This window comes from Medicago truncatula, chromosome 1 (assembly GCF_003473485.1).
Source record: "Medicago truncatula cultivar Jemalong A17 chromosome 1, MtrunA17r5.0-ANR, whole genome shotgun sequence".
Taxonomy (NCBI): domain Eukaryota; kingdom Viridiplantae; phylum Streptophyta; class Magnoliopsida; order Fabales; family Fabaceae; genus Medicago; species Medicago truncatula.
Window position 1 is genome coordinate 28,977,382 of NC_053042.1, and position 72,089 is coordinate 29,049,470.

Consider the following 72,089-nt stretch of genomic DNA (forward strand, 5'->3'; position numbering starts at 1 on the left):
TAATTATAAAGAGAGGGGAATGTGTACCTTCTTCAACTCTCAAAAGAGGGTGGTGTAATTTACTCTAAAATATACACTAACCTCCCTTGAAAAGTAAAATCTATACTCCCCTCCTCTATGAGATGCTTGAATTATAATCATCTCCTTTAATAATTAAATATGCACCACACTTTAATCTATTTTAACATAAATAAATATTTTTATAATATATAAAAATTTATTTTGAATTACCATTTAAAAATAAATAAATTCATAAAATAATTTGTCAATAAATAAATAAATAAATAAATTCGTTTCTTTATAATTTAAATGTCAATGATAATTAAATTTAAATATTTTGTTATTAATTTTATAATTTGAAGTATAAAATTCACTTTTAAATAACCATATTTAATGACTTTAGTAATTTTTTTGCATATTTTTATTTTATTTTGGATTGTTTCATATTTATAATAGAGTTTAAAACTACATGTTAATGAAATTGTGAACAAATTTTTTTTATAATTTTAATTCTATTAAAATGGACTCGCAATACTATTTTTATTCAAAGTGTATTAGATTATTATTTTTTTGCTAGATTATTAGAAATAACAAAAAAATTAATGAGGGAGTAAAGTGTAGATTTTAACACAAGAGGAATGTAATTCAAGCTTCTCTCAAAGGATGAGAGTGAAATATTTTTCTATTATCTTTTGAATAAGAGGGAAGATAAGTGTATATTTTAGGCTAAATTGCATTTTTGGTCCCTTAACTATTTAGGTAGTATCGCTTTGGTCCTTTAACTAAAATTCGATTTATTTTGGTCCCTTAACTTCTCTCTGTTACACATTTTGGTCCTTTCGGTTAGTTTTAATTCAAAAACATTAGGTTTTCTTCATTTTCTTCTGGAATTTTTCTGGGATTCTTGTTGTTGAAGGTTGATGGAGATGATATGAAAATGAAAAAGTGGAGAAGAAGATGAAGAAAACTTAACGTTTTTGAATTAAAACTAACGGAAAGGACCAAAATGTGTAACATGGAGAAGTTAAGGGACCGAACTAAATCGAATTTTAGTTAAGGACCAAAACGATACTACCTAAATAGTTAAGGGACCAAAAATATAATTTAACCTATATTTTAACATAAGAAATGAGTGAAGTGTAATTTACTCGTTTATTTTAAAAACTATAAACTAGTCTCGTTCTAATTGAACCCTCCCTAAGGTCTAAACCTTAAATATATGCGGCAATAAATCCAAGCACGATCATCTTTCCTCTTCAAATTGAAGCTTTGAATGGGAGAGAGTTGTTGAAACAATGGAGCCTAATGTTCTTCATCTTCTATGTTCTTCGGTTTAACTCACTCATGAAAATTGAAAATATTTCTTACAGTAACAACATAGATATTAAATATTTTTGGTTGACTCGTTATTGATAATTTAACTACTAGTTTTTTTATAAGTAAGTTTGAGAGTATTTAATCAAGACATTTGAAAATTATAAATGAGTTTTGTTTTGCAACACATTGCTTTGACCAGATATTTTTGCTTTGCAAATTGGACACATGAATCCAGCAGAACTTGAACACTTGCAAAATCATACTCGAGAAAACCGATATCTTCTAACCTCAATTCCTCAATTCCTGGACACATAATTCCGAATATTTTTGTATTGTAATTTGATTGTTGGTTCACATTTTTCTTGCTTTGTCGTAATATCGAGGGTTGGCTTACATTGTTCAAAGATGGTTTTGTGGATTAAGCTTAGTACAGTGGATGAAAATAAGTTCAGTTTCTACACTGATTAATTGCAATCTTATTGTTATACAATTTTCAATTTCACATTATCTTGGTACAGACTATGTATTATTTACTAAAACATCCTTTATTAATTGTAGTTAGTGAAGTAGTTAAGTTGGATGAAATTCAATAAATAAGGGTATACTAATGGAAAAAAAAAAAATGCTACATTTAGCCTTAAGAATCTTTAGCCTCGACTTTTAATCTTCTATAGTCAGAATTAATCTCTTATCATATACTCCTCCGTCCCTGTAAGCACCATTTGCCTTTAATAAAAGGGTGTTTAGATATAAGGATAGAAAAAGTAAGTGTTTTTTATAGACTTTTTAAAACAATCTCGTAAGTGTTTATGTCAATGGATAATCTCAAATTATATAATTCTTATTTAAGATGATGACAAATTTATATAGTCAATCTGGTTAATTAGAGAGGTAGGTTTGGATTGACTTGTGACTGGTAATTTGTAACCGGTAAATATATAATACACATGCTCTCAATTTGGGATTGATTGAAATAAAATAAGACATGACCAAAATTTGTGATTGATATAATATAAAAGAACACGGGACTAAAATTTATGACTGAACTCTGTTATACACGTCTCTAATTTTTTCCTCATACATATGATGGGTCACTAATTTGTTTTTTTTATTTAAAAAAAATGTCTCTATATTTTTACTAATATATCAACATGAGTATCTAATTTTTTAAGTTATATGTGTGTTTATATTTTTACTCATATATTAAAAGGGTGACTAATTCTTTTTATTTATACAAATCTCTATATTTTTACTCATATATCAACATGTGTATCTAATTTTTTAATTTATATGTGTGTGTATTTTTTTTTTTGAGAGAATATATGTGTGTATATTCACACGGGTAACTAATTGTTTAAATTTTTACATGTACTCAATATTGAGACCGATTTTATCGTAAGTTATTAAAATGTCATAAATATTCTTTGAAAAAATAGATATTTAAAAATTGATTTTTAATAATATTTTTTTTAACAAATCAAAATGGAATATATTAAACCCAACGACCTATCCTTCTAACACAAGGTGTGCAAAAGAGGATAGACAATAATCACATCAGAGTCTGAAACAAAATAAAAGCAATAGTCGGTCCCCAAACTTAAAAATGGGTTATGGCACCAACCATGGAACTTATAATGATAAACAGTAAAATGTGCTTTAAACTACCAAAAGGAAAGAAGCTTGATATTTCCCAAGAGATGATAAGGTGTGCTCTCTTTTGGAAAGAAAATTCTAGCATTCCTTTCCTTCCAAATTAACCAAGTGCTTCCGAACCAGATTAACTGCATAAAAGAACGCTGCGAATTTGCAAGACCTGAGGAAGTACCAAACTGAAGATAATGGTCGGTAATGGTTAAGGGATCTGCTGTAAAAACTCCCAATCAATGTCGAACAAGCTGCCAAACCTGTCCAAACACGCTACAAGACAAGAAAAGATGAATATCCGACTCGATCTCTCCGCAACTGACAATACACAACTGAGCATCATGCTGAATAATCCCCCTTCGAAATAAATTAGCTCTCTTAGGCAATCTATTCCGAAAAAGGCGCCAACCAAAAATAGAGACTTTTAAAGGGACATCTTTCCTCCAAAGAAGTGGCGCAAGTACCGAAGCATTATTAGGAGCAGTAACCGCCCCACCTGTAAGCGTAAGATAGGCTCCTTTAACTGTATAACCAACTCCTGGATCAGGTATCCAGGACCATGCATCATCAACATTACCCTGCAGCTCAACAGTCAGTAATAACAACCTACACTCCTCTAACATCTCCTCCTCCCATGCTCGCAACCTCCTCCTCTACTTCCACGCCTCCCCTCCTACATCCCACCCCAAATCAAACATTTGTGCCACTGTTGTAACGCCCTACTTCTATTAAAGCGATAAAACACGCGAATAAAATATTTATTCAAGAAATAGACGCTACGTCTTCAACGAAAACTAAATCAACATGCATATATAAAAATTCTCAACAGTCGCAGCGGATATTATTTCTGATTTATTTAGAGTCTTTTTATATGATTTTAAATAATTATTGTTGAATTATGTGGTGTGTTATATTTCATTAAATGATTTATTTTAGTATTTAATAGAATAATGTGAGAAATAGAATTATTTGGAGTTTTGGAGGTTATATTTTAATTAAGGGAATTAAGTAGGAGTTAAGTGTTATAATTGGGGAAGTTAAGAAGAGGGGAGAAGTTAGGAAACTGTTTTACGTACAAACAGAGCTTTTGGGAGAAAAATGGAGAAGAGCCAAGAAGAGCCAAGAGAAGGACCGGAGAGATTGTAGAACGTTGTTCGTCTGAATTAAGGTAAGGGTGAGACTATCTCTCAATAATAACGGTTATGTGATTCTGATTTTGGGTTTAGCATAGTTCTAGTAGTAATTGGGAATTTGGGTTCTAGATTCTAATTCTTTGATTTTTGGATTGAAGGAGTGTAGAAACCTTGTAAATGATGTTAGAATATGTTCAGGTTGCATATAGAAAATTATTATACATCTGTAATCGGTTTTGGGGAGTGAAATTGAGAAAATTGGGATTTTTGGGAAAAACCTGCATTCTGCCCGTACAGATCTTCATTGCTCGCCCCCGCGAGTAGCTTGTCTCGCCTCGCGAGTAAGCAACTTCATAGCTCGCCTCGCGAGCAAAACCACTCGCCATGGCGAGTAGGTGAGTGAGGAATCTGGATTTTCAAATTGTTGTTATAAGGTGTAAGTTGGATAGTTTTGAGTGCCTGGATGTTTTTAGAGAGGACTGGAACAATTTTTAGATTAAAAAGATGATTAGGGAGCTCAAAAATGAAGATTTAGTGAGAAAAATGTCAAAACTCCCGAGAGCACCCTTTTTCTCGTTCGCCTCGTACTCGCCATAGCGAGTAGCCCATTCCTTGAGTTCGCCATAGCGAGCAGATGTGCTCGCGAGGCGAGTTGCTCAATACCTGAAGTTGTTTGCTATGTAATTGAATACTGTTGGATAAACTCTTGTGTAGGACAATGATTATAATTAACTGTGTTATTTTACTGGAGCTGTTGAATTATGTATGATGAATTGTTGATGGCTGTTTTGTATATTTATATTTAAATAAATTATACATGTTGTTGAATTACATTTCAAAGGTTGAAGTATCACTAGTTGAAGTGTTGGAGGTGTAAGTCATATTCATATACATGCACTGTTGAGTAGTAGTTGTTGTAGATCATGTTGTCGTTGAGTTGTATGTTGATATACATAAGTGGAATTCATTGCATAAACATAAAGTGGAGAGGGCTCATGCCCTGGAACGCCTTGTCGTTCAATTGGAGAAGGCTTATGCCCAGTGAATGCTAGTTCATTCAATTGGTGAGGGCTCATGCCCTGTGAATGCTTTAACCATTCAAATCGGAGAGGGCTCATGCCCTGGAATGCTTTGTCATTCAAACGCGTTAAATGGTACCACATGCATTGAGCATTGTCGCATTTTGTTGTTGAGTCTTAGCAGTGTTGTCATGTCATTGCATGAGTCGTTGTCGATGGTTGAGTAGTAGTTCCTACTATTGATTGAAGTTGAATATGATGATAATGATGTTGATCATGAAAGATATATTTATATGGAAGTATTGTTGATATTTAGGGTGTTAGATTCATTTGATGAATTTTATATCTATTATTGTTGTTTGTGAATCTCACCCCTTCGGCTTGAAAATGTTGCCCTTCGTATGGGTAACTTGCAGGTGATCCAGAATAGTAGAAGTGGTGGCTCAAGTGTCTTAGGGCTCTGATATGTAACGGGATGGGAAATAGTTGTTTTATTTTCATGCCATGAGATCAAAATACATCATCATATAAATTCTCCAAATCCCGACAATATGGGTAAATTCTCAATAATAAATAAATCCAACAAAGACATAATGACCAACGTCCTAGTCAGAGCCTAAATCTAAGACTCCAAGAAATGATAACGGAGATTAGCTCCCGCTATCCAAGCACTCACCAAAAGCAAACTACTCCTGCACTCCGTCTATCCATTCATACAAACAGGTTGGCGGTCAAAACCACTAGGGGTAAGCTTCACATCAATCATAATCAACATAAACAATTGAGAACATATATTCATGGAATTAAATTTAAATTAATAGAACAACGGATAATTCAATTCCAACAATATTCAACAACACAAACAATCCACCATGTCATAAATACATAGACCATTTATCACAACAAACACCAAGTACAAACACAACTAGGACCCATGCTAAGATATGTTATGCACTTAGACGCGACTTCTATATGTACACAGTACCATCAACTATGACAAAGTCGTCAACTCATGATGCAACAAAAACATCATCAATATCACCAACACAGATATAATATCCATCAACTTCAACCATGTATGCATGAACATATGACTCGACAATAATGCATATGTTCACCCCACAATTACATCATCACCATTCATTTAGCATGTATGTGATTATCAACAAATTGCCATTACTTCGCATATACGCATTCACCAACAACATTCACAATTCAATCGACACACATGTATTCATCACAATATCATGTTCCAAAACTTTTGGGTTCCAACCCTTTTTCACCTAAAATTCCCAATTTTGATCTCCCAACGTCCAAATATGTTTCCAAAGATTGTTTATAGGTTTTAGAACTTAAAAGGGCTTTCAAGAACACATTAAACATGAAAACAAATGTCATTCAAACACGATTCACCAAATCAACCCATTTTCACAAAACCAACAACAACAACTTAATTCACATCACAAACTCATGATTATGAACACCCAAGCTATAAATCATCAACAATATCTTTTAACAACAACATCAATTAAACATGAATCTCATCACAAATCAACAACAACATAACACAATTCAACAATTAGAACACAATTCACAATATATCATTTTCTCATATTATGGACATGCAATTTCATCAACAACAATTCAATTATCACCAAATTCATGTACTCAAACATATCATCATAACAAGAGCACGAATTTCAACAGTTAAGTGCAAAATAATCACTTATTCAAATAAGCACTTATGCATAGATAGGGAAAGATTACAACTAAGTGATTATGATTGAAATCTAACCCCCTTACCTCAATAAGCAATAATCCTAGCAAAAGCTTCAATTTAGCTCCTAGAATCTCTATCACTTCTTGGTTCTTCAAGCTTTCTCCATTCTAAACCTTTTGCTCATTCTCTTGAACTTTCTCTCTCTACCTCTCTCAAATTTTTATGAAATGAATGAAAACCTATTTTTCTCTAAAGACTAGAACTTATATAAGCTTCTCTCAAATGGGCTTAACCCTTTATTGCCTTAGTGAGCTTAACTCACTCATTCACTAATTCAAAAATATTTCTACTCACTTAACGGTAAAATAATAACAAAGACCACTTACCGGCTCACAACGAATTACCACACTAGTAACTAAATAAAATAATGGTTCCCACTTGAAACACTAAAAAATAATCATCACCATGAAATTACTAAATTACCCTTACTCATAAAATGACCAAAATACTTTTTTTGTACTGAAGCCCATTAAAATGCATCCAATGATAAATAATCACACACAAGCACAAATAAACACATATTAAACAATTAAAAATAATTATAGCGAAAATCGGGCTGTTATAATTGTCAATAATTTATTTTCTGATAAAATAAATAAGCGACGAAAACAAACCTGAAGAGAAACCTTTTTTAATAATGTTATAAAATTATAACAACTTACGATATATGATATCAATTTTTTTTTACAAAATTGGAAGAATAGAAATATTTGGATTTTGGGGGATATGTATAGCAAAATTCTCTGAAAAGTTTAGGAGTTTAGGGTTTAGGATTTTGACATGATATAGTAATGGGCTGAAATCTGTTAATGTTTTTGGCCTTTTTAGAGAGATTTGCTATATATATCCCATGCAGCACAAATATTTATATATACACCCTCCTATAAAAAAAATTGGTTGATCTTAATAATATGCTCGAAAATTTATCATCGAAGAAATTGGTGATATTTTTTTGGGCCCTTTGTTCCTAATAATGTGCTTCACTAATATTAAAAATATTGACGGTATTTATTATCCAAGAAATTGGGATAATTTTCATAACAAAGCAAATTCTATTTTAGTTGAAAATGAGGTGTTAAAATTTCAGTCTACTTCGCATGTGCTATTTTTTTTTCTACTTTTACGATATTTTATTTTGTTTTGGTGAACATAGAGAGTATTTAATTTATTTTCAGATGTTGTCTAAAAAACATTTATTTGGTAGTGAAAAGTGAAATAGAAAAACGAAATGAAGAGCTAAAAAAGCACAACAGTGAGCTAAAAAGAATTATGATGTATTATGTTAGGGACCTTCTTTCATATTATGCCTAAGGCCCGTAAAACTCTAGGAACGACCCTGGATGTTGTAAGTGTAAGTTATACATCTCAAAATTGTTTATAAATTAAAATTATGGTCTTGTTAGCGAGTGTCTCCATGACACTCTTTAAGGATTCTAAAAGAAGAAATTATTTCATAAAAAAGTCAAATATTTCAATTTTCGATGCATTGATTACATATCATATCATATTCTTATCATACTCCTTATCATACCTTTATTGTATCATGTGCATCAAACAAACCATAAGTGTGTTTTAATTTGTTATTCGTTATCAATGAAAAAGATTCCAATTTCTAGGTATACTAGTATGCTGCATAAACTAACATGAAAACATGCATAATGTGCTTTTTAGACAATTGTGTCTTATCTTACATTATATAAAAAAATTCTCAACAATCATGGTTGTTGATTTGGAAATTACATCTCTCGATTAGTGTACAATTCTTCTTATGATAATTTTGTCACAAGTATTTCTCCCTAGAAGAATCTTATGTTATTAAGGAGTTCATCTAACGACAACGTCTTCGTTCTGCAACGAAGAAGAAATTATTTCTCGTTGTTTTATGTTATGTTTCCTTGGGTTGTTAAGATAACAAATCAGTAAGATTCTCCACACTCTCAAATAGCTCTTCTGTCATGGTTGGAGCAAACAGAAGGTATATGATTTCTCACACCATCACCACCACCAACAACAAATGAAAGTTGTTGGTGCTATATTTTAGCACAACCATCCTCTAGTAGGAATGTTGATCTCCCTCTATAACCAAGGGATAATATTATCACACACTCTTTGAAAAAAAATTCGGGGGTAGGCCTCTTGGATCTAAGAACAAACCTAAGCCACATGTCATTACAAATGAAAGGTGGTTTGGGTTTGTTCTTAGATCCAGAAGGCCTACCCCCAGATTTTTTTCTAAAGAGGATGAGGTAATGTTTTGCGTTAGTTCTAGAGGGAGATCAACATACCCACTAGAAGATGGTTGTGCTAAAGATAATACCATCATATTTCCATTGTTGTTGTTGTTGGACGTGGTGTGAGAAATCATATAACCTCTCTTGACTCCAACCACAAGATATGGGCTATTTGAGAGTGTGGAAAACTCACTGATTTGTTATCTAAGGATACATTATTTGAAGTTGGGGAGGTAGATGAGGGTATATGTTTATTGTCTGCTGTAATTGGAGGTATGATTTATTTTTTGAGAAAGAGACCAACAATGTGTCATGATATTTATAATAGTTTTATCGAATATTGAAAACATGGGCTCCGCCCATTGGAAATGTGGAAAATTCTTATCATTGAATGAAAAATCAACGGTCAAAATCGTAACAATTTGTAATTATGAAAAATCAACGGTCAAAGTTGTAATTTTTTACTTCATCAAAGAAAGGTTGTAATTTTTGAAATTGTTAAAATTTAACTATAAGGTCAAATTTATTCAAAAAAAAACTTTTAGGTCAAATATTAATGTCATTTAATGTGGATAGCCAACTAAAATTGTTTAGTCTGACTTCCTTAGTTGATTAGTCATCTACAACGTTGGTTGGTATACTTCGTATAGCAATGACATGGTTGAAGAAAAGGTAATTTAATGAGCAAAATGCATCCTTTGTATTTTTTCTTTGTTTTGTTCAGACACTATTTGAATTTTCCATCCTATAATAAATCGTGAGAAAACTAAATATAATTAAAATTAAAGATACGCAACTTCATTTACAACCTAACTTTTATTTTAGGATCTATCTTAAAAAATATATACTTTATGGTGTGATTTTTTTTGAATGCATGTGAAAAAATGGTTTACATTATTATTGCATAAAAGTCCATATCATCAAATTTATTTGGATTGATTTATATTTCAAAGAATTGGATTAATTGATATATACCAGCGTTCAGACGCGCACTTTTGTGTTCATATGTTTGTTTTTGTTTATTGACTAATGTGGGTAAATTATAAGCAATATTTTTTTTTGTACGAGTTTATATTTTATTATTTTATTTATTAATTTAAATTATTTATTTGCTTTAGCTATAAGTATGGATGTTTATGGATTGAGGCTTTTGGGTGTAACAATTATGGTTTATATTTTTCAGTTATACCAATAATACAATAATATGAGCTTAACTCATTTGATAGGGAGAATACATCAAGTCGAGTTTGAACCCCTACCAGCATAACACTCCCGGCACGTAGCTCTATGCATGGATAAATTACACACTTACAAGTTTCAAACATTTTTTTTTTTGAAAGGACAAGTTTCAAACATTGAAAGGTGGTTGAATGGTTGTTACCACTTCACTACCAAACACTCAAATTCAAAACCTTTTTCCTTTTCCATTCTAAAATGCAAAACACCGCTTCTTCCATTTTATCGTTTTCTTCTTCTCACCGTCACCATGTTCTCCTCCTTCTGGCGATCCATCGATCGCTTCTCCCTTCAACACTTCAAGTAAGGGTTTCATTTCGAGGTTTTCATTCTCTCAATTTAATTTCTATGCCGGCTTTTTGAGGTTTTTCTTGTTTACAGTTCATGAATTTGTTATTTTTATCAATATTTTCGGTGCTTATGGATCTTCAATGCTGTGAGTCCAATTGTTAGAGTTTAATTTTGAGATTCTGATGCTCTGTTTTTTCGTAATAATTTAATGGCTTAATTGCAATTTTGGACCCTATCTTTCCAAAAGATGCGGCTAACTAATTTAAATACCCCATGTTTTGATTCTTTAGCAGTTTTGGACCCCTAAGACAAAAAAATAAAATAAAATTGACACGTGCACCTCACTTAGGGTGCCACGTCAGTGTTGACCGAGTCAACAATGGACTGGGGGTCCAAAACTGCCAAAGAATCAAAACATAGGGGCTGTTTTGTATTTAAATTAGTTAGGGTCCATAACCGCAACTTTTGGAAAGATAGGGGTCCAAAAGTGCAATTAAGCTTAATTTAATTGATCAACTTTTTGTGAGTGGAACTTAATTTTAATTGCGCATTTTCTAGGTTTTTGTTGTTTCATGAGTATCAACTTGTTTGTAATGAACTATGAAGCACAAACACTCTTACACATATAATTACACTGAATTATGTGATTTTCTCAAATTATCAGCGGTGTCGGCTTGTCCTTGTCGTGTCTGTTGTCCGTGTCCGCGCTGTGCTTCATAGGTAATGAATTATATTACAACAATGATATTTGAACAACCATTTGGTACAACCTTGACAACCTTCCTTTTCTCTCTTTTCATTGGTCAAAAACAATGGAGAGAGAAAAAGGAAGAGAGAGAGTAAGAATATAATGTGAGTATGAGAGAGAAGGTTGTCTAAAAGTTGTTACAAAGTGGTTGTACAAATATCATTTCTCATTATATTATTAGGAATTATTATGTGCTTATGGATCTTCGACCTTGATGTTGTTTAAGATATGTAACCAGTGAGTCCGATAGTTAGGGATTGATTTTAGATTTTGATGCTCTGTTTTTTCGTAATAGTTTAATTAATCAAACTTTTGGTTAGTGGAAGTGGAACCGTGTCTGAAGAATTTTTGAGGTTTTTGTTGTTTCTTGAGCATGAGCTTTTTTCTTTTGAATAGTATTGCTATGATTTTTTATGGTGCTTATGGACTTTCAACCTTGATGTTGTTTCAGATATGTAATTAGGGAATTGAAGAAAATCAAAGCTGTGAACGAGCATAATAGGGTAACAAAATATATTTTGTAAGTAAATTCTCTTTTATTGGGAAAAAACACAATGTAATTATGCTTGCAGTTTCTTGCAGGAATTTGTGGTGGATTTATTGCAGTGTATTGTGGAGATAGTAACATATGGCGATAAACAAGATCCGTTAATTTTTGAGTATGAATTTGTTCTGGAAATTTTGTTTTTATAATATCGATCTTATTTTGGTGATGATAATTTGTGACTGATAGTAAACATTTAGATGTTTCATGGAACACCAAGTGCTCGCGGAGTTTGTTCGCATACTTAAGACCAGTGAAATTTCAAACATTGAGGCACCGCTGCTTCAGTATCTGAGCATAATGATTCAAAACATGGATAGTGAACAAGCAATTTGTAAGATGGTTACTATTTCTTGATGTCTTTGTCTAAGCTTGTTAATTTCTAAGTTTAACTCAAATTGATATTCAATTGTACAAATCACTGTGTTACTCCTAAGGTTTTTTTTTTTTTTTTTTTTTTTTTCCTTAGTACTAGTACTTACTAGAAATTGGTATTTCATATTTACATGTTGCAGACTATTGCTTCAGCAATGGTTATATTAACAGCATTATTTTGCATCCCTACAAGTTCGACGGAGGAGACATAGCTTCGTACTATGTGTCTTTTCTAAGGTTGTGATCCTTTATGCTTCTCATTTGTGTATCTCTTCTCTCTCTGTAGTTATATGTTCAACCTTTTTTTCATAGTCTTGTCATCTTTTGGTATTTACTTGTTTACCGAATAATATCGGGGAGGGTAAATTTTTTGTGATTCTAATATTTTGTTTACAACGTTTCTATCTCTCATGTTATCATAATTTAATCTGAAAATATTTTGTTTTTGGTTTATTTCTTCATTCAGGGCAATTAGTGGTAAAATAAATAGAGACACACTCTGCCTCCTTGTGAAGGTTCATGGGGTAAGCCAAAACTCATAAATGTAATGGTTTGCTGCTGTATTTTAAATCAACATAGTTACCTTTCCAACTTACATTGATGGGGATAGGCTTGATACTTTTTATGTGTCAACTTACACTGATGGGGATCTTCATCAAACCAATATTGTCTTTAGCAAAGAAAATTTAATATGTTATACTTGAGAAAGATATCAGTTAAAATTACATATGGCTTCCTGCCTTGTATAGTGGTTTAGACACATTTTACTTACCATTTGTGAATATGATGCAAGGGGGAAACCATTACTCTTAGGTCTCTACTAGAATTGCAGTTAAGTTATTGTTAATGATAGAGTTAGTTAGTTTGGTTAGTTGGATCAGCACAGTTAGAAGAAATAAGGCATGTTGTTTAAGAGGAAATTGTCTTGTCATGTTGGTGTCTATAGGCTAGAGAGGTGCAGACCCTTGAAATTCAACATTATTGGCTTAATAGGGGAGATTGTCCCTGTTCCCTCTAACAACACACCAAGCTTATATCAACTGGTAGATGTGGCCTGTGGGTAGTGCATATTGAAGGATTCAAAAATTGTTAACGGTTAGACTTATAAAAATCAAGAAGCACATTCTTTGATAATTAGATAACTAAGGAAAGAGAAACTTAGGAGCTAGAATTCAAGGAAAAATGAAGGATTGAAGACCAAGAACCAGGATTGCGGTGATGGAATGGAAGAGAATATTAAGGCTAGAATGGTGTAAAAAGGTTCCAACAGGGATCCATGAATAAGAGTAGAGGCTGCGATGGAGACATTTCTTGTCTTTTGAAAAATTGTGGAGGCCTTTGGTCTAGGGTGGTGTAGACCTTTGTAGTTATCATCAACATTATTGTTAGTTAACTTGTGATGGAGATGTATTTTTGTTTATCTGAATTCCACAACATTTTTAAAGATTCTCTTTGTTTCAACATTCAACTGCAGGATGCTGTAGTCTCCTTTCCATTGTACACTGAGGCTTTAAGATTTGCTCATCACGAGGAAAAGATGATTCAGACAGCTATACGTTCATTAGTTCTCAATGTATACAATGGTATACTGCTGCTCTATCGCTTTGAACTTCCTATAAGCATGCTCTAGTGCAATGCATTTCTAAATTTTACAATGATTTTGTCTTTGTTCTACAGTTAGTGATGACATGGTGTATCAATTTATAATGACTCCTCCAGTTTCCGATTATTTCTCTGACCTAGTTCATAGATTAAGAGATCTATGCTTCTGCTTAGACAGTATTCTCTATGATAAAGGGTATGTCTACATTAACTTTTTTATTGTTGTTGCTTTATATGCAACTTGGATACTTCAACTTCTGAAGAGCTAACTTCCCTACTTTGAAGCAGGGAGGTGGAGACTCAAACACGAAGAAATGGGCTGATTCTTCAATCTGATAAAATCGCGGATGAACTGTACTATTTTAAAGATATTCTTAGTGTTGGCAAGCCACGTTTGACAAGGCTGGTGACTGAAAATCTGCTGAATGGGCTTGTGTTTCCTATATTATTCTCATTACTAGCATCAAAGAATAATGATGTAAGCTGAGAAGACTTCCTGTAAACTAGTCAAGCTTTAACTTTAGTTTATCTTAGTCTTATACCATCCCTAGATTGACTTTAATGTTCAAGTATGTTAATGATAATCAGGTTGTTCCTGCCAAATCTTGAATACTTGATCTACAGTACATGGTATGATAGAATGTGAATACCTTCATTTGCTATTCAAAACTTCAGGGCTTGTTTATGGTGATAACATTTTCTATTTTCATTTCTTAAAATTTGTGTAAGTTTTACTTCTTAACAAGGAGAAAGAGACTCTTGGAGGGAACATTTGTCTTGTATTTCTGGAAATAATGAAAATGCCTAATGAGCTATTTTTATTTTTTTCTGAAGTGCATCGTCCCTAGCTAGCATTTTATCTTCTCTCCATCTTCAAAAGTTTATTTTTTTCTTTTTAACAAATAAAACTAACACAAATTTTATTGGGAAATGAAAATAAAAAATGTTTTCACAGTTAATGGGCCCTTACTTTTCTAAAATCCCATAATTCTGTTTTTCTTGTAATTGGAAATTGGAAAGTTGATTTAAAAAATCTCACTTCATATTTTTAAAGATTTCATACTTTTGACCTTGTACTTGTCGTTTAATGTCAATTCAATTTTATATTTAGAAATAGAAACTGTCACCTCATACTTGTGCTTATGTGTTAGCTTCTTCTTATGGTTTCCTAACAAGGGAATTGGACAACATCGTCACAAAATGAAATGAATTTAAATAAATCTTGCTGCTAAAAACCCTGTATTCCAGTTGCTCTTGTCATACATGACTTTTATTTCAGTTTCTTTTACCACATGGTGTACTCACTCACGTATTACCTTTGCCTCAGGAGTCGGGTTTATCTTCTGTCACTTCACTATATATTGTATCCCACATTCTTCAAGTCGTTGGTGGAAGAAGCATGATTAACAATGTGGCGTGTGTCATCTTGTATCATTTTTTGAACTTAAATATGAGAGTTGAAAGTGAAGAGAATACTACTGATGGTCATGATGATGTTAAACCTTTTGCCAATTGCTTGAGTGAAATTGAAAGAACTATTAGTTGTGCTCCAGAGTTGAATGGAGCTGAGAGCATCGGTGGGAACTATTTAGGGGCTCATTGGGAAGATTTCACTTCTGGTTTCAGCACTGATGAAATTTGTTCCAAAAGGTTGGCATTTTTGCTCTTCATTTTTGTCATTGTTTCTTGTGTGTGAATTCCATTATAGTCTTTATAGTGTTGAGATTGTTTTGTTGTCTTCACTCTTGACCATCCATTATTTTCCTTTTGTTTGTGTGTATATGCCTGAATGAGGATCCAGGGGGTAATGTGGGAGATAAGAAAAGAAAAGGTTCGGATTAGTAGAAGAATAATGTATGATGATAAACAAAATTCCCAGATTAATAGTAATGCTATAGAAGTAGTTGACATCAGGAGGAAGCATCTACTGATGCTGATCATTTATGTATTATGTTCCGGTGTATCTTTTTTTTTTTTTTTTTTTATTTTTTTTTTTAAATAAATGTTCTTGTGTATCAAAATGTACATATAACGAAATTGCTATCGTTGCAGGAGAGGAGTGCTTGAATTTGTTTTCTCCGAGGATCGCAGCCTAGTGCTAGCATCTATATTTCTGTTGCTCATTCTGGCAGAAAGTAAAGGTATCCTTATTTCCTTCAATTATGTATTCTATTATCAATTGTCTTTTAGTATGTCATTTGAATTAATTGTTCGTTGCTTTTTCATGCAAGTTTTGCAGATCTTGATTGTTTCTTATCTCCAATGATAGGGCTATATCAGACTGGGGTTGTTATGGTAAGTATTCATTGAATTAAACTGAACATCATCATCAATTTTTTGAATGGCATACTACAGTACATCCATTACCATACATGTTAAGGTTCATGTATACTTGCAACAAAGTATTTTTTGCTGATAAATGTTGGAGATTTTTTATCATGCTGAAATATCTGTATGCAAGTACAATATTGCCACCGTAATTTATTTTTGCTCACTCTCACATTTTAGGCTGGCATGCTTCGATTCAATTATCCTTCTTTTAAAATTGGTTTTTTTTTTTCCTAGCTACATACTCCTATTGTTGGGAAAATTACAAAAAAAGGGAATTTTGGTAAAAATGGTATGAATTTTATTTCTTATTTTGTTTGTAATGGATACAAATCATGTATAGTCATATAGACTACACCAATCCTGACTAAAGAATTACAATAGAATAAAAAAACTTTACAAATCATATTTAATCAAATCTGTCCTAATTATGGAAACCAATCTCTACTAATTATTCCTTCAAAAAAAAAACTTTAAAAACTGTAAAAATCATATCTAACCAAACATGTCCTAATTATGGAAACAAGTCTTTACTAATTATATTACACAACACTCATCATCTACTATCTGAACAAGTTTACAGGTTGAGTGGTTAACTATTCCCGTGCTTAATTCATTTTTACCAAATTATATTTCAAGTAATTTTCCCTTGATTATTGAACTAAAAGCTGTTGGTGTTGGATGAATCATGTATTAAAAATGATTTCTTTTTCTTTCTTCTTCTGTTTGTTTTAGTTGCAAAATAATGGTGCATCAACATCCAAGTCTGCGGATGCAAGTATCTTCAGTAGATTTATGCCTGAGGTATATGTAACATTCCTTAATCTCTGATCAAATTAGTCATTTGTTATTATATTTGTTATGTATTTTTAATTTTGTCAAATTTCGTTCCTATAGCATACATAATGATAACAAAATAACCATCTCTAGTTAAATTTGACAGATTTTAAATGCTGTCCTGAAGGTTTTAGCCTTCCAGCAATCCCTCCCTGCAATGATGCTATGGCATGTTGGATGGTGCTTACGAAAGTTACTTGGCTTCAACAGAGAGGGACTTGATAGTGATAATCTCCTCCTGTTTACTGTAAGTATTCAATAGCTCCAGCTAATTTCCATAACACACTATTACAAGTGGATATATACTTGCATGGAGTTCTACACTTCTAATTATAGTTTTACTCTGTGTGTGTCTATAATGAGATCACACAGCTTGTATTTATAATGGCTTTACAATAAATACATTGAATGCTTATTTAGTAAGCACTAGCCTAGGAAGTTGAATACTCTAGGAGTTATACAATCAATCTAGGAAGTTGTACAATTAAAGGGATATCTAAAGATTCTTAACTTTAACAGGTGGCTATTTTTTATTATTATTTTTTTAAAACTTATTCCTATGCCGGAACTCATCTCCACTGGCAATCTTGAAATGCGATTGGAAATTGAGGTTTGTTTTGGGATCCGAAACATTGAGCCTGTAGGTCTAGGTTTGGCTCCGGCAGCCAGGTTTGCGCGAGAAGCGGCGGAGCGAAGGAAGCATCTGGCGGCGGACATCGTTAGGGACGAGCACCGGAGGTTCTGATTATCAAAATTTGGCCAGGCAAAACTAATATTTTACATTGAATATCTATTGAGTTCAGATATTGCTTTGATTATTCTCCTTCAAAGTTTCACTTGGCTATAATTCAGTACCATTACCGTTTGTTAAAGCCTAAAATATTGTTGGGATACTAATTTAGGCAGCGTGTCAGTTTTCATGCAAAAAAGTGTAACATAAATCTTGCGATCGGATTATAAAATCTTGTACGCTGCAAGATCAGATATTTGCATCTCCTAATGTGCCAAGAATGGAGGCTCTGCCTGTTCACTTGTTTTCTGATTTGAAGTTGATCAGTTATGAATATAAATGAGCATACAATTGATTTCAAGAATATGAAGCAGATTTATTTTAGAATGTATGATAGATTATCAAAGAAAATAGATAAGAACTTGGGTAACTGAGCTTGCATAAAAAGACATTCGGACTTCAATACTGATATATAAGATATCACGATTTCAGTGAGTTGAAGCTCTTGCTAATTGATATGGCTAAAGGGTATTTAATTATCTAATAGTTCCTGAATGCATCTTAAAAATTCATAAATTACATTTGAGCTCGCTCTGTCTTCAAATGCTGGAAAAGTTAATTTCATGAACCAACTGTTGGTGAGATGTATATAATATAAAACCATTCATATAAGTTGACCTGATGGCTTAAGCAATTGGAATAGTTGGTTCGTGAGATGATCAAAAGTTCAATCTTTGCTGCTCTCTTACTCTTAATAAAATGCTGAGTCTCGGCACTAGTTAATTGGGCCTATTCATTCTACATGTTTAAGACTAAAAGAATTCGATAGAAACCTGGTTGTTAGAAATAATAGGGATAATCTTTGTAATTTTGAGAGTTCGCACCACCCCCAAACATGATTACCCTAACGAGATTCAAATCATAAATTGAAAGACAATTTTTGAATCATGAATCGAGTTTTATTCTGAATTGTAAGACATAAAGCATGGACAAGGGCATATAATGAACTGATGATGGCTCCTAAACACAACGCCAGGGCAGAACAAACCTGCACTACATATGCTACAACTAGGACATTACTGGTGCAGAGCAGAAAGCGGAGGGTCTGAAGTGTCAAAAGAGACTCGAGTCAAGGTGAATGGTCAGCGGGACGTGGCCTATGACTCACACGAGCAGAAACTTTGCTTTGCAACATTGGATGTGACTGAGTGCAATGAGCTCTTCAGTGTTGGTGCTCAGATGATAGACCAGTTGGTGGAAGGATCAAATAACAATCATAAATGGAGGTTAGTGCTGACAGTAGCTAAAAAGAAAAAACAGGGCAACACGACAGCGATCGAACCAGGAAGCTGTGGTACCAATTTGAAACTGATCAGTGGACAGTATCTGTGTTAATTTTACATGAGAAAACTTTTAAATATTATATATAGAAAACAGAATTAACGATCCTTACAGTTTAGGGATCGAAATTTGAAATTAAAAACTACGTTGTCTATCTAAAGGGATCTAAGAAACATATTATGGAATCAAAGAAAGCAATGAAAGTTAATTACAGTCAATATCTTGATCTGTTACTAGATTGTGGTGGTACATGATGAGTGTTTTAATCTGCATAAGGATTATTCCTTTATATGGTTGAATTGTTACACCTTTAGTTTTTTATATGATATACAATTATACATGCTATAGGAATATATGATTGATTTATCGATGACATTATTACTTGTAAATGTCAAATTGTATTTATGTACTCAGTTTCTAAAGTTTTATAGTTTCTAGTTTCCATTGGCAGACTTCATATGATCAGTCTCGTGCTCACTTTTTGAAAGAACTTGATGGAATTTGGTTTGATCATATACCAGATGCTCTAAGAACTGAATGGGAGAGCTGTATAAGAGGTGATTATTACTTGGTTCACTTTTAGATTGAGTAGATATTTATCGTGTGACTTGATTATTGCATAAGTTGGTATATGCTTAATATGGCTAAACAAACTGCATTAATATTTTTGTAACATAACACTGGAAGGCAAAATTCTTTTTGAATCATTGGCATTTTTATATTTTGATCGAGTCCAAAGGCATCTCTTAATCCAGTTAACTAAGCCTGTCTGTTTGGATTAGGCTTGGTTGTTCTTGTTGTTGTGCTAAGAAATAAGACACTTCAAAAAATTATAAATATTTTCCTCTAATGCACATTCCTCATATTGCATGCAGCTCTTGAACAATCTTCCCAATATAAAGATCCATTATTTATGTTCGAGCTTGTTCTTGACCAACAATCTACCAATGGTATTGTCATCATTGCATGAACTATTCGTTTAATGAATTGGTATTTACCTGTTAATGTTAAACCCTATCACGTGCTGATTACGATTTCATTAAGAGTAAATTGGTGTCAATGACAGGAGAAACCTCTTCATATTTTGCTTGGCAAAGAATGGATGATGCAATGAAGGTGTTGTTATTTATTCCATCCAATTGAATTTCATATTATTAGTTTTACTATTTGATGACCCCTTGTTACTTTCTATAACACACTGAAATGGGTGTTTGTTTTCTATGGGGTTAAGAAATTTAAATTGACTTGCACTTTTCACCTTAGTATTAACCATATGTACTAGGTACATCCATAATCTTGTGCTCAGCATATGCTTTTTTCGAATGGTAGATATTTTCCTTGTTGATTAGTTAAGACATGAGAGTTCAAGTGGTAGGGATCACATGTAATTGCGCATAGGATTCAAGCAATAAATCTATGATCGGATGAAATAGACAAATGCTTGACGTGTAATTTGTTATCAGAAATTACCATGAGTGCACAATGATTTGTGAATGTATTTTCCTTATTTAAAGGTTGCTGTTAATTCCATCATGCATTTTACCGTCTCTTCTCTGAAGTTACTGAAGCAACTTCTGACACCAGTTATTTATTCAGGCATTTATTTTACACTTCCAGCTGAAGACGTTCATTTTCAAAAGTGCATTGGTTGAGAAGCCATTTTTGAACACTATTCCCAGTTCTACCAATGATTCTGGAGCAAATAGAAGTTTAAATGTTTCATCTGCTAGCTTTGGGTCCAATGTTTCGTTGGGTGGGTATCATATGTTTAAACTGGCTGTGCCTCTGTCATCAATTATTATTTTGTTTAATTTCTATTGCTCTTTAACTTCTGCAGAATGTGGAATGCCATGCCGGATCGCATTTTCAAATTCTGAAATTAGGGATGTATATGTAATACCAGTGGCATATGAAATGATTGGAAAGTTGATTCTTGCAGAGAAACACCCATTCCGCAGTCGACATGGAGTTGTGATTGCGATTGCCCCATTGGCAGCATTATGTGTAAGTCAATATTGCCTTAAATTTTTGCTGGTCAGAGACTAGCTTCTGAAATTTTAATGATGTTGATCTGATTATATTTTTGTTAAAAAAAGTGAAGTTTCATATTATCATCTTATACTTTGTTTCCAAAACCGTTTTATCTTATTAACATGTGTTTCCGGATAGACTCGCGGATATAATGCTTTGTTCTTTTTTGCCATGCAATGCATTTGAACTAATGTATATCACAAGCACATGCTTGTGCGTATCGCAGTCTTGCATTAGAGTTTCTGTAAATAAAAACCTCTACTTTTCTGATTCTGTTAGGCTCATTTAACCATCAATTGTACTAAACAAAAGGTGGAAAAACTATTAATACTTCATGACTTAGATTTTGCTGCCTCTCCGTTTTTTCTCTTTTAAAATTCATACATTATGCCACAAAATAACAATTGTATCATATTCATAGCCATTAATCTATAGTTTATTAAATTTGTCATGTTTTTAAATCTTCATTGTGTTTCATGTGCATTTTTCTTTTCCTGTTTGATACAGCCTAAGATTGATGAAGACCACCCCTCGTGGTTGCTTCTTCGAATAAGAAATTTTGATCCACGGTTTTATACAATTAAAGCCAGAAACAACAACCTAAGCATGTCAGATCATTTGGCAGATGGGAGATGGACCCTCGGTTTCCCAAATGCAAAAGCATGCGAGGAAGCTCAATTGGCAATTCTCAATGAAGTTACCAAGCAGAGATCAGCCGTGGAGTACATGCTTGCTCCGTTGCTTCAGAATGATCTCGGATTAGCTGTAGACAAAGGTAGTTACAGTTGTGTTACCCCTTAGAATTATTGTCTCTCACTTTTATGGTTTAATCTTCATATTGTTCCCTTTCTTAATTTTTTTCATATTTCGGTTTTGTAAATAGGATAAGGTTTATGCTGCATGTAATAACTGATATAACTGTACAGTATTTCTTCGGCATATATATGTACCAATTGCGTAGCAGATGTTTATCTGATTTCATGTAGAAATGTGACTATTTGTAATACTTGAATACAAAGTTTCAGTGATTCCTGAACATTTTGATTGTTATCTTCCTGTAAGTTATGACGGTTATCGTTTTCGCTGTTTAATATTTCATTTGAATTTTAGCATATGTTTTGATTCTGTACTCTGATCTCCAATATGTTCGCCCTTTGGTTATGCCGGATCTTCAAGTAACCTTCTGCATTTAGGGACTTTACTAGGACTCCAATATCTGCATTTACTAACCCAACATACATTCATTCAATAATTACACACTAGTCTACCTTGTCAAAAATTGAAATTATACATTAGTCTTCATTGGCACCCATTTTATACATTTATATCCATTTTATTTTATTTTAATCAACGTGGATTTGAAGGGGTATGTCATGAACGGGAGCATCCTATGCAAGAAGTGCAATTTAGCCAACAACTTCTCTTAAAGAAATATCTAAATCGTGTCAAGATCGTCCAACACGATGACTTTAGGAACAATATCACAACGTCCCAAACACTCATACCAACTTCCACAAGTCCTCTTCGTTCTTGATAAAGAAAACTAATGTCATGGGTCTCCTTGCCACCTCTAGTGACTTGTGAATCTTTGACCCGAATGAGTTTTAAACCCATTTTTACGTCTGCTTTTGCCTATGAATCTTTTGGGGATTTCAATCTTCGAGACAAGGAACAACCGATCATCATATTCGAGAGCTCCAAACTAGACACACGATTCTTTCAACTTGGGTGAAACGAGTAAGACTTGCACTACATGGCCATTATTATGATGGATAGTGTCAAGATTGAATTTTATTTAACAAAAACATGCGTTACATGGACACCATTATAATTATAGGTTTACGTTCCTTATGCACCAATGATTGCGACAAAGCTTATCAAAAAGTTGCAATGAAGGAGTTTGAGATTTACAAGATTAGCAAATTGCAGTTAAGGCCTAAACTAGCACTGGTTGTGATATGATGCTCGAAAAAGGTCTTAACCCCTAACATTTCGATTGCATGAACTACATACGTTCACTAGAATTGTATGATATCAATGATGTTTTTACATGTGTCTATATCCTATATAGAGTTGTAGAGCCATTTGATCAAAGTTGAATTTAAGTTTAAAATTATTTCTCTTTGATCCAATGACTCTAATGTGCAATCGCTACATCAAATCCAATATATTTTACCTACTCTAATTCTCAATCCCTAATATAAATCAAGGGTATACTTCATAATTTGAAAAACTTTAGGGGACTCCAACCTAAAACCCACTTATTATTTTCTTATAATACAAGGTGAAACATGTAAGAAATAAATGCTACCTTTTTAAGATTCCTATTTAGAATTTCCATTCCTTTATTACATACAGGTTAATTCTCTCACATTGGTCACTAAAAGATTAACCCACCACAACCCCCTTTTGTGCACACAATAACTGCATATACAATACAAAGCATTCCATAAGTGCTTAGATTCGATTCTTCTTCTGTGGTTAAGCAGAGATAACACGAGGTAGAGTAATCATTTGTATTCCTGATGATATACCTGCTTTGTTCTTAATAAATAAATCACAAGTGCATATCAGATACTATAAGGTGTAAAATAATATGAAACTTTTGGAGAAAAAAGTGTATGGTACGTAATTCCATCACCTTTACATTAACAAGGCTGTCATGTCAAAATTAGAGCAACTTTTTCCTCCACATTTTAGTCTTTAAAGCTGCCCATCTTGCCCAATGCTATTAATTAATCTCTTATTGCCTCTTCCCTACTAATATCTTCTTTAATAGTTTTGTTATTTTGACATCAAAATTCTACAACAATTTAAATGGTTAATAAATTTCAAGTTATTGTTAATTTGATTAGGTTAATGAATATAAGAATGTGCCCATCCACGATTTTGAACGTCATTAATTAGTTATGATTCTCAAATGTTCAAATATCAATTATATAATCATTTATCTTGTGTTTAAATATACATGAGTTTGAAGTGATCAAATATATATCATATTTGTTAAGCATAACTTGTATTTAAATATACACTTGATAATCGTGGTCAATGATGTTCAAAATAATAGTTACTTGTGTTGGATCGATGGTTAATGAGTCGCAACACTTTATTATATTTGTTAACAATCACTAAATGTAATTAACTACAAATTTTAATTGCACAAATAATCTAAATTATTGTCAAAATTTAATATTAATTGCAGGTCACAATATATTTCTCTATGCCTTCGACAAAATTGTAAACAACTCGTTTTATGTTGCATAACCACTGCTAAATATCTTTATTGTGTGTTATAACTCGTTTTATGTAAGCAACTCTATTTTATTCAAATTGTTAAATTTTTAAGCAATTCAACAAACAACAAGATCTAAATCTTATCTCACTAAATGATGTCGGCTAATATCTTAAGCTAACTCAATTTTATTTTTCTTTCTAAAAGGCTTAAGGAAATCCCTTCATCAAGTCACAATCAAATAGGTCCTAATATACTACAAGAAGTTAATTTTTTGTGTATGACACAATATACTAATACTATATAAGAGATATCTACAAAATAATTTATAGAACCAACTTGCCAAGGAGATTGCTTCATTGAATAAAAAGAGCTAAAGAAGCATTCCGTAAGACTATGAAACATACCATATAAAACCTCGTTGGAGATGCTTACATATTTGCTTTCTGCCACATGGCCACGTAGAGGTCGAAGATGCTTATTTGAAGTTCAAAAAGCATAAAATGAGCGTCCCTTTTGAGTAGATAATGCCATATTTTACTTTTAATATTGCTTTATGATAGACTACTTTACTTTAAGCAAAAGTTGGGGTTATATTAATATTTGAGCTCTAATAAAATGTGTATGAATGGTAATCAAGATGGGTGTTTTGATTGTGAAAGAAGAGAAAAGATAGTCATGTAACTTTCACTTTGTCTTAACTCTCATCGTGTCCAAATATATTTAGGGTTAAATTACACTAAAAGTCATTTAAGTTATTGAATTGTAATAAGTTGATTCTTCAAAAAAAAAAAAGATTTTTTCATACCACTTAAGTTATTTAAGCTAATTAATTGTAATAAGTTGATCCTTTAAATTTTTTCCGTACCAATTAAGTCATTTAAGTTATAAAACGTAACAATTTAGAGAATTTCAAATCTTAGAAAAGTAAGGTATTCATTGTTTAAAAGTTGCAATTAAATAACTTTAAAGAACGTAAGTGGTAAAAAAAATAATTAAAAGACTAATTTATTACAATTAAATAACTTAAACAACGTAGATGGTAATTTTTTTTTTAAAAACTAATATATTATAATTAAATAACTTAAAAGACTTCTGGAATAATTTAACCTACAATTAGATATGACACTTGGGATAATTTTTTTTCATATGCATAACAATAAATAACCTTTTATTTCAAAAATAAAAAAGTTAAACCGTTAGTATTAGTGGGGTAGAAAGAGAAGTATTGGGCTGTCTTAAGTTTTATATATTCTTATTATGTCTTTTGTTCAAACACTTCTTTTGTAGCTAGCATAACATAGTGCTATTTGTTCAAATAATTTGGGTACCCTTTGCAAGTCTTTTTAGGCCAACAAAGATAGAAGATACTTTTTTGACTTGAAAATGCTCTATTGCTCTAGTTATAGTCAGTTAGCCATAGTAAATGCTTGTCCAAAAGCACAATATACTTTATAAACAGTTTGTAGATTTGGATTACCTGTTAATAGATTCATTTTGGGTTTTAATCCTAAGCATCTACACATTTATCTTGTACACCTGCTTTATTCACGTGAATTGCAAACACTTCATGCCCAAAAGAATGTAACAAAGTACCATAAGAGAATTTCTCAATTTATGAAATTAATAAAGCACTTTAAGAAGAGAGAAAAATTGTATTATTACTCAGTTTAAAAGATTCAATTTATAAATTATTATTGTAGTTTTACATTTGGTTATTTTAGTAGCAAACACTAATCCCTTTTTAATGTATAATTAGACGTGGAAATCATCTAATTATACTATACCGGAATTTTTGGAGAAATCTGAGTTCGATTTATGGGTAAAACAATTATTAGTTAGACGCTTACCTACTTAACGAACTTCGGATTATAGCTCCATGCTTATGAGAACCGGAGGTTAACCAAAAAAAAAGAGGCAGAAGTTAGCATATATTAAGTGCATATTTAGATTGATATTCAGTTTGGTGGAATCACATTAATGTCACCAAATTTTAGTTTAGCAAAAGTTAAACATTAAAAGTTTCAACAAAATTTAGGCGAAAACCTTCTCGATCATAAAAAAAAAAAAGAGAAATGTTAACTAGTGCCTGTCAAGAAAAACTAATATAGAAATTTTGCATGGGAATTGGTGAAAAATAGAATGTTTAACTTTATGAAAGTCAAAAAAGTTGTTGTTTTTTATGAAAAAAAATTCTATTTTTACTTCCTTAACTAGTGTCCCGGAGGCACTGGTTAACATGACCTAAAAAAAAAAGTTTCAACAAAATTAAAGCACTCGATGAATTTGTCAAACTTACCACCTTAACAACCATAAACTAAAAACTAAACACAAATATTTACGTTGTTCTGTCAAAGTTGTCCGCATAAATCTTAAACAAAACGTGTCTTTGGTTGTGCGATGACCAAAAATTGATTTTGAATTAATTGATTGTGTAAAATTGTTCATGATTAAAAGTGAGTTAACATAAAATGAACTTTGTTTGGAAACAATAATAGAAAAGTGAGTTGCACAATAAATTAGATGATAAAAATCAATTAAAAATTCAAAAGCTTCAAATTATAGCTTCAAAACTAATTTTGAAATCAATTTCGCCTTATCCAAAAATACAACAAAACATAGACATTCTTATTTCTCACAAAAAATTATTAGCAAATTCCAATGATAGAATGATCAATTTTATTTCAAATTACAACCGGTTCAAAACTAATACCTTTATATTTTGTTTGGCGCTAATTAGGTTCCCTTGTTCGGATGTTTCCTTTTTATTTTGGTCAAGTACCCCTTATACTTTCCCTGTATTAGAGGGTTAAGTACTTCTTATACTTCTCTCATTCTATCAATATATTATTTTTTTGCCATTAAAAAATAAAATAAAATTTTGAGCTCCAAAATATCACCCTGGTTACATGAATTGAAGACATATCTTAACGTAGGCATTTCCAAATGTTGCTTAAGTGGGTTTACACTGTTTCTAGCATTGAGTGCTCATCAACTAGTCATCCATTATAATCATCAACTATCTATGATTATTAGATCATTGTTTGTCCTTTTTTTTTTTTCCTTTCTTTCTATAGTGATGTTACTCAACATGTTTCATTAAACTTATGCTTTCTTTCAAGATGACATGCATGGACTGAAATTATATATTACTGACTGATTCACACATTCATGATACGTCATGGGTCATTGCACAAAACAAGTAAAAGTGAAGTAGATGATTGAGGAGTGAAAGGGAGGTATCTGTGTTCGAAAATATTCTCTGATTTCTTTTTTGTGAACACCTAGATAGATGGAAGAAGAGCACTTAGTAGTGGGTGCTATATGTGCATGCTCTCCTTTCTATGCAAAAGCCAATATTGAAGAATTGGAATTTTATGCTCCCAACATAAATTTGACACAAGAATCCATGAAATCTTGGTCCAAATTGTTGATAATATCACAATCAAGGTTGATACAACCTAAAATGAGTTTATAAGCTTAGAGATGTTTAACCCCGAAGTTGATCTGGTGGTAAATACTTGACATATGAGATGTTTAACCCTGAGGTTGATGGTGGTAAAGATTTGAAACATAGGTTTCAAATCTTCACTTGCCAACAATTTTTGTGTTGGACTAATTCAATTAAGTTCATTATTAATAGGCGGCGAGATTGGTTATGAGATAAGTTGGTTTTGAACTATATATTATATTTGGAAGAAAAAAAAGTGAGAGATATTTCGCACTTTATCTGTTGATTTTGTTGAGTTGAGTTAAACACATTTGTAAGATTTTTTGCAATTATAAATAAGATAATTTTGTTAATATTGTGGAAATGCCACTTGTTTTCTCTCATTCTATATATAAGAGCAAAAGAGATGTAACTTTAAGAAATTAATGGAGAGAGAAAGAACTAAGGAATAATACCAGCCGGGAAGAGAATGTTGGTCTTTGAATTGATCCCATGCAACATCATGAGTTTTCAAAGGCGTCTATAGTTAATTTATTAATTTTTTTTTTTTTACTGCATTTTTAATTTGTAAAATATTTAAAGAAAAGTGTGACTCAACACTTTATTCCCTTGTTACTTGTTATCTTTGGCTCTGGAAGAAAATCGTACATATTTTGTCATTCTTATATAAGTCTATAGTAAAGAGAGGCCCCATTCTCTTTTACAGGCCCTCGATTTTGGCACTCTTATGAGAGAAAGGAAAGATATTCTCTCTCCCCAATACATAAAAATAAAATAAAAAACATAGAATACAATTGTTCAAAAGAATAAAAGAAAAAATAAATATCAATTTAATCTCAAAATTATATAAATATAATACAAAGTTGAAGCAAATGGGATGGAGATGGAGCTAGTGAGACTTTTATGTTATGATTTAATTAGTCCAATTGATTCAACTACATTTGAAGCAAATGGAAAAAAAAATAGTAAAAGAATAAAAAATGTGAAAAATAATATGTTGTTTTTTTTTGAGCAAAAATAATAATAATAACAATAATAATAATAATATGTTGTTTACCAACTCAAAATTCATGTTGAAGCTTCGTCAAAAATCGTGATACAAATTGGTGAGATCGTGATATGATTTGGTTAAGGTTTTAGAGGTTTTATCTCGACAAAAATCGTAACACGATTTAGTGGATAACAATCAGTTTATACTATGTACGAACTGCAAATCGTGGCACGATGTGTGGAAATTAGAGCATGATTTTCTCAGGTCATGTGCACTATATAAGTCTTCATTCTTCATGTTTTGAGAGAGTATGAAGAGAGAGAAACTTGAAAAATCAAACGAGGGAACTTTAGAGTTGAGTGTCTTTTGTGAGAGTTTATTTATTGGGTTGGGAAACATTTGTAAACACATTAGGGTAGTGAGATTTCATTATTTGAAGGATTAAAAAAATTTCTTTAGTGTTTTCTCTTAAGATTTATTTATGAGTGTGGATGACTTGAAAAGGGTAAAAATTAGGGGTTCTTCTTTGTGAGTTTTTAAGCTAATTTCGGCTTTATTGTACATACTGGGAGGAGAATCCGTAAATATTGCGATTGTCCATCCCCTCCCCCGGTTTGTCCTTCTTTGCGATTTAATAGTTCCTTTTCCAATTTTCTCCAAATTTTACTTTGGGATGTATGATTGAACCTCTCCAAAAAAATATTGAGCAAATTTAGGATGATGACCACTAAATCAGAAATAAATAAAACTCAAAGGTTCAATGTAAAATTGCTAAAGAAAAAGTAGAAATTCAAAATCGCACAATTACAATAATTAAATGATCAAAACTACAATTATGAAATCGTCCAAATTTAATTGTAGTTATATTTTTTTTTTAAAAACGATTTCAATTAAATCTAGACGATTTCTTCATGTGATCTATCTATTAACAACTTAACATTTAAGACAAGATTAGTTAGTACCTAGCTTTCTTCCTCTTGAAAAAAGAAAAAGAAACTACTAATCAAAACATTATGCATATATTATGCATATATAGAAGAGAAAGTGCCCTACCCCCACTTCCAAATACCAAAACTTTTATACAAAATTTGTTGAATGGAAGAGAGAGAAATAATAAGGCAAAGCTAAGCTGCCTTTGATACTGGTGAAATAGTCCTACTTGTCAGCACATGCAATCCACTTTCTACAACAAAATCCACTTTGGACCCCATAATTTTACCTCTCCCACAAGAAAAGCACAACTCATACATCCCATAAATTTCACACCCCTTACTCTTTCCTCGTCCCCTCTTTCTCTCCTTCTCCTTTTAGACCAAGCCACCACCTTTTTCATCCTTCATATTCTAACTCACAAGTTTCATTCAAAAACAATTAGTGATCTCAATCCTTCACCCTTTTATATATTATCATCATAACAAAACCTAGCTTCCTAGTTCCAACCATATAACTATCTTATATCTTATCTTATATATTATACCAACAAAACACTTTGTTTCTTCATCACCCTAAGTTTCCTACCTCTTAGTCTTCTCCATATATCATCCTTCTCTCAATCCAAATGAATACCACCCTTAACCCTTGAAAGTTCAAACTCACTCACTCTTAATTTCTAGCTTCTTCTTCTCCTCTCTCTCTCTCTCTCTCTCTCTCTCACTCTCTCTCTCTCCCTCCCTCTCTATCTACTAACCTTTAAGAAGTACATAATTCCTAAAGATGAGAACGGGAAACTGTTCTTTGCAACAAGGCCTAACAACAGAAGCTGCAAACATAATAAAGCAAGCAATAACCCTAGCAAAGCGTCGTGGCCATGCTCAAGTAACACCACTTCATGTTGCAAATACGATGCTTAGTGTTACCAATGGATTATTAAGAACAGCTTGTCTTCAATCTCACTCTCACCCTCTTCAATGCAAGGCTTTAGAGCTTTGCTTCAATGTCGCACTCAATCGTTTGCCAGCGACGACTTGTAATAGCCCTATGTTGGGTTCTCATCATTCTCAATCTCAGTCTCAGTATCCTTCTATCTCAAATGCTTTAGTTGCCGCTTTTAAGCGCGCTCAAGCTCATCAACGTCGTGGATCGATTGAGAATCAACAACAACCGCTTTTGACGGTGAAGATTGAGCTTGAACAACTCATCATTTCAATTTTAGATGATCCTAGTGTTAGTAGGGTTATGAGAGAAGCAGGGTTTAATAGTACTCAAGTGAAAACCAATGTTGAACAAGCTGTTTCTTTGGAAAATCCTTCTTCTATGAGTGGAAAATCAAAGGAAAACAATAATCAAACTCTTTCTTCTCATTCTCAAGAGATAGTTTCCAACAAAACATTGGTATTGGATCCAATTAGGGTTGATGATATCAATAGTGTTCTTGATAATTTAAAGATGAATCAAAGAAAGAGTATTGTTGTTGTTGGAGAATGTTTAGCTACTCTTGAAGGTGTAGTTAAAGGAGTAATGGAAAAGTTTGATAAAGGAGATGTTGATGAGTCTCTTAAAGGTGTTAAGATTATTTCTCTTTCTCTTTCTGATTTTGGTAATCTTTCAAGGGTAGAAATTGAGGAAAAAGTTGAAGAGCTTAAGGGACTTGCAAAAAAGAATTTTAATGGAAAAGGGTATGTTTTGTATCTTGGAGATCTAAAATGGTTGTTTGATTATAAGAAGAAACAAGGGATGATTAGAGGCTATTATTGTCCCTTAGATCACATGATAATGGAGATTGGAAAATTGGTTAATGGTGTTGAAAAAAGTGGAAAGTTTTGGTTGATGTGTATTGCTACTTTTCAAGGTTACATGAGATGTAAAAATGGAAATCCATCACTTGAAACTATTTGGAATCTTTATCCTATCACTATACCTGCTGGAAGCTTGAGATTGAGTCTCATCACTGAAAGGTAAAATTAACATGAAGTTTGGTAAAGTTTTATAGCCTTCACTGTAACTTGTAACTGTGCTTTGGCTTTAATTCTATCTTTACTTTCTTTCTTTTCATGAATAATCATCTATCATAAAATGGACATTGGAAAAGGGATAAATAATGAAATTGTCTTTTCCTTTTACAAGGTTAAAAGCTAAAACTTCAAAAAATGCTATTTAATAGCCAAGCCAAATAAGGAAAATATGTTTTAGTTTTTTCTTTCTTCCCTATTTGCTTCTCAAGTGGTTCTTGTAAGGGGAAAAATGACTTAATGTATGTGCATTGAAGCTAGAGACATATCGGTCATTATAGTGTTGCTTTTTGAGTTGATTATCCAGAAGCATTAACCAAAAAAAGACCTAACTAGGAAAGAGTAAAAAAAAAAAACACTAACTAGGAAAGAGACTTTGCTTTTTTGAAATTTAGATAAAAAATAATTTTACTATTATATCATTATTTATACCTTTATATAGATATTTAAAAAAAATTTGACATATATAATTGGTGAATGTGTCAATGTAATTTTTTTTACGCGTTAGTGTGAATTTTTTTTTTTTTTTTTGAGATGTTTGTGTGAAGTTATTGAACTTAGTTTTTATTAACTTTTTTTCCCTCAAAAAAAAAATTAAAATTAACTTTTTTCTTAAGTTAAGACATTTCTAATAGCTTCTTATATCTTTGATCTGTTTTACCATTATATGAAATTTACCATTATATGAAATGGTGAAAGAGCCTAAAATAAATATGAAGCAAATAAATTACATCATTTCCTCTTTTTGCTCCTCAGTGGTTTAGAAAATGAGTCAACAAATGAGAAAGCTGAGAATAGAACAAGCTGGTTATTGCATGAAGGAGTAGGAGAAGATCAAATGATTCAAAAGCAACAACAAGCTTGTAACAGTGATTCATCAAGTTCAAGTCTTCCTGCATGGCTACAACAATACAAAAATGAAAATAAAGGAATTTCTTACAATGATCAGGTCTCATTATTATCACAATCATATTTACATAGCATAATAATAATTTTTTTACCATGCCCCACAAATCAAAATATATATTAAATATTTGTAATATAGTACAAAAATTTAGATACTAGTATCTTTTTTTGTTGGTGTCCGGATTCGAACCACAGACCTTCCATATATTACGCATTATCCTGCAAACTGAGCTAAGCTCACGGGGATAATAGTATCTAAATTTATAAGAAGTCTTATAGGTAGGTACTATTAAAATCCAATAATATTTTGTCAAAAAAAAATCCAATAATATTATTATTGAAACTTGAGTTATTTAGCTATCATTAAATTTTGTGATTTTTCTTTCAAAAAATAAAAATAAATTTTTTGATTTAATTAAAGTGAAACTTATCTCTTGTTTTATATTTTAACAGAATGTACAAGTAGGAGAGCTTTGCAAAAAGTGGAACTCTATGTGTGGTTCAATCCAAAAACAACCCTATCATTGTGATGATAAAATTCTCACATTATCTTCAGTATCACCTTCTTCATCTACATCAGGTTTCTCCTATGAGCAGCAACAACATCCTAACAATGTGTCACAAAGCGACCACGACCGCCATTTTTGGACCTCTCAAAGTGGAACCAAGTCAAATGAACCTTCAAACCCTAATTCAACCATTTCTAGTGACCTTGTGGAAATGGAGCAACTAAACAATTTCAAAGAACTAAATTTAGAGAACATGAGAACTCTATGCAATGCTTTGGAGAAAAAAGTTCCATGGCAAAAAGATATAATACCGGAAATCGCAAGCACAGTTTTGCAATGCCGATCCGGATTGGTAAAAAGAAAAGGGAAAAACAATGACCATGATGCTAAAGAAGAAACATGGTTATTTTTCCAAGGTGTTGATTTGGAAGCTAAAGAGAAAATAGCAAAAGAATTGGCTAAGCTTGTTTTTGGGTCCTACAATAATTTCATTTCAATATCACTTAGTAGTTTTTCTTCAACAAGAGCTGATTCAAGTGAGGAAAGTAGAAACAAAAGAACAAGAGATGAAGCAAGTTGTACTTATATTGAAAGATTTGGTGATGCAATGTCAAGTAATCCTCATAGGGTTTTTCTAGTTGAAGATATAGAGCAAGTTGATTATTTTTCACAACTTGGTTTCAAAAGGGCTATTGAGAAAGGAAAAGTTTTGGATTCAAATGGTGAAGAGGTTTGTTTTTGTGATGCTATTATTATTCTAAGCTGTGAAAATTTTAGTTCAAGATCAAGAGTTTGTTCTCCTAAACAAAGATCATCTCAAGAAGACAAAGATGATGATATTAATGTTGCTACTTTGGAAGAGACAAGTTCTTATGTTTCTTTGGATTTGAATATTTCTATTGATGAGGATTACAATGAGGATGATAAATTGGTTGATGAAATTGGGCTACTTGAATCCGTAGACAGAAAGATTCTCTTCAAAATTCAAGAATTATGAAGAAAATTTCTTGAACACAGCCTTTTTTTATTTTTTCTTTTTCTTCTAGCTAGGTATTTCTTATTTCCTATGTTCTTCATCACGTATTTGTATTTCTTAGGTATTAATTTCGTTCCCCTTAATTTTATTATGTAACTACTTGTATATTAGAAGGTATATCAACTATTCAGTTTTTTTAGCATTTTGCTGTTAGAAATATTTTGTATCCTAAATATATTATCTTGTTTTTAATTAATTTTTATTTTTAAACAATGTTGCTATAATAATAACAAAAAGTACTATTTCACAGTTTTATAAATACTTTTTTCAAAATAGTGTTTTTTTTTCTATGAAACATTAAATATTTCTCATATTAAACAAATAACCTCCAAGGGTTTTCTTAGCTTTGTACTGTTGCATTTCTTTTTCTTGTGTTTGTTCCCTTTTGTGTAGGGTATTTCTAGTACTCGTTTTATTTCTGTGTTGATTTTTGTATATTAAATTAACCATTTAAAAAACCTCCAAAGCAAAAAGCGGCTTCTTACGTAAAAAAAATAGGGTAAAGCTGCATATAATATACCAATTGATGATATTCTGTTCTAGACCCTGCGTATGCAGAAGTGTTAGTGTACCTGTACTTTATATAGAAAAAAAAGAAGATACCGCACACCTACTTCTTTAAAAATTATTTTAACTCATTATTTTTTTAAAGTAATAAAAAATAAGTTTTTCAAACATTATTGCATCATGAAGATACACAAGCTTCTTAGTTGCTTCTATGTAGCAGGTTATCTAGTTAGTCAGTAGTAACTAATTGTCGTAGAGTTAGTGCATATAAAACATGCATCATAACTGTCTTTCAACTTCATGAACTATTTATAAGTTGTAATGTAGTATATAATCAAGTAATGAGATATATGCAATCAACAATCTTAGACAAGATAGAAAATATGTTTTGGAATATTTCACTAAGATGCGATCACTTTAGGATTAATTGAATTCTCATTGACCTATTCCCAATTGCACTTGTCGTCGTCCACATCGATGTGATTTAGTTTGTGTTGTGTTAAAATTCACAGAGCTCATCAAGATCAAATCATTCAAGTTTTCACTGGCTTAAATGAGCAGTTTTTTGTTGTCAAGACTCAAGATCTTCTGATGGATCCTCTCCCATCCATCAACAATGTATACTCCTTGGTTGTTCATGAAGAAAGTAACAACGTAATGTTTCTTGCTTCTATTTCTCTTATTGAATATAACATATTCATCAATGCTTCTAATGCAAGAAGAATCAGCATTGTGGCAAAGGTACAACTAATGGTGGCGCTAACGAGAATGGCTCTAGATAGGTACCTCGTCATACCTAGGTCATTCACCTAGTGATGCTTCTCAGATAGGTATATATAGTGTTATTTCTTGTTCTATGCATACTACTCATGACTATTGACTATTAGATTCAGGTGTCAATGACCATATTTGTTTCTTCTTTAACTAGTTTTACTTCATTTTACAAGATTAAACTTATACATGTTAATCTTCCAAATGGTTCTTCTGTTTTAGTTCAACATGCTGGTGCTATTTCCTTGTCACCAAACTTATTCCTTACAATGTGTTATATTCTCCATATTTCAAACTTAACCTTATTTCAGTTTCTAAATAGTGTAAATCTTTGTCTTGTTTTGTTTTGAAATTCTGACACGTATGGGACAATGTCGTGTACGATGTCATGACACAAGGAATGTCGAATGCAATGTCCAGAAAACGTGCTAACAAATACTAAGCACAATAAATAATAAATAACTTAAAGTAAAATTCAGGAAGGAAATAACACAAGGTATTTGTTAACACAATTCGGTGTAACGTCACCTACATGTGGGGGCATTCAAGCCATGAAGGAAATCCACTATAATAGTATTAATTCAAAGTCCTATGTGAACAACCTCTGGTTCACTATCTTCTCACTTAATCACTACCATTGGTATTTCTATCTAAGACTCTCTTAGATGTGAGATCCCTCTTACTTCCTCTCAATCACAACCCCTATGATTACAACAAAAACAATCAAATTGGAGACACACTCCAATAAACAAATCCTTCTCTTTGCTTAAAATCTTCAGAGAGATTCATAGGTACAACTCAACTAATCAGTCCAGCTCAATGCATTAAGGTGATACAAAGAGAGGCTCACAAATAATAAGGACAAACACGAAACCCTAAATGACTCTTTTCTCAAATGACGCTTCAGTCCTTTTACAGCTCAACTAAAAAAATCATCTATGTGCTTTGATAATCAGTGGCAACACACATAGAGGTATACAAAATAAAGCACAAAGCTTGACAACGAAACCCTAAAAGACTCTATTCAATAATATTGATTTCGTGAATAAAACGAGGGTCTGAATCTTTCTCATATAGCCATTCAGCAACTTGAGCTTTTTCTTCACAGGCTAAATAATCAGTAGACGAAAACGTATATTCGGTCTTGACAATATATTAGGAGCAAATATATTATTTCCTAAAATGTTTTGACCTCCAATTTAGAAAACACGACAATGGCTAAACTGACCTCTGCAGCTTCTAGAAACACACGGTTCTTAGAGACGTGAATCATATCTTCAATAAAATCTTCAGTTATCTCACGCATAAAACAAATCTTCCAAGATTGTGAAACAAGGCACACTACGATGTCGTACCAATATGTCAAGACATCTTGTCCAACATCTTGTTAGAACATTTGTTTTAACAAAATGCAGCCAATCACAATATACAAACTTAACTTGTTTAGTTTTTAACTGATAGCTGTATTATTTAGGATTTGAAATCCAGGAGGATGATTTGTTAGGGTGAACACTTGATGGATTATACCCGCTGGTGGTGAATGTTTATCTTGATAATTCAACTCCTTTTAATTGTTTCAATAAACTTGTAGCAAATTCTTGCAACTCTACATTTGTTTATTCTTGAAATGTAATTCCAACTTCTGCTTTATGACATTTCAGGTTAGGGCATATCTATAATAAGATATTATCTCAGATGCATTCTATGTACCCTTCTATTTCTTGTGATAATAAATCTACTTGTGATATATGTCACCTTGTTAAACAAATTCAGTTTCTAATTTAAGCTTTAGCATTTTGATTTTTGGGGCCTTGCAATTCCTTCTATGCATAACCACAAGTATTTTCTAACCATTGTAGATGATTTTAGCAAATTTATGTGAATTATTTTACTAAAAAATAAATCTGAAGTGTTTCTAATCATGTCAATTTTTTTTTTTTTTTCCAAATGGTTAACTCGATAAAACATTACTTTTGAAGTTGTTATATTTGATAATGGTCCTGAGTTTCTGCTTACTGAGTTTTATGCTTCCAAAGGTATTGTTCGTCATAGATAGGGCTGGCAATGAACCGAACCAACTCGATTAAAGTTCGTAATTCGATTTGATAATTGATTCGTTGAACTTGGTTCATGAACCAAATGAGCCGAACTTGAGCTGAAAATTAATTTCGTGAACTAATTGAGCTGAACTTGAGCTATATGTAGTTCAGCTCGTTTGGTTCACGAGATGATTCGATTATATATATATATATATATATATATATATATATATATATATATATAACACTTAAAAAAATATTTTAAAATTTATAGATAATTGATCATATATATAATAAGAGAAACATATGGCACAAGAAGGCAAAATTCAATTTGGTGGTTGCATACCGATGTTAATTACTATGTGTAATAATAGTCTCGTCCAGTCCATTAAAAATTGGTATAAATTCCAATATATTTTATGGGTAAAAAATTTAAATTCTTTGACTTTTGAGTTACGTGGTTCAAGTGGCTTTACTTATTTTCGTACCTAAAGTTATGTGCTTTGAACAAACGAAATGAACCTAATGAGCCGAACCAAACTGTTTGTGAACTTTAAACGAGCCGAACTCGTGCTGAAAAAAAGATCGTGTCAAGCTCGAACCAAGGTTCGGACCGAGCCAATTCTTAACGAGTCGAGTAGAGCTCAAATAGGTTCGATTCGACTCGGCTCATTTCCAGCCCTAGTCATAGATCATGTGTTGAAAATCCTTAATACATCAACATATCTTAAATGTTACGAGAGCCCTTCTTTTTCTGTCTAAACTTCCTAAACCTTTTTTGTCATATGTTTTTTTCCTTCATGTTGTGTTCCTTATTGATAGGGTTCCTACTCATTTCCTTAATAATCAAACACTTTACGAAGTATTATATGATTTTATTCCTGATATTAATATTTTCAAAGTGTTTCGATCATTAGTCAACACATCCACTCTTAAATCTCATTGAACCAAACTTGATCTCAGAGCAAGAAAATGTGTTTTCATATGCTACAAGTCGGGTTTTAAAGGCTTTAACCTCTTTGATATCCATTCTAGAGAAATCTTTATTTCTAGATGTATTACTTTTCATGATAATATTTTACCTTATTTGGACTCTTCTCCTTCAAATACTAAAGATTGGGAGTATTTGTATCCTACATTATATGTTCATGTCTCCATATCTTCTCAATTAACTTCTTTTAAATCCTCTTTCACATACTGATCTTGTTCCACATAAAGGAAAATCATCCAGAACTATGTATACACCACCACATCTTAAGGATTATGTTTCCCAGCTATCTCACCAATCATATAATAATACATCAACATCTATTAGTTATCCAATTTCTAATTTTCTTTCCTACAATAAATTTTCCAATGCTCGTATTCATTTTTCTTTGTCCCTCATAACTCACTGAGCCAAAATCATATGTTGAGGCTAGTAAATTTGATTGTTGGAATAAAGCCATGAAGTCTGAACATGCTTCTCTTGAACAAACAAGGACTTAGAAACTTGTTGACTTACCTCCAAACATCAAACCAATAGGCTCCAGATGGGTACATGACGATAGAACATCATATGATATTTTAAGCTATGTTTTTAGTTTTTTTTTTTTTGCATTTGAAGGCAAAATAGAAGTCATTTGGAGGAGTTGTCAATGGTTTGAGAAATTTTTTGTATTGTTTTTATTTGAGTCGTGGTAATTCAGTTTTATCCTAAATCATGTGATTATATATGTGTTTTGAGTCTTTTTAATGAGAAATCATGTAAATTAGAAAAATAAGACATCACGTGAAGGATTGAGGATATGACGACTACAGATCAATAGTTCTTAGAAAATCTTTGAATACAATACAAAATGAAGAAAATTCATTTCAAGTTCCAAGGCATTGCAAGACGGAAACACGCTAAAAAAGGGGAAAAAATGCAAAATTCGCATTAGAGGCACTTCCTCATGCACCCTATTTCATGCGCCCTGCGCATGGTACACATGCAGGGAGTGCTGGTTGCTTATTTACCAATATGTTTTAGTTGGAAAACCCTGTTTTACTTCTCTTAACCCCAAAGTAGTGATGTATTATAAATAGAGATCCTTGAACACTTTTTTATTCATTCAAAAAGCTAGCAGTACAAGGCAAGGGTCAAGCATGAGAGATTAAAGGTAGAGGATCTTTGTCCTCGTTTTGTTCTCTTTATGGTATTTTTTTTATTATATTGTTTTGTAATGGCATCCGGAGGTTGAAGAATGTATAGCACGGCTTGTGGGATTACCCTAAAAAAAGGCCAAGGGTAATTGGATGGAAGGAGACCTTCAAGGAAGCGGGAGATGTCCTTTGTTGAAGATGTTATGGTGAATGATTGTGGAACTACCTAAAACTCCTAGTGTAGTTGGACTGCAAGGACTCTTCAAGAAGGCGGAAGACGTTCCGATGGCTGAAGAGGTTAAGGTGAATGCTTGTGGAACTACCTAAAATTCCTAGTGTAGTTGGACTGCAAAGACCTTCGAGAAGGCGGAAGACATTCCAATGGTTAAAGGGGTTAAGGCGTGTACTTGTGGAACTACGCAAAATTCCTTGAGTAGTTTTGGACACAAGGATCTTCAAAAGGGCGAAAGGCATTCCGATGGTTGAAGAGGTTAGGGTGTAAACTTGTGAAGCTACATGGTGTAGTGGGAAGCAAGGGAAAAAACAGCAAGGCGATTGATGTTAAATTGACATCATAACTAATTTAGAGTCAAGGTGGAGATTGTTGAGAATTGACTCAAAATTGATGTTTCAGAATCTGTCAAAATTGAGCTTCGATTTGGAGAAATCGAGCCTCGATTTTGTGTGCATTTTTGGGAGTTTTGATTCTGGAAAAATCGAGCCTCGATTTGGAGAAATCGAGTCTCGATTTTACGCAGAAAGATAAAAAACAAAACATATTTTCAGCATAGATTTATTCCAAATTTTGAGGGTTTTATTTCTCTATAAATATAAACCTTGTATTAGATGTAAACCTTGAGAGAGAGATAGAGGGGCCTGAAACAAGGGTTTAGAAAGGCAACAACAAAACTAGGGTTTGTATAGAGTTTGTGTCTTGGAAACAAACACTAGGGTTTGAGGGTTGATTCACCTTGTGAAACACTATTTGGATTGAGTCTCTTGGTTACGGGAAGAGATTGAGACTTTTGGTAGAATTAGGCGGGAGACTTATTCTTGTAATTCATTGATATCTCTTTTGTAAGGTTACTCATCATTATATTGAAACGGAGGGCTGCTCTCTCTCCCATACTAGGTCAATTAGGACCGAACTGGGTCAACAAATTCTTTTGTGTTCTCTCTTCCTTTCTTTCTCTCGCTGTTTTCTACTTTTATTTGTGATTATAATTGCTATCCACTTTGATTTTGGTTGCTTGATTATTCCTTGCTCTACACATCAAGTTTGTTATTGACGTGAGTTTTCATTGAATTCAAAATAGTTGCAAATAATAAATGATGGGGTACCGATATAGTTAAGATATCATTTTTGCCAAGAGATGTTTTTGCACTCTATTACTTCTTTAAAAAAATTATCTTAATTTGGATTGTGATTTCTCTATTAATTAATCAACAAAAGTATGGTTCATAGCGTAAGGGTTGTACAAAGTAGATACAACTTTTTTTAATTTGAAAATCAGAAAGTGAGATCTTCACTAAGATATATCGAAAGAGCACAACTTTTTATGGTTTGTGTGAAGCATTTTGCAAAGAATAACTTTTCTTCCTATGATTTTTGTAAGCCAACATTCTCATCTTTGTAAAGCAAGAAAAGGTTTCGGTTTATGGGTTTAAAATATGTAGATATATTTAGAGGTAAATATATATTAAGAAAAAGATAGATAAGCATCTCTTCTTTAAAACCTTAAAGTTGTTTCTACTTTAAAATCGCTAAAAGATCATTATCTTCTCTACTTTAATTGAAACCCTTAAGCATAAGTATAAAATTTGTCCCTTATATGACTTTTAAAAAGATGAATTAATGTAATATGTGGTGGACAAAAGTGGGGTTTAATTTGGTAATGCGTTATTTCTTACCCTTACCCAAAATCCAGCGCATCCATTCCCCCTTTAACTGGTTTCTTTTTTCATTTTTTGTTTGTGCAGAAAGAAGCATCCATAAAAAAAATCATTTCACTAAGAAGGTGAACGAACCACAATACTACCCAAACAAATTGCCCTTAACCAAATATGAATAATTAACCACTTAATCCAACAAGTGTTTACTTCTTTTTTTTCTTTCCGAGTAGCCCTTAAAAATTCATCTCTTCGGATGAATAAGTGGAAAATCTGGAGTTCGTATCCTGATATCTGCATATATAATACAATCTCCCTGCCAATTAAAGTAAGTTCTCGGGATCAATTGTATCCATTCACCAATTATTTGTTGCCTCTTATCCATTTATCTTTTTGTTGTTTTATTTTTTGCTCACATTTTTTGGTAAATAGAAAAAAATGACAAATAAATCATTGAAACCTAAACACAAATGGAGGATTGGGGTTCAAACCAATTTCACGATATTCGATCTAGCAATTTCAGTATTTTTATCAGTTAAGCTAAACATATGGACTGATTACTTGTTTTATATTACTTAAAAAAATAGATATAACCAAAAATATTACTACTACATTGTTATATTAAACAGATGAATAGGGTGAAAAGGAATCTATATTTCCTCAAAAGCAGGAAGATTAAGTTAGCACCTGTTGTTATATACCACCTAAGTTTTCTTCAGAATAAAAACTAAAAGTTAAGGAATAAAAGTAGAAAGTGGTTGCCCCTTTTACAACAAAGCTCTTCTCTTTTCTAACATGCTGTTTTGTGACTGTTATAGAACACTTACTTATATATTCTATTTTGATGCATACATTTTTTTTTTTGAACGGTGAAAAAGTGATTTCATATATTCCTCCAGTCTTTATTATATAAAATTTTTATAAAAATATGGGTTTTGTTAACAAGTGCCTTCAGGGCACTTGTTAAAAATATATAAATAGAAATAATTGATGAATTTTAAGTAGAAAAAGTTACATTTTAAAGTTTCAATGCATTGAATGCACCATTTCCAAGATAACATTTCTTCTTTAGTCTTCTTATCAAGTGCTTTGAGGGCACTTGTTAACATTTTCCTAAAAATATTTGGTCTTTAATTATAAGAAATCACAATTTTTAAGACGTAGTTATTGTTTAAAAGAATTTTTTACCTCTTATTTATTGTCTGTCTTTTTAATATCAGTGAATCAATTTAATGTTTTCGTGAGCTTAGTTCAGTTAGTAGTGATAGTGCGTAATATATGTAAGGTTTGATGTTCAAACTCCGACCACCACAAAAAGAAAAGTGAATCAATTAAATGTTTCACAATTTTCTATGATGGTATATTTGTAAAAGTATTCAAAAATTTACAATAATTAATAACTGCATTGGTGTTTTTTGTAGTTGTTTTACTTGTTATAATAAGGACCGGAGGGAGTGCACACAAACACACACATATACCCCTACTCTCAACCACTTACAATTCCAAGATACATATGTACCTCTTAAAGTAAGTGGGGCTTGTTAAGGCATTTGTCACACTTCGGTCGTAACTTGATTGTATCTTGCTATAAAATTGAAGCAATTTTAAACATTCAAGGAACATATTACCACACACATATAAAGAGGTATTTTCAAGGTTATAACATGACTAAGACTAAGGGTGAGATATATTTTAAAAAGTAGGCTAACAAATGTTTTGGAGTTAGTTTCCTAAGGATTGTTTATTTGAAATATTTTTCTTTCAATTTGTAGCTTTTGATTCAAAATCAGTCACAACCAATATTCATGAGATTCAAAATAGAAAAATGATATTTGTACAATCAATTTGTGACAACTTTTGTACAACTTTCTCTCTCATACTCACATGATGATCTTATCCTCTCTCTTCCTTTTTCCCTCTTCATTGTTTTTGACCAATAAGAAGAGAGAAAAACAAGGTTGTCACTAAAGTTGTCATGAAATAGATGTACAAATATCACTGCTCTTCAAAATATGCCACAGCCAATGTTATATGAGGTAGTAGCTTTTATGATAACAAGAGAACTGAGTATAAGTAGAACTTCTCATTTTTTTTTTAAGAGATAAAACTTTTTTTGGCTCTTTATTTAAGTTTTATACATAATTTTGAGCAAAAATAACTATCCACATGGAACATACATATGGAAAGAATTATAGAAGAAATAGTGGAATATAAATTTGGCTCAAAATCTCACCGGTTATGCTATACATGATTGTAATGGTGAATATTTTGAGTATCATCCGCAGCAAGCCCCAAAAGCTATCGCCCTCAGTGCCTAAGTTAGGAAATAGTAAAATAAATTACTAAAATTGAAATTAAATGTATGGGTTGTCTCCCATTCAACGCTTGTTTAGCATCTTGAGCTTGACGCATTTATCTAAACTGAGCTTGGGAGCCCCAAACTTTCAAGCATTTGAGGAACTCTTGAAAATTTTCGTTCTCTTCATCCTATCTAGTTTCAACTACCATTTTAAGACTCTTGCATTCTCCCAGATCATTTTACACCACTTTTGCAACTATGACTTCTTGCGTTTCAACATTCTTCTTTCCTGTTTGTCGTCTGTTCTTCTACTTTTTCTATGAAATTTTTTCTCCCCTTTCATGGCTGACTTCCATTCCAGGTACTTTATCTTTCTCTGAAACCATCACAAAAACCTTTTCGGATTCAACATTTTCTAAAGTCACTTCCCATGTATCGTAGAGATTTTCTCCGTCTTCTTGTTAGAAATCGACTATCTCCTTCCTTTTTTCAAGATATTTGGATATCGGGAAAAAACAATGGAGGAATGCTTTCTTCAGATCATCCCAAGTAGCTATGGTGCCACTTGGAAGTGCGTTGATCCAATCCTTTTCTCGTCAACTTGGAGAATAGACAAACAGACAAAGCCACTTGTCAGACTTCGAAACTCCTGTTGGATTAATGGTGTTGCAAGCTTCTAAATTGTGAGTTAGATGAGCATTACAATCTTCAGTTTCCCTACATGAGAACTGGTTCTCCCCTATAGTGGTGAGAACTTAGTGTTTGATGTCAAAATGGACAGGGTTCACTGGTTGGAACCCTTGGGTGACTTCATCAATGTTGTCGAGTCTCTTATAGTTTCACAGTGTTATGCGTTCTGGTTCTCCCATCTCTTCGTCGGATGAAAAGTCACTAAGACTTGGAAGTGGAGCAATTGTTGCTTCTCGGATGGCTTTCAGAATGGTTTTATCGATATCGGAGTAGAATAACAAGGTACCTGAATGTGCACCATGCATAAAACGACTCACACGATTTTTAAGAAGAGCTTGCGATAGAGAATTGGACTAGTAACAAAAAAAAACTAACCAATATACTATCCTAAAATAAAACTAACTAAAATATTTTTGGTGTTTTTGAAATAAGATAAAATAAAAAGAAACTAAAAAAGTAACCAAGAAACAAGGAACATAAAAGCTAACCTAATCTAAAAGATAAAAACTAAACTATTCCTAAGAGATAAGTCTAAACTAGAAAATATTAACTAACTCGATTTCTAGGATCTGACCTAAATCTATAAATTGAAAAATAAACTAACCCTATAAAAATTGAAATCGAAAATTAAAATAAAACAAAAAATAAAAACTGAAAATAAAAATACTTACCTAACCTAAACTAATTATTCACAAAAATAAATTCTACTGATTACCTTGTTGAAATATCAACAATCCTCCGCAACGGCGTCAAAAATTTGATGGTGATTTTGGCAAGTTTCCCAAATCGTACTAAATAATAAATTAATAAGTTAATCATCTCCACATGGATTGTCGTTCAACTCGACAACTAGCGGAATCTTTTTAGAAAAGCAAATAAAAGAGAAGATTTGAAGTGATTGCAGAGTTTTAATTGTCCTTCCAAATGTCAGATTAAGTTTGGTTGATTCAAATGTTTAACGGTGATTAGGGAATCCTTGAATCTCCCCTTCATCTTTGTTGGAATTTAAATATAGAAATCTTTAGTTTATAACTTGTCTTATGTTTGGATTTAAGAAAGTAGAACATAACCGCCTGATGAATCAATGAAATTTTATTTTAATCCCTGTAACTCAACTATTTGAAATTGCAGGATTCCCTTATGAGTTATAGCGCTAAAAAAATGCTTTTGTTTCCATTCATACTTATAACGGAAAAATAGGTGAGTACTTTTGTGATCAGTTGGAATCAACATTTCCGTTTTCAAATAATTTTGATAAAATGGAATCAATTGATTTGCCGTTATAAGTTAATATGCTTCCACCATTGATAGTGAATAGTATATCCAACGGTTTTCTCTAAAAAAAAAAAAAAGTATATCCAACGGTTTGCTTTCATTATACTACATTCATTTTTAAGTGATTATGAAATTAGACTAATGCTTTGGTCAAAAAAAAATTAGACTAATGCTCGTATGTCTCTCTATAAAACCGTCACTTATTAATCGAGTTACTTTGAAGGCTTGAAGTTTCATTTACCCTAAAGACACACTACAACATTGAAATAATATTTGAAAGGTAGGCTGTCTTTACACATGTTACTTACTTCCAACCTCTAATTTTAATTCGATTGAAGTTGATATTCTTTTTGATTCTATGAGTTACTTTTTTGTATTTTTTTTTGGACAAGTCAAGAGAAATGACATATATCAAGAAGTAGCATACATCCCAATAAGGTTGGTATCCGACGAACCTCCATTCTATGCCTTCAAACTCAAAATATTATTTATAGTAACATATAAGACCCGGGTCGACGGTCTAGTTATTAAAACTGTGAGAGTTAACTTAAAATCAGGAATCTGGAGAAACGTGTCACGATGGAGAAGCAACGTGCCACGATTGTTGAAGCAAGATCCTAAAGCAAGTCATTGGAAAAATCGTGCCACGATGGAATCATAACGTGGCACGATGGCATTGCAACGTGCCACGATGTAATCGTAACGTGGCACGATGGTACGCTGAAGGAAATAACAGAAACATATTTTCAGTGAAGATTTGTTCCATATTTTAAGGGTTACTTTCCACTATAAATATAAGTCTTGTATCAGATGATAAAATGTGTAGAAAACAGGGTTTAGAAGCCAACATACAAACTAGGGTTTATAGAGAATTTCTCTTGGCAACAACACCAAGGTTGTGATTGTTTTGATTCACCTTGAACAAAACACTATTAGGATTGAGTCTCTTGGTCACGGGAAGAGGCTGGGACTTGGGTAGAATTAGGTTTGAAGACTGATTCTTGTAACTCAATATCTCTTTGTAAAGAAACTCATATAATTATAGTGGAACGGAGAGCTGTTCTCTCCCCCATACTAGATCATCATTAGACCGAAGTGGGTAAACAAATTCTTGTGTTCTCCTTCTTCCTTTTATCTTTTGCTGTTTGTTTTTGTTTGAATTATTTACTACCCGCTTGATTTGATTATTTGATATTAATTTACTTCACGCATCAAATTTTTATTGGTGTGGTTTTCACAACGAATTCACAACAAACACACTATTAATAACATGTATTTTAAAGCATGAAAAAATTATTTCAATGCAAACATATAAGACTATGTTTCTACTAATTGTGCTATGCTCAAAAGACCACTATGATAATTCTTTATAATATTAATAATTTATTAAAAACAAAAAACATATTTATTCGTTATTTTAATAAAATCATCAACACTAGTGTTGTCTAACACATGTCAATCACATATCTAGGATAAGAGAAGAAATTCAACTCAAATAATTGTGATGCATACGGTGTGTATATACTCTTATGAACCACTGTTTTTTTTTTTTTTTTTTTTTTTTTTTTCCACAATTAGATTATAAAAGTCCTCCAAATTTTATCATTGTCAATCCGCATCAAATTTTTTTTTTTTTATAGCTAGGGTTCGAACTCCAGACCATGCATATAGGCTCTGTTTGGCAAGGGCAGTAAATTAGCTTATAATTTATAGCTAATAGCTTATAAGCTCGTCTGACAAAAAAAGTTCTGTTTGGTAACAGTTTTTTACAACGAGCTTATAGCTTATTTCACGAGCTTATAAGCTATTTTTCAGACGCTATTTTAAGTAGTGTTTGAGCTTATAGCTTATCACTTTTTATTTCATTATTATCCTTACTATTTTAATTAAAACCCACTTTTGCCCTTAATAATAATTTATTACGTATATTGTCAAAAAAAAATATATATATATATTATGTTTATAATGTAAAATAAAACGAGGCTATTACGTTATGGGTACTGGTAAGGTTAGCTGAATATAATTCAATAGTTAGGAAAAAAATCATTCTTTAAGTATTCAGTTTACGTATTTTTTTCTTAACTTTAACGATTTAGTTTTAAAATAATAATAATAATAATAATTTAGTTTGTTTGGAATATAAGATTTTTTTCTTTAAGAAGAAAATGTTATGAAAAATTAAAATTTTCAGTATTCCATATTTTCTTAAATGTACTTCTTTCTCTTATGTATCAAACGTGGTTATCATTCTTAATTTTTTTTTTTTTGTGCTGTTATAGTATTTGAGTTATCCTGAATAAAAATATTTTAAAAAAACTTTGAGTTTGGGTTATCCAGAACGAATTATTTCCAAAAGAAAAAGATTAAATTATTGGTGAATTCACTTTTCTCTAAAGAAAAGATTGAAAAAACTCAAAATAAGAATTTTTTCAAGAACATTTTTTGTAACGAAAAAACAAATCTATGGTGTTGTCTTCATAAAAAATAGGATAGTATAAAAATGTCCTTTTGTGTCATTTGTTGAATCACTAATTTTACCAAACACTTTAATTAGCTTATCAGCTATAAGTCATCAGTCATCAGTTATCCGCTATAAACTATTAGTCATGAGCTATAAGCTATCAGTTAGTTTATAAGTTATCCGCTATTTTTACCAAACAAAACCATATTATACATTATTTTTATCAACTGAGCTAACCTTACGAAGACATCCGCATCAAATCTAACTCATGAGTTCTCTCCCGTTGCCCAAATTAGACATGGATTTGACAATTGAAGCTTTAATTATCTTGTTTTTTCTTGTGCCAACAAGAGTTGTTGTATAAAGATTACAAAAACTGAAATTTTATGTTGAGAATAGCATTTTTATACTTTTAAAGAATTGACCATACAACTTTTAAGATGTTCCTATATCTAATTCTTTAAACAGTGTCCAAAACATTTTCTTTAATTATTTTATCGGTTATGTGTTCCATTTTCATCAACTTTTTTTCTACTTTTTTCTTTGGTTGCTAAAACAGAACGAATTCTTCACCCACCGTTGGCCAATATTTCCATGAGAAAGATAGAGTCATGGAATTCTATTGCCTCCCTTCTAGTTGATGAAATTGTCGCTGCATTTATCTTGACTGACTTGGAAACGAAACATCTAGATTTTTGGAAAGAAGAAGAAAGAATACATTTAGTGTGCCCATCCTAGGATTATTTGGGACTTCAATAATTAGATTAATCTAAAGACTATAAATTTTTTTGGGTTAATTAAGTTTTTGTCCCTACAAATATCTGCAGTTTTGTTTTTAGTCCATATAAAAATAAATCACACTTTTTAGTCCCTACAAAATTTATGTTAAAGTTTTTAGTCCCTGTTAAATTAAAAGTTGTTTAATTATGCTTAAACTTCTAAATTTTTGAAAGATTTTTTATATACATGTTCATAACATTGTAAGACACTCTTTTGTAAAAAAATTTAGTTTTTTTAACATATAATGAATTAAATATGAATTTTTCTAAAAGCCAAATTTTCAAGATTATATTAATGAAAATTTGGACCTAATAATAAAATTTTAAGTTACTTTTTTGCGGAGGAACTTTGTATAATATTCTAAGTAAGTATGTGAAAAATATGTTACAAATTTAAAAGTTTAAGCACAATTAAGCAAATTTTAATTTTACAAAGACTAAAAGTATGTGTTGGTCCCTATTAAATTGAAATTTGTTTAATTATACTTAAACTTTTATATTTTTGAATGATTTTTAATAGACATATTAAGAACATTATAATAATCTCTTTTATAAAAAATTAGAATTTTTTAACATATAATGAATTAAATATAATTTTTTTAAAACGCCAAAAATTCAAGATAAAACTAACGAAAATTTGGACCTAAAAATAAAATTTTGAGTTAATTTATTGTGGCGGAACCTTTTATAATGTTCTAAACAAGTATGTAAAAAATCATTAAAAAATTTAAAATTTTAAACCTAATTAAACAAATTTTAATTTAACAGGGACTAAAAACACTAACGAAAAATTTTGTAGGGACTAAAAAGTGTGATTTATTTTTATAGGGACTAAAAACAAAACTGCAGATATTTATAGGGACCAAAAACTTAATTAACCCTAAAATTTATGGTCCATAATGTGGCGACCTTTTTATTAGAAATTGTGGTTGGGCCTAACACAACCCCACAAAACCGGCTTATGAGGTGAGGATTGCCCATACTTATAAACAAATTGTCAGGCCAACTCCTAACCGATGTGGGACTCTTAACGCACACCCTCACACTCATGATTGCACATCTGAAGCGTGAACATAAATGACGGGTGGCCCGATAACGGAAATCTGACAACAGGTGGCCCAAAATCGTGAAGAGGCTCTGATATGCTTAATATGCTTCAGTATAAAAATACCGAATTATAACCTATACTAAATAAAAAGTGTTAAAGAAATTATTTTTTAAATATAAAAGGGCTAAAAAGATTAATTATGCATTTGAAAAAGGTTTTAGAAAACGGGTTGATATTATAATTTTCTTATGTTTCATTTATATTTCTATTTTATTGTGAGCATCTAAGATAGTATGTATGAAATGTGTAAAGTGAGAGATATGTCAATTATCATATATTTAAAACCATTTGTATTAATTAATAACAACTATGGTGTATTCTAATTCTCTTTTATTCTTTTACTATCTATTTATATTTCTTTATTCGTAGAATAGCTACTATTTAAAATAAACATTTTTGTTTTCAACCTTTTAGTATTATTTAAAAACATGAGTTAGCGCAGTATAAAAATAACATGTCCGCCAGTGATAACATCAATTTGGACCGAATGATATTATTTATAATTAAGTATTTATAAGTAATAATAAGTTAGTGCCACCTGTTGTCTTAGAGCCTCTTTTTCTAGTATAGGTTATAATTTTTAGTATAATTAAGCATATTAAGTATTTTTAGTATAGGTTATAATTCAGTATTTTTATACTGAATTATAACCTCTCTTGTTGAGATATAATGATCATAATATTGGTTAATAATAATAATAATAATAATAATAATAATAAATAAAATAATAATAATAAGTATTTATACTGATATATCCTTTAGATTGAGGTGAAATTATTCTTATTGAAATAAAATTGAAGTGGCTTGTTAGTTAAAAATTTAAATGATTTAATAAAAAGAAAAAAATGTAAATATAACTATTTAAATAATGAGTATAATTGGAATAAAAAATACTACATCAAAACTAATATTCCATTTCCCCTCAAAAAGACTAAACTTCCATTTCTATACGAGTAAAGTGACAAATTTTGGAGGGTCAAAAAAGAGAAAAGGGATTCGAAATACAGTGAAGAACATAAGGCATCGAATACACATCAATTCAAACATCTCGTTTTTAAACAAAAGGGAATTAAGAGATGAAGCCCCTCTCAAAGATGCTATTATTTTGGCATCTACAAAAGACAACAATTTAGGATTGAGACAAAGTTTCCACATACATTTGCACCTTTCGCAGACTTTAAGAAAGGGAATTGAAGATAAACATTTTGTTCTTTTACTTCATGTCATTGTCCAACTTCTCTATACATTTTCTTCCTCTTTTACCTTCTCTATATATTTTCAAATTTTTTTCTTCCTTTTTTTTCTCATGTTTTGCATGAAAGTAAGGGAAAGTCTAGGATCTAAAATCTCTTATATACTCTTTTTAAACGCGCATAATATTCTGCTTTTTTGTCTTTTTTGGGATATATGCTTTTGATGAACTTATCATTTGAAAGTGATGATTAGAATGAGGGATCCAAGGCACTTTCATGTGCTTCTATATGGAGATCATGGAGGTACCACCACCATGCATATGCATGCATGCATGCATGCTTTGCTTATTGTGTGCGATTGTGGTCTCAATGTAGATGTTAAAGATGATACATGTGCTAGCTTGTGGGGGTAGAATTTGTGTAATTTGAATTCTTAAGCTAGCCAACAATGTCTTTGATGAATAGATATAGATTTCCAAGAGATGGATGATTTTGATGCTTTTGATGTTTGTTGGGTCGTAAAGTGCACATGTGTAGGTGTGTTGTGTTAAGAATCAGATAGATTGAAAAGCTCATCTCCCTCAAAACATGTTCAATTGGAACATCTTGTGTCATTCAATTCTTTAACACATAATAGTTTTATTTCTTTCTTGCATCCCAAACCATTTGGTTAGTGTTGAACTTTGATCAATGTGTATCAAAAATACATAGGGAAATAATTAAGTTAAACTCTTTAAATAGATTTCAGTTAACTCCAATGAATAGCCATTCTTTACCGAGATTGGTATCTTAAATTTTTTAAATTTATGATATTATACGGTCCAAATACATTAACAAAAATTTGATAATAAAAATTATAGTTATATATAAAATAATTGTAATGAAACCCCCCATTCATTTCAAAAAAGAATAATTTATGATACTTTTGGAGTACGTATCCTCGTGTATATGAAGATAATCCTTATTTGATACATATAGAGTATCCGGATTTCTTAGTTTAATACCCACAAAGGTCTCTTCTTTGAAGAGAACAAATTAAATTAAATTAAGTTATGCTTATGCTTATAATTATTGTAGTTTACCACATAATCACATTGGTATTAATAATTTCTAGTACATTTCCACAGCTATGAATTTGCATACAAAAAATTGAATTCAAAACGTACGAAGAAAGTCGTGTTATGGTTCGCAAAGCACTTATTCAAGAGGTGAAAGATTATATGAGTGACTATTTGCAAACATATGGGAGTTAGGATCGTTTTAACTATATCTTGAATGCCTTGCATCCTCCCCAAAATAGTAATGGTGTTGCATTTGATGATAAGTGGTTGACGCTCCCGGACATGATTCACATCGTTGCAACTTATTACAATAAGGTTGTAGTGGAGTTGATAATTCACGACATTGAAATTTCGGAGACTTTTATTCCCAATTAGAGATAGGCCACCGCATTACCCAAAAACTCACATCATGTGTCTTGGCTTAATCCCCAATCATTATGTTATTGTTTTTTTTAAAAGATGATTGTCCACTACATCCATCATCTACGGAGTGGAAGCTACACAAGAGCAAAGAGACATCGTCATGGGAATTTGATATTTTGGAGTTTTTTTTTAAAGATGATTGTCCACTACATCCATCATCTACGGAGTGGAAGCTACACAACAACAAAGAGACATCATCATGGGAATTTGATTTTTTGGATCAACAAACTTGGTTCAGAGACCTCATGAACATTGAAAAAGGAGACAAACCGCCACCACAAAAAAAAAGAGTCAAATCGATTCAATCCAATTTTATGTGACACTCCTGAAAAAGCAAAAGAAAAATTTAAAGTTATTGTAGAAGATGAAGATGATTCAATTTCATTAGATGGAATATGATACTTTTTTGTCGGTGTTTATCCTTTTTTTTTTTTGTCGATATTACCCCGACATATTTTTTGTGGTAGATAATGTAACGCCATTTTTTATTGCCAATATGTAACTAACCTTTTATAAATTATATAAATATATGACTTTTATGTGGTGGACACAACACCGACATTTTTCTTGGTTATTAATGTTCCACATTCAATATTGATATATGTCTATATAGATGCACAAATTTAATGTTCTCCATTTTATTCTAATATTTGTTATTTCATAAACTTCTATGAAGTTAAACATGACTGAAGATGCACAAACTAAAGCTCATTTCTGATACTCTACTTTCATGAAGACGTTTAAAATTTTTTAACTACGACCGACACAATGGTTGAGTTGAAGACACAAATTAACAAATATTTTGTCTATCTTGGTGAAAATCATACTACATCTCATGTATTTATACAGGTACCATGTGTAAATCTGGGAGCAGGTAAAGATGAATACATGTGGAAAACAATTTATTATCCTCGGGTTATTTGTGACGATAGCGTCATTGAACTTAAGTTTAGATCGATGGTTGAAAATAATGTGTTATATCTTTGTGTTCGTTCTAACTGCAACTGCCCAGATTGTCATTAGAGATTTGATTTCATTTTATGGGCTTTTAACTTTATTCGTGTATTGTAGTGTAATGTGTTGCTTAATGCTTCACTTTTGTTGAATTTCAAACATTCGTGTAATGTTAACTTAGTGTCGAATTGATTTAATGTTAATGAATTATGAAAAATTATGTAGTGTTGTTGCATATGATTTGGTTTAGTTGGATTATCGGTTTTACTTCCTCTGGAATGGTTGTTCTGAATTACGGCTCATAAACATATCGAAAATTAGCTTGGTAGAGTTTACAGCATGCACTAGCTGCATAACTGATAACAATGATAGTTAACTACCATTGGAACAACGGTAGTTAAGTACCGTTCAGGAAGAGGCCAACTGCAGTTAACTACCGTTGCAATCATTGTACGGTAATTAGCTGCAGTTGGGGTCAACTGCGTAATTTCTATGTTTTTTTAGCAATTTTACAAGTGCGAACATCAAATTTCTAGTGTTTCTAGGTCGAAATGAACTTAAAAAAAAAACAAGACATGCAAGGCCCAAAGCTACATGAATTTTAAAATTTTACCTTGCACCTCTCCAATTTGACTTCTACCCCAGAACTTGTTTAAAATCCAAATTTGCCTTTAGAAAATCAATGGTTTTGAAATTGTTTGGACAAGTCTCACATCCCCACAACCGCACGAAATTGCTAGTGCATACTATAAAATTTTCAAATTGTTAAAATTGATTTTTGTATTGGTGAGATTGCAGGAACACGACTATGTATCCGCAATTTCAATAATAAATTTTCCGGAACATAATTGTGTTTGGTAAATTTCACGACTATTTATCTGCAAACTATGATTAACATTAGTGAGACACAAGGAAACGTCATCGTTTATTGAAATTACTGGAGCTTAATGAGACCTTTAGGCAATTATATCATTATGTTTGTGTACCGGCAATTTTGAATTTTCAAATTCGTTTATGTATAGACAAATTCAAACTCCACTTTTCTGAAACACAAGCTAACAAACTTTCTTCTCTTCATTTTTAGTTTTGTTCGGAACGAGTATTAATTGTTGTTCGCTTTTCCTTGCTGTCTAGAGAGCAGTTGTAAAAAAATATATTAATCATTGAAAAAACCTAAAGTTTACTCTCGGATTTTTTTTACGGTAATTTTTTTTTAAAGTAATCTAATGACTGTAATTCATACAATTTAAAATTAAAGAAGTGGGGTGTCTGGAGTTCGAACCCCAACTCCTATATATATATATATATATATAAGTAGTTTAATCCGGACTTGGTGGCCCTTTTGTAAGATATGCATTTTTTGGGTTATACATACATATTTCATATTTTAGTCTTGGAAACATGGAAATCTCACCCAACACCCCTACATTGATACTTTCACCCCAATATTTAACCTAAACTACCTATTTTACACTCATATATAAAGTAAAATCCTTCATTTTTTATTTTTATTTGTTCCACATGATTTTTTTTACATTTATCTGATTCTTAGGTTGGACACTTCGCCTGTTTGCCAAAGAGTAGAAATTTAGAACATACAAGAATAAGTGATGGGTCTCATAATAAGGTCGGACGAATATACAAACATTAGGCAATATCTAGCAAGCTAGTGTATGGACGGGGAACCATACAGAAAAAAATTGTTGTGTCCGACTTAAACTAAACGGAAGTGAATTGGGAAACCAAATCCAGATAAACAAACCACCAATCAACTACAACAAACCCCTAACTAAACGGCGGTGAATAGACAACAAAGAGGCCATGCTGAAGTGACAAAAGCAAGACAATCTTTTGTCAGAAGCCGATGAATGTGACAAAAGTGAAGGTCACAAACCCATAACACCTGAAAACCTGACCACAGGCGTCAACAAGAATTTGAGGCAATAATCAGCAAATCCAAACTCTGATCTCAAAGCGATCGAGTAAATATCATGGAAACCTAACATCAGAAGCTACTTCAAAGCGCGCAAGAGAGAGAGGGGGCGAGAGAGAGAGAGAAAGAGAGAGAGAGAGAGAAAGAGAGAGAGAGAGAGAATTGGTATCTCAAATCAAAATATAGTTTTTGAGTTTTCCAGTTTTACAGTTGTTACCAGAAATGATTGATGAAGCTTTTTTGTTTGGATATGCTACCTTGGATAACTTATTTACAGTTTTATGGTTTTGTTTGTTTGTCTAGAAAAATCAAAAAAAGGCTTCCAGTTTGCGTGTTCTTTTTCAGAAAACAATACCTATTGTTTTCAGGTTGGTAGGGATACCAGAAAACTTCATCGATGTTTTTTTTACAAGTAACAATATTCATATATTAAGAATGAAGAATATCTTTACAAATACTAATGTGTTATAGTACTTCTTCTAACCAACCACTATTGGGTTCACTTAAAGCCAAATGGGCCAAGTCATTGGCTACTCTATCGTCGTCCTTCTAAGATAACAAAATCTATGACTGAGAAACTCTTGTCCTAGGATTCTAATGATCTGGATTACGTTACCACAATAGTTTCAAGGATGTTCCATCGAACTGTTCAGAATTCTTATGAGCAACTCACAATGACTTAAAAAAATGACCCATCTTAAACAACGATCGTGAGGCATCTTCACCATTTCTAACAACAACATCACTTCTGCTGTAACGAGCAATATCATAGGTTAGGACTTTAACCGCATCATGGATATTGGGAGACCCAATATCCTGTAAGGCGCAAGAGAATACAGATCAAAAAAGTTCAAGAAGGTTTTTGAAGACAACACAATATGGGAACAAAATGTCCCAACTCTCAAGATGAAAGTATAAAAGAAGATCACATAAAGAATGAAGAAAACAACATTTTCCTCACTTTTTCCTACCCTATGATCCCCAGGCATAAGGCACCTACAAGAAGGATAAATCCCTTCCCTATTCGCCTCATAATGCTCCCCATGTGCATGGTTCTAGGTAATTTTTCAAGTGGAAAAAGCCTAAAAGTCCAGTTCTAAACTTGCCTATAAATAAAGACCTTTGCAAAAACTTTTATTCATTTAGAAACTTGTAAATTAAAGGTGAAGGCAAGCATCAAAGAGTAGCTAAGGTTTCCCCAACTCCTCTCTTGAGAATGTTTTTAATTATTTTCTTATTTATGTTTTCTATTTCCATGATTAGGCTTCGAAGACAAACCTCTATTAATTTGTTGGAATTCAATAACGCAATTTCTTTATACGATTATAATTTTAAGTCTTATATTATTTTCAATTGTTCTGATCGTTGTAATGCTTCTGGACCCATTGGCACAAATAAGCCCTAATTGTATCTATTCTAATATAGACCTTAGGCAAACTAAGACCTAGGATTATCTTGTATGATCCCTATGTTAAGGTATAAGGTTGGCTTACCTTACTTTAACTCGAATGGGAACTAATAATCTAAAATGTAGTTGATCAAGTACTTAGTGATAATTAGTATAGAATATTGCATTAATCCGACAAAGAAAATCGATGGGGGTCGAAGAATCCTAATCACTGCCTAACTTGTGTAGAAAACCCTTTTATATTTTAAAACTACTACTGCATTGAGCATACAATTCAAAATTATATCCCCCATAAACCACTTTTATAGTTTTTAATTTAAATAAGTTTAGTAAATTTCTAAGTTGAAGACAATCTTTGTGGAGACTTTAAACTTATCATTATATTACTTGTTACAGTTTAGTGCACTAACCAAATTTGACATCACATAACACTCATCAACTTTGCGTAAAAATCATTATTGATACCTAATTTGGAAGCAAAACAACCAAGATGAGAAGTTTCCTTGAAAATTCCTCCATAAGCAGCTAGACTAGGGTTCCTATTAACAACACCATCAGTGTTGCATTTGATCTACTACGCCTTTGGAGGATACCAAAAAAACTCTTCAATGGTTTGATCATTAGGAGGATGAGGTTTGACAAGAAAATATGTAATTTGGAACTCAACCATAGAAAAAGAATTAACAAGTTTTGTTAGATTACTAGTCAAAGATACATTAGAAACAATTCTATTGATAGCAACAATTGTCGTGTAGGCTTTTTATCTTGATTGAACCTATCTTGATTCATGCAAAACCAAATAGAGTCAATAATATTAATAATAACAGCAATAACAACTTCAACACATTGCATAGACAACTCTTATTGCATAAATCTAAAAGTTGCACAACTGAGATAGGGACAAAATTGATTTTCAATAAAGATGCAAACCAATTCCAAATATTCTATGTAAAACCGCAAAACAATAAAATGTGAGAGGTACATTCCATTGCACCATGAAAAATATCACACCTTATCTTAGAAATCGTGGTTGGGTCTAACACAACCTCACAAAACCGACTTGTGAGGTGAGGATTGCCCCCACTAATAAACACATTGTCAGACCATCACCTATCCGATGTGAGACTCTTAACACACCCCCTCACGACCAGCACTATTGAGCTTGATTCGTGGACATTAATGGTGGGTGGTCCGATAACGGAAACCTGATAGCAGGTGGGTCAATAGATCTTGGAGAGGCTCTGATATCATCTTAGAAATCATGGTTGGGCCTAACACAACCCCACAAATCCGGCTTGTGAGGTGAGGATTGCCCCCACTAATAAATACATTGTCAGGTCATCACCTATCCGATGTGAGACTCTTAACACCTTAGAACTAAACTACATCCTCTATTCATCAAATAATCATCAGTAGGAAGCTTATTGAGAGAACATCTCTAGAGAAGAAGAGATTTTAAGGGTGAAATGTGTTGATTCCAATTAAATAGATTTCACCCAAGATACATTTTGACCAACTAGTTTGCAATGAAAATGTGTAGAATTATTTCATATCAATTGGTCTCCACTATCAAATTAATGAATATAACCTTTGTTTATAAGGTATTAAGATTTGGAAATCCATGAAGCAGATGAGATGACACTCTCTAATGACAATCATGAATAAAATGAGCAACCTTAACATTCAAAATAGAGTGCAAATTAATAAGATGTGGGGAATCAACCAAAGCATACCCCAACCATTTATCAGTCACGAAGTTTATAACATCTCCTTTACCAAGTTGCCATTGAAAATTGTCTTCAATGTTTGTAATTAAATGAATGAAATAATATAATAATTGATGAAGTTTTTCTTTCTCATAGTTCTAGCTCTGAGTAGTGTTGCCCAATGCTGATTAAAAGTTAAGAAATCCCAAGCAAGCTTGAGATTAGTCGCATCATTAATATCTATGAGAGACCTCAAACCCAACAACCCTTCTACAATAGTGCAACAAACTTGCGTCAAGCAACAATTACAAGTTTTCTCTTATAAATGTATGAGACTAAGTTGTATCTTGACTATAGTATTTGTGACCAAGGTTGTCAAAATCAGGACTTTACTTCAGGTTGAAAGGGAATAGCAAAATCGGAAATCGTAAAATCGCAATCAAAATCGAAGGATTTTACTCAAGGTCTTTCGTAGAATCGATATAGAAAATTCTAAAAATCGCAATCAAAATCGATGGATTTTACCCAAAAAAATTGATACTAAATATACGTTATAAATTGTATATAGTCATAAATAACTTAGTTTATAAGAAATCGTAAATCGCAATTAAAATTGATGTACTTTGTCTATTTTGGGATTCTACTATGAATTTGAGTCGTTGAAGGTGAAGAAAGTCGCAAAATTCTGAATTTTAGGATTTAAGTCAGGATTTTGACAACAATGTTTATGATTATATAGCTTGCATTCAATATCCTCATGCTGGTAAACCAGACTTCCCTTGTTGGAATCTTAGAAAGGATGGTCGGTTTACTATTAAGTCTGCTTACGCATCTTTACTTGACTTCAGTAATCCTCCTAAAAATACTAAAATCGATCTTTTTGATCGGACCTAGGACTGGAGAGGCCCTCGCGGTATCAACTCTTTCCTATGAGGGAAAATCAATGAGCTAAAAGAAGATGAATAATTAAGAGACAAAATAAGTGGGGGAAATTCCTCCAATTAGTATCGAGTGGATTCATCCTTGACTATTGAAGTTGGACCAATAAAAAAAGGGAATATCACATATGACTAAAAACCATGCTTAAAAAAATGAAAATTTGAAGGAAAGCTAAGAAACATCTGGAAAAGACCAGTTTAACCGTTGGTAGTTAACTATTAAAGTTTCCTTCGGCAGTTAACTGCCGCCGGTTTCATCGTCAGTTAACTGTTGATACGTCCTAAACTTATACATAAACTGCAACATAACAAGATCAGTTACATAAAGTTACACAAAACCTCTCCAATTTCATTTTGACGAAAATCAAGCAAATCATCTCAACAAAACCACAGGTAAGTAGTGTTGATCGTTTGTAATCATAATGTTAGTTTGTATAGGTTTATTTTTGTTAATTTTGGTAGTTTGCATCTGGTTAGTGTTGATGTAGGAATTGAACTTTGATGATTGCATGTGTAGTTTATGATGTTATAGATGAATGTAGTTGATGTGAATGTTGTTTAAATGATGTTTAAGTACAATGTAATTTTGAATGGTGTCCAATTAACACAATGCCAATAAGTTTCATACTTTGCACTCAAAGTGTTTGTTAAAATACCTAAATGAGAATGTTGATGTTAAAATGCCCAAATGCCTAGATAAATGTATATGAAGATGTTGATGAATGTATATTTTTTTGTTAATGTTAATGTCTATTTTGTAATGCTAATTTTGTTAATTTAAAGATGATGTTAGTTAGTTTATGATGTTAATTTTGTTAATGTTGTTTTAAATGATGTTAATTTTTGTGAATTTTGTGTAGATATTCTGATCAGGAGCAAGGGCAGGGACTTAACCCATATAGGACCAGAGCTGGTAGGCTTGCCATGACTAGAAACGTCAGGCGGGAAAGGGTTGCTACAAACCTTCATATCCCAAATAGGGGAAGAGGCTGGAGGTCCAATTACAATGATGGTGAAAGTAGTTCTCATTCGATACAGTCACAGGTGGATGACCTCCTCTAGTACATGAATTAACAGGATCAGCCACACAATGTCACAGATGGTGGTTATGACGCCCAACAATTTGGTGATGTTGTTGAGGGTGAAGATAATCAACAGGGCGAGGAGGCGGTGTCTGAACAAGATGAGGATGACCTTGCGGCTGAGGCAACCCCAGAGCAATTACCTAAAGTGCCTTACTTTCCTGGAGGGCCTGGGGATTTATAAGGCGTTGAAGGAGCTTTATGAGGACCACATCACTATTGCTATCAGATTGTCAAATGAACAAACGATGGAGCTCATACAGGAGAAGGATACACGTAGGGATGTTTGTGTGAGAAGTTTCCTCTTATATCTGCTTTGATGTACGTTGTTTAGTGATAAAAGCAACAAACATGTCGAGTTAATATATCTACAGATGATGGAGGACTTTGATACGATGAACCAGTACTCGTGGGGAAGGATGGGATTGGCACACCTTTACCACTGTCTATCTGAGGTCTCTGTGCCTAAACGCAAATCTCTTGGGGGAAGCACAATACTTTTTATGGTAATAATTTGTGTAACACTTTTCAAGCTTAACATTTTTTTTGAAATTTCTCTTGCTTCGTAATAACTTATAAAAGTGTTTGGTTTGTGCAGGGATGGTTTTTGATTGATTTTCTTGGAGTTTACATTGTTGATGATAATGAGGACTATCTCTTAAACTATCAAATCGCGGCTAAATGGATTCACAGAGGGGTAATGGAGAGGTTAAGCCATACCGTGTAGTACTTGATCATTTGAAGATGAATGATGTATGTTGGAGGTTGTACGAAGGACATAGGGAGATCCAGAAGTTTGAGGTGATATTCTAGTATTCAGGCTGGATCATGTGCGGTGTTGAGAAGGTGTAATGTCACTTGCCTGAGTGAGTTAAACAGAAGTACGAGTACATGCAGGACATCCCCATACCTCCGACATCTGTTCTTGCTATACGAGATAATCAGATTGTGCAGACTTTTCTCTATATTCGTGTTCACACCATTCATGAGGATCATTGGGGTCAGCCGACAAGATATATGCCATGGCGGTACGAGGACGAATATATGCTATGGTACGGACGAGTGTCTCACCCACATATTTTCCACCTATCTAAGGCCAGAAAATGAGGAGCATATAATTACACACCACCAGCAGCAAGAGAGAAGCTCGCCTCACCTGATACCTTTGATATGGTCAGTGGTGTTGTTCTCCAGGCTGATGATAATTTGGGTCATGAGGAGATGAGTAGTTAGAAATTGTATCAGGCCTTGCACGATGTTGGGGAAACGTTGGAACCCATATTGACCAGGAGGCGTAGGAGGCCTGGAAGGCAGCATGCCGAGCAGGAGTATGAGAGGTTGATGTTTAGGACTGATGTGTAGTACTTGTTTTCAGTTTTTGTGACATTTGTTGTGTTGCTGTTATTTTCATGACATTTGTTAGTTTCTTTGTATTGATTACATATTATCTTATTTTGAATTTAAATGATGTTGGTTTATCGGCTTATCAATCTTGAGAATTATTCATGTTGGTTGAAATGTTGGTTAAATTTGTGATCTTGTATTTAAACAATGTGTTTTAGGCTGAATTATGTGTAACATTGGTATACAAAACAAATGTTGGTTGAATTATGTGTTTTTAACACATAACAGATTGTGTATCAGAAGCTTCTACCAATGCAGAGCTTCAGGGGGCGCATCGGCAACTGCTGAGAAAATGAAATCCGGCGGCAGCTAACTACCAAAAAAAAAGGAAGTCGACGGTAGCCACCAAAACAAAAAAATTTATTATTTTTTTGGTTTTGAATTTAGAGGCGTAAACAGGTTATAAAATGTGTGGTGATGTTGGAGAAGGTGTTCGAACCTAATCATTTTATTTATTTTTTTGCTTTTTAATTTTTCACTTTAATCACAAATTCTATCGTTTTTATTTCCTCATTTATTTTTTTGGGAGGACATTAAGATGATCAAATGTGAAGTTCTGTTAAAAATCACAACATGGATGCATCGACAGCTAACTATCGAGGAGTTGCAACTCGACTGTAGCTAACTGCTGAGAATTTGCAATACAGTAAAAGTTAACTGCCGAATGATATTTGCGTCATTTTCAAGTATGTTTTAGCCTCCTTTAACATGTGAACAACAATTTTCTAAAAAATTAAGAAATGAATCCTCTCCTATCAAATGAGAGCCCATTAGATTCTCCATCTTCTATTTAAAAGGGGAAGAAAGAAAATTTACAAAAAGTGTGATTTACTGATAGAGACGCATACATTTGAGAAAACAAGAGAGAAAATGAATTGACAAAATCCATTCTCCAAAAATTACATCTTGAACCGATTCCTCCAGACTACAGTAGGCCACACAGACTTTAATTCTTCTGGAGTACTCCTCACCTGACCAATCAATCTGTAGTTCAGTGGCCACCAAGCACAGATGGACCTTCAATGGAACCAATCTATAGTTCAAATGCCAAAAAGTATGTTTCTGAAAAAAGGAAAAAGAAAAAATATCAAATAGATGCCCACACTATTTCATGTCGGATCCAATTTAATTTACACTTTCCTTCCAAATTTTGATTATTAAAAACAAAGGGTCATGTTAACGACGATGTCTTATTAGAGACACAGTTAAAGAAGTCAAAACAAAAAATTTTAAATTAAAAATAACATTTTTTAAACTTTCAATACAATATTATTATATTTATTTACTTAACCGTTGTCCGGGGGACATCAGTTAGCAATTTCCAACAATTTCTAACAAGCTTTGAATTGTTTTCGAAAAAACATTGAATAATGACCACATCCACAAGATATAAAATAGGAAAAAAAATACTCATCTTCTATGGTCCTACATCACTTGAAGTTCTATGGTGAATCCTGCCAAAGGTCATCATCATTCATCACGAACTTCCTTTTTGGTGTAACCTACATTCATTTCCCTTGCATTGAAACCTAACAGTTTGATATCCCTTTCATATCTAGTTGGTTTAGACCAAAACTTGATTAAAGAAAATAAAAGACAACATCGCAATAATAACATCCACTTTTACGAGGAAACAAATATCGTTTTCCATCCCAACTATGTTATCTGTCACTGCCACTTTTAATCCATTAAGAGGCAAAAACGTGACATTGCAAACCTTCTTCTATTAGGGACACTAGCTACTCTCAACTCACTCTATTTTCTGTTTGTTTTAATTCATATATCCTACGCAATTGGAGAGATTAACTTCTCTAGAAGCTCTAGCTAAATTGAAGAAATGAGATGAATCAATTAGCTAGTTTGAGCAGAAAGTTAATGAGTTGGAATAGTTAAAATGACCAAAGTTTGAACCCGACCTTAGAGCATAAACTAACGAAAAAAAGTTAGGTTACAATTTTTTATGCATAAATTATTACTTTTAATTGTTTAAACAACCTCAAAGACACTTGTTAGTATTTTCCGTAAAAAAATGTTAATAGTACTCTAATAAATAAATGAAAAACATCATTATAGTGTTTTTTTTAAAAGAATATCATTATAGTGTTATTCACTTTAAAAGTGTGTAGTCAACTATTTTTCAATAAAAAAGTCCATACTCCCTAAAAAAAAGTTACTCCCTCCGTTTCAAAATGAGTGACGTTTTAGTAAAAAAAAATTGTATTAAATGAATGTCACTTTCGGTTTCCAATGCAATAATAACATTTTCTTTTCAATTGTACCCTTCAATTATGTTACACTACTTCCAAAGTATTATTTTTTCTTTAATGAAAAAAAAAACCAATAGTTGATTAGTATAATTTGGTAAAATTACTATGACATTTGACTACTTTATTCTATTCTTTAATCTGTGTGCAATTGGTTAAAGTGACACTTATTTTGAAACGAATGAAGTATAAGTTAAGTTAGGATACCAATACAAAAATTATAATTTTTGTTTAAAAAATTGTAAATTACTCTACAACCAATTAAAATTAGTGACATGTACTTTAACAAATAACTTTTTTTTTTTATATATAATTTTATACTCTTTTCGTCTCATAATAATGGTTACTTTTACATTTTTTCTATCCCAAATTTATATCAACTTTAGGATACCAATGAACCATTTATTATTTTTTTCATTCATATACTTTTATTTATTAAATTTCACTTCTTTCACTAATTCACTAACTATAATTAATATGAATATTTTCACAAATGATATTAATTAATTTTACCATTAAAATTAATCAAACTAATCAATTTTTTAATACTGTGCATAATCCAAATGTGACAATTAAATTGAGAAGAATAAAATATTCGACATAACTATTAAAACATGCCTAATTTTAATTGGTTTTGGATGAATTATCCATAATTTCCCAAAAGCAATCTAACTCAAATCATTTCATTTTTTTCACAAACAAAAAATAATAATCATTTCATTTAAGTACTCTTTGGTACACTCTCAATATTTTTTAACTAATACATAACCACTTTTTTTTTTTTTAGAATTCTACATTTGACAGACATAGCTATTGAAATCACATGTTTAATGTTTTTTTTTTTTAAGTAATTAAATGGTTAGAATTCACCATTTTTAAGATAAATAAGTGTCCGGAGTTCGAACCCTGACCTCTACATATAACAATGCATGTTCTTGCAAACTGAGCTATGATCACGAGGACCATGTTTAACTTTAATCGGTTGTAAATCAATATTATCCTCAATTTTCCAAAAGCAACCTAGCTAAATTACTTAATTTTGTAACCCAAAAAAAACCATTTCATTAAAGTGCTCATTGATAGTACACTCAATTTTTTGTTCACTTTGGAAATATTTTGCCTAAAACCATAATTTAGAAACTTTCTTATTTCACTACTACACTAGCCAATTTTGCCGTTTTACAATCAAACGACAAAGCCACATCAACCACCACATACACAAACAAAAACACAAAATCAACACAACGTTTTCACTTGTCCCCCATGCGTTTTCTTTCATCATCACTATGATAGGTCTAAACAAATTCGGCACCACAATCACAATCCTCACCGCCGTTACTCTAACAGCCCTCGCCGTCGAAATCCTCTACGTTCTATTCAAACGCCGTAAACGCCTCCGTCCACGTGTTCAAGCAGAACCTTCTCTTCCACGTTCGTCTTCGACGAACGATGAGCTAGAAGATGAGCTTGAACAGCACATGGCGAAGTATCATTGTCTCTACGGTCCTTCGAGAGTTTTGTTTACTATCAAGGAGGAGGAAAGAGAAGGTGTTGAGAGTGAGAATGGTTCTTCTACGACGGAGTGTAGCAGTGTTGTGACGGTGATGAAAGGTAGGGCGGTGAGGAGCATGCGTTTGAGTGAGAATGTGGTGGTTGGTGGTGGTGATGAAGTTGTTGTGGCGGTTGAAGAGTGGTTGGATGAATCGACGCCGTATTCGACGCCGTGTGCGACGAGTCCTTATTATACACCACAGTCTTCACCTACGCGTGGAAATGGTTGAAGTGAAGTGAAACTAACACCATCAAGAGTGTGTTATTGAATGAAATTAGGTAAATAAGATGTATTTTATTTTTCTCGTACTAATTTAGGTTAGTATTTTCAAGATTGTTTTGTTAGATTTAGATTAGGCAATATAGCTGTAATGTTTGTTAGATTTGTAGTAAATCGGTCTCCTGAGTCTGGGTGGTCATTTAGTTGAGAGTTTTCTCTTCAGCCTCGAGAAACTTGGTTCGAGATCCGACACTTAGATTATAGTGGTGTCTCTGAGCACGGTCAATTATTTGTTTTCATGTCTGTCTCTTTTGCATGTACAAATTCAAAGTGATTCAAAGATTATTGTTGTTACTATTAAATGCGGTTTACCGGTTTCAATTTTAATTATGTACTTGTTATTATGATCGTATAGCTACGTTTTGATTTATTTTAAGTTAAAGGTGAAGACAGTGAACGGTCACGTTCTTCTTGTTTGCTTTTTTTATACGTCTATTCATTGCACTTTTATTATGAAAAGACTCGTATGCTTGCTTTATCTTTTCTATGTTCTGGTTTTTGCTCAGCTGTTTGTTTGAAGAACAATACTCTTATAAAAAATATCAAAGTAATTTCAAATAATTAATTTCAAATTTTGTCAAAAAAATAAATAAATAATTAATTTCAAATATGCAAAAAATCATATTTGATTTTGTTATACTTAATTTGCATTTAATTTCATTGCTTGATTATTTGTTAAGAAGAAAATGAGAGGGAAAGCAAATTAATTTGCATTTAATTTCACTTTGAAAAAATTGAGGTTTGAAGCTCTGCAGCAGTTAACTGTCGAAGTTCCGCGGTCGGTTAACTTTCAAAAGAGTATTTCAGTATTTTAATAGTGTTTTTCAACAAAAAGTGATGTGTGAACAACAATTTTTCTTTTGTCACGGTTTAACCATGACTAAATTGACTCCCTTACACAAAACTCCTAACATATTTAAGACGACCCTAATAAAATATTAAAAAAAACATAGGAAATGACATTAGAATCTTGTGTTATAATACATAAAGGAGATGAAAACTTTTTTTTTTTTTTTGAAGGGGTAAAGGAGATGAAAACTAGAAGAGGGATACTTTGTCATTTTGAGAAAATGTATAGGTAGCCATGACAACAAAACTCATACACGCGGGTATCCACCTGAATCAAACCCAATTTAACGGATTTTTTCCCGATTTCAAAACACGAGTACGGGACGAGTAATGGGGATATAAGTACCCACTTCGAACTCATGCCCAAACCCGTCCTGAATTTAGAAAATCAATTCACTACCCCTTTTATTCAAAGGGAAATCCAAACCTTAAATTATTTCACTATCACTGTGAGAGTCTCGGTCATTTAGATGACACTCACTTATCATAGTTCTCTTTTTTCTCCTTTCAAATCTCACACTCTCGGTCTCTATATTCTCAATCACCATAGTCATCGATCATCATCATCTCTTTGTTGGGTAATGCATTACAGCATTGTGCTCGGGACTAAAAAATACTTTTATTTTTATTAAAAAAAAAATAAAAATATCCACTGTGGGACTAGGGATAGGTCGGGGATACTCGAACCCATCTGGGACGGAGATGAAATTTGATTTCTCATCCCCGTTGGATATGAGTAGGGTAACGGATAAGCATATGAAAGTAGGGTATGGGGACGATGAAGGTAAAACCCGTCCCCACCCTACCCCATTGCCATGCCTATGTATATGGGTGTGGTTGAAAGGTGTGGGAGTAGGAGTAACATTTACTTTCTTTCTTTTGGCATATTTTTGCTACTCAAATTTTACAGAAGAAGCATCTGTTCTGTAATCTAATTGTGTCTATTGTGACTATGTGAGGACAGGTTTAGCTAGTTTTGTACGTAGGGGCTTATTTTCAAATTGGTAAATCCTTGTAGCCACCCACGGCACTCTCTTGATAAGTACTTTTTCTTAATCAACGAGAGAGTTAGAAAAGATACCCATAAGGAAATTGACATAGGAAACATCGTCCATTAATCCTAATTCAACTAAACATCACCCTTGAGAGTCTAGAGCTGTCAAAATAGGCCGGGCCGTATGAGACGGCCCGTTTAGCCTAAAATATTGAGCCTGAATTTTAATAGGGCTTTGTAGCCCGACCTTTAAAAGCCCGATACTCGTTAGGGCTAACCCAAACGGGCCGCGGGTAGCCCATTCTATTGCTTGAGGAAAAAAATTACTGAAAAAAATTACCAATATGTGGTTTTGTCATACAAAAAGATCCAATTTGTTTGGACTCGTTAGGTTTGGCCCATTACCTTGAGTGAGGCCGAACGTGTACACCTTTTGTTATGAAGATGTGATCTTATCCACCGATGGGTCTTGTTCTAAGCCCAACCCTCTCGTCTTAGGGTAGGATATCCAGAAACCTTAAATCACGGGAACTTCCCCTTTTTGGTAGACAGCCTATGTTAGCCCGCATAACAAAAAAAAATCCTATAAATTATATATATGTTTCAAATAATTCTTTACTTAGTTGATTATCAAAGTAAAAAATAAAAGGGAAAATTCAATGAATTAACACAGATATAGATGTAATATAAAATTATATTTATTCGTTTCGTTATTTATAGTTTTAAAGATTGTATATATAAATATCTATAATCATAACGTATCTAATTTATTTAAAATCATTTTCCTCGTCGTTTTAGTTTACGACGTTTGTACGAAAATGTTTACAATTTATTTTTGTGCTAGACATTATTTATATGCAACAACTTCTTGTATTTTTCTTTGTTCTTCCGGGAGTCATTAGTGCGTCTTGCACTCTCGTCGTGAATAAAATTTGTCATTTAAAAAAAAATGTCAAGATTGTTAAGTTGAACACCCTGAATTGGATTCGAACCCGTCATCCCTCACTTATGTGTAATAGTTTTCACGTGATTATTGTCACACCGTCTATTAAAAAGACACGCTCATTAGCTTGATGTTTGGGATGAAAATTGAAATCATACCTATTGAACTATATAAGTTAGAATCCTAATTCGAACTTAGATCATTACACCCAATCTAACAATAATTAATTGGATAGATTTCTCATATAATTTTTAATATAGGCCTTAATAATTTGATTAAACTTCATTAGGATTCCCTCTTTTTGTTCCATAATATATATTGGTATTATTTTTCTTTATTTTTTTCCCCTAAAGTAGTGAGGGCCAAGTCCCACATACCCTTGTATGTGGACCTCCACATAATTCATTGATTGCCATTTTTGCCTTTGATGGCTTTCATTCTTATTATATCATGTTTTCTCCTTTAGTTTTCAAGTCACACCTGTTTGATTTTTTATTTTTTTTTATTAGAATAATTTCTAAACTTATTATCTTAAACAATGACTTGTGCCATGGTTGGCAATATCCTTAAATATATAAAAACTACCACAATTGATCTTATATGCACCAGTGTTTAAGATTACAAAAGCCACCCCAGAAAATGTTTAGTCCCCTGGAACTGAAATTAAATTTATATTCGAATCAAAATCGAAATAAGAGACAATTACATACACAATCCTCAATCCTTAACATGATTTTAGAGGAACCAGGTAACCAAGAAAGAAATACAAAAAAAAAAAAAAAAAAAAAAAAAAAAATCCATCCAAGAGCATAACAATGGTACACCATTTAAGAAACTAACAAAGAAATAAAATTGCCTAACGGAACAACCACCATTTTTTATCCCAATCACAATAAGTGACTTGAAATTCATTACCGATCAACGTTCCATTGCGTGGTTTCAGAGGAACCTTCAAATCACAACGAACTATAGGCTTTCCTTTCCATGTCTTCAACAAACCAAATTTAAGGCTCACTTTAAGCAAAACCTTCACAACAATTCCATAAACTCCATCTTTTTTTCTTCATTGAGTTCCAAAATCTGGTTAGAACTTAAAGGAATCAATTGTTGACCGCTAAAAGTTGGGTTCAAGAAACTCGTGTTTTTATGACGTTGAAAAAATGTTCCTAGGGTTTGAGAACCAAACCTAACATCTTTATAAAACACAAGGGTTTCGATGTTATCATAATAGATACCAACTCTTCGATTAGGGTTTCGGAATTCGGATCATGATGTTGAGAGCGAGATCATAGTGAAATGTAATGTTGTTTTTGAAATTAAACTGAGTAAGGGATGCGTCTGTTGCGGTGAATTTGACGTAGTTAGGATGTATGATAAGCCATAAGAAGAAAGCAAAGATTGCTACGACAACATTGAAGTTGCAGATTACGTTTAATACATATTCGCATCAGCCGAAGATAGATATGCAGCAGAAGCAGCAACAGCTGCTGAGACATTTGCAGCAGGAGCAGTCGTCATCGTCATCACTTTGTAGGCCGGAGGGATTCGGCTGCAAAATGGAAGAACTGGAGTATGTGTAGTGAATACTAGCCATGTTTTTCTTTGGAAAAGAGAAGAATTTGATTCAAGTTTTCTAGTTGGTAAAGTTATTGATGTGAAGTAAAGATTGAACAAAAATATATAAAGGAATTTATGTACTAATAATTGCGTAACTTGCAACAAGTTAATGGGGGGTAGTGCGGGAGCAATGTGCATGTATCAATTGTAACTTCCCTCTATTTATGTAACTGTGTCTCTGCTTGAAGTTATGACAGATTGATTATAATTTATGGATTTAACTTGTGTGCACGTAGTAAAATTATTTTACAAATGCATCCGATTGTGGGTCGATACATGGTGTAAAATAAATGATGCGGTAATATATAGTTAGATGTATGTGTAAAATGGTTTTATATCGACGGTGTATAAAATTTAAACTCATAATTTATTTTCAAAGATTTATCCCATTCTCATTGAAAATGATTGTTTACAGGAAAATTTTACTATATATAGTTACATTTGAAGTGATGCTAATGAAGAAGAAAGTTGTTTATGTGTAGAGAATTGGAGAAGAATTTATGGTTAATTTGGTAGTTATACAAGTCACTAAATAGTTGAGAATTATAATTGTGTTTGCTTTGCCGCAAAAGCTTGGATTTCTAGCTTCTACCCAACTGGCGTTTTGTCACTTTAACCGTGTTTTACAGATTCACGTTTCAGATTGTCAAACATCATATTCAAAGCAAGACTCGGGATGGGATAAGAAAACGTATGTTTGGAGGTTGTGAACGCACAACCAAACAGACGCTTAGTGTAATGTTGTACTCCCTAAGAAAAGGCGAATAAGAAAGCACGTTTAAAAGTACATTAAAATATGGTTTACCTATTTTGTGCCCAGGCTCAGGCGACCAGGTGGAGGCATATTTTGGGGCTATTGTTTTGCGTCCAAGTGCAACATGTTTGCATCAAGGTGCAAATGTGCAGTCAAAATAATTTTTTCCTTACAATAGTGACCACCGAAGAGAGTAAAAAACAAACCAATAAAGAAATATATATGATGCAATAGGTGTCTGGTGTGAAAACTCCCAAATTATGTGTGTATGTTTTAATTATCACTTCTTCAAAATTACAAACTTAACACAAAATTTAAAAATTATGATAATTACCAAATATAAAGATTGAAATATTAACCTTATTTTTTAAGCAGAAATGTCATTAGTACAATCTAAACACACACGCATAAACACATACATGCGAACCCGCACAAATATATATATCGAGAGAGAGAGAAAGAGAGAGAATTTCTACTAAGAAGATTTCCATTAGACAATACATTGGGTTCTCAAAACTCCGATGTACAACAT

General features: G+C 32.3%; 3 protein-coding genes and 1 long non-coding RNA gene across 5 annotated transcripts; all 4 read left to right on the plus strand.

Annotated features, from left to right (window-relative positions):
- Positions 1-10,419: 10,419 nt before the first annotated feature.
- Positions 10,420-22,237, plus strand: LOC25483701 (protein TRANSPARENT TESTA 9). Of its 2 annotated transcripts, XM_024777523.2 has the most exons (20): positions 10,429-10,663; positions 11,851-11,902; positions 11,982-12,058; positions 12,144-12,277; positions 12,459-12,555; positions 12,785-12,842; positions 13,793-13,901; positions 13,996-14,116; positions 14,209-14,398; positions 15,248-15,570; positions 15,973-16,061; positions 16,160-16,215; positions 16,984-17,052; positions 17,192-17,332; positions 19,608-19,713; positions 20,032-20,106; positions 20,223-20,272; positions 20,753-20,909; positions 20,994-21,160; positions 21,695-22,237. In XM_024777523.2, exons 1-20 carry the CDS (start codon positions 10,611-10,613, stop codon positions 21,986-21,988), a joined length of 2,418 nt encoding a protein of 805 aa, XP_024633291.2. In that variant the 5' UTR covers positions 10,429-10,610; the 3' UTR covers positions 21,989-22,237. The 2 variants fall into 2 exon arrangements, with proteins under 2 accessions (XP_039683067.1, XP_024633291.2); XM_039827133.1 differs by lacking the exons at positions 20,753-20,909; positions 20,994-21,160; positions 21,695-22,237 and adding an exon at positions 20,439-20,746 and having other exon boundaries at positions 10,420-10,663.
- A 7,854-nt stretch (positions 22,238-30,091) lies between these two features.
- On the plus strand, positions 30,092-34,402 carry LOC25483703 (protein SMAX1-LIKE 3). Its single transcript, XM_013612406.3, has 3 exons — positions 30,092-31,755; positions 32,566-32,758; positions 33,169-34,402. Exons 1-3 carry the CDS (start codon positions 30,575-30,577, stop codon positions 34,219-34,221), a joined length of 2,427 nt encoding a protein of 808 aa, XP_013467860.1. The 5' UTR covers positions 30,092-30,574; the 3' UTR covers positions 34,222-34,402.
- Positions 34,403-59,878: 25,476 nt separating this feature from the next.
- LOC112417787 (uncharacterized) lies at positions 59,879-62,376 on the plus strand. Its single transcript, XR_003008277.2, has 3 exons — positions 59,879-60,212; positions 60,680-61,407; positions 61,500-62,376. It is a non-coding gene; the product is annotated as an uncharacterized lncRNA (long non-coding RNA).
- Positions 62,377-65,855: 3,479 nt separating this feature from the next.
- Positions 65,856-66,350, plus strand: LOC25483706 (uncharacterized). Its single transcript, XM_013612409.2, has one exon. It carries the CDS (start codon positions 65,856-65,858, stop codon positions 66,348-66,350), a length of 495 nt encoding a protein of 164 aa, XP_013467863.1.
- The last annotated feature ends 5,739 nt before the right edge of the window (positions 66,351-72,089 follow it).

Coding starts and splice junctions, on each gene's coding strand:
- LOC25483701 (XM_024777523.2), top strand. CDS start 10,611: ATGTTCTCCTCCTTCTGGCGATCCATCGATCGCTTCTCCCTTCAACAC. Junction 16,062..16,159: donor CATTCTGGCAGAAAGTAAAG/GTATCCTTATTT, acceptor CAAGTTTTGCAG/ATCTTGATTGTTTCTTATCT. Junction 20,910..20,993: donor TGGGTCCAATGTTTCGTTGG/GTGGGTATCATA, acceptor TAACTTCTGCAG/AATGTGGAATGCCATGCCGG.
- LOC25483703 (XM_013612406.3), top strand. CDS start 30,575: ATGAGAACGGGAAACTGTTCTTTGCAACAAGGCCTAACAACAGAAGCT. Junction 31,756..32,565: donor TTGAGTCTCATCACTGAAAG/GTAAAATTAACA, acceptor TTTGCTCCTCAG/TGGTTTAGAAAATGAGTCAA. Junction 32,759..33,168: donor GAATTTCTTACAATGATCAG/GTCTCATTATTA, acceptor ATATTTTAACAG/AATGTACAAGTAGGAGAGCT.
- LOC25483706 (XM_013612409.2), top strand. CDS start 65,856: ATGATAGGTCTAAACAAATTCGGCACCACAATCACAATCCTCACCGCC.